The sequence below is a fragment of the Cynocephalus volans genome, chromosome 14 (assembly GCF_027409185.1).
Source record: "Cynocephalus volans isolate mCynVol1 chromosome 14, mCynVol1.pri, whole genome shotgun sequence".
NCBI classification, from domain to species: domain Eukaryota; kingdom Metazoa; phylum Chordata; class Mammalia; order Dermoptera; family Cynocephalidae; genus Cynocephalus; species Cynocephalus volans.
The window spans coordinates 85,646,311-85,718,225 of NC_084473.1; the positions used below are offsets into that span (position 1 = coordinate 85,646,311).

Genomic DNA, 71,915 nt, shown 5'->3' on the forward strand with positions numbered 1-71,915 from the left:
TATGATGATATAAGGATCTATCCAGCTAGAAGACATAACAGTCGCAAATATGTGTGCACCCAATGCTGGAGCACCCAGAGATATAATGCAAACACTCTTAGACCTAAAGAGAGAAATAGGCCCTAACATGTTAATAGCGGGTGAGCTGAATATTACTCTCTCAGTATGGGACAGATCTTCCAGGCAACAAATCAACAAAGAGACATTGGATTTAAACTACACCTTAGACCAACTGGACCTGGCAGATATATACAGAACATTTCACCCAACAGCTAAAGAATACATTTTCTTCTCATCAGCACATGGAACATTCTCCAGGATAGACCACATATTAGGTCACAAACCTAGTCTCAGCAAATTTTAAAAAACTGAAATCATTCCAAGTATCTTTTCAGACCACAATGGACTTAAACTGGAAATTAAAAACAAGCAAAACCCTGGAAACTGTACAAATACATGGAAACTAAACAATAAGCTCCTGAATGACCGATGGGTCCAAGAAGAAATTAAACAGGAAATCAAAAAATTTCTTGAGACTAATGAAAATACTGCAAAAGCAGTACTGAGAGGCAAATTTATTGCAATAAATGTTTACATCAAAAAAATGGAAAGACTTCAGATAAATAACCCAACGCTACACTTCAAAGAACTTGAAAAACAACAACAATCCAATCCTAAAGGTAGCAGACAGAGAGAAATAATTAAGATCAGAGATCAACAAAACAAAAAGTTGTTTTTTTGAGAAGATAAAAAATAGGTTTTCAATAGGTTAAAAACCACAACAAAAATAAAAGAAGAGAGAAGACCCAAATAACAAAAATCAGAAATGAAAAGAGAGACTTTACAACCAATACCACAGAAATACAAAGAATCATTAGAGACTATTATAAACAACTGTATGACAGCAAATATGAAAACCTGGAAGATACGGGTAAGTTTCTGGACACATACAAACTACCCAGACTGAACCAAGAAGAGACAGAAAACCTGAACAGACCAATAATAAGCAACGAGACTGAAGTAATTGGCAATCTTCCTACAATGAAAAGCCCAGGTCTAGATCACTTTACAGTTGAATTCTATCAAATTTTTAAAGAGGAATTAATACCAATTCTCCTCAAACTATTCCAAAAAATTGCAACAGAAGCCATTCTCCCAAACTGATTCTATGAGGCCAACATAACTCTGATATCAAAACCAGATAAAGACACAACAAAAATAGAAAATTACAAGCCAATATCCTTGATGAACACAGATGCAAAAATCCTGAAAATATTAGCAATCAATATACAGCAACACATGAAAAAAATTACACACCATGATGAAGTGGGATTCATCCCAGGGATACAAGGCTGGTTCAACATATGAAAGTCAATAAATGTGATACAATAAATGTAACGGGCCTGTGGCCAGTATGAATCTGGCCATCACAGCTTGGGCACAAAAGGTGACAATCAGCTTTGTATCCCATGAATATTCATAACCAATAAAATTTTTTTTAAAAGAATAAATGGGTACAGGAGATCTTATAGGTGTGGTAACAATGTTCTAAAACTGATTTGTGGTGATGGCTGCACAACTTGACAAACTTACTAGAACTCATTGAATTGCATACCTGAAATAGGTGGATTACATGATATATAAAATATTCCTCAATAAAGTGTTTTTTAAACAAAGAACATTTCACTGACATTCAGCAGATCCTGAAATACAGCACTCTTCTGCCACTAAATAGCTGAACACCCCTGGACAAGTAGTGCACTTACTGTAGACCTTTGCTTCATTCCTATAAAGAAAGCGTTGGGCCAGCTGAAGCCCAGAGTGTCTCAGGCCTCTTCCCATTGCCACATTCTACGGCTATTTTGGCAAAGTTAGTCCAAAGAGAACACTTTTGTTCTTGGCAGATATCTAAGGAAGGATGCTCCTCTGAAAGAAATTAAAATCGCAAAATTTCCTTTAAAAAATTGCCAAAGGAAAAGTTGATCTCCTAGAAGTAGCAGAATAGTGGTCACTAGAGGCTGGGAAGGGTAGGGCGAGGAGGGGAAAGGCAGAGGTTACAGATACAAAGTTGCAGCTGGACAGGAGGAACTATTTGTACTGATCTACAGCTTTGTAAGGTGGCTAGAGTCAGCACGCATTTATTAGATAATTTCAAATAGCTAAAAGAGAGGATTTTGAGTTTTCCCAACACAAAGAAATGACAATATTTGGATGATGAGTACGCTGATTACCTTCACTTGATCATCACATGTTATAAACATGGATTCAAATCCGGCGGTGGCCCGGCCGAAACCGAGCCGAGGTGGGGGGTGGCAAGGACAGCGTGTGTCACAGGCCTGTGCGGGGGGGGGGCTTGGAACTGCATGGCGGAAGTGACGTCACAAAGGGGCCTGGTTACCAGGGTGCGCGTGGGGGACACCTGAGGCCGATGGGTGCCAGTGCTCCCCGGCTCCCCGCACGGCCAGCTGTGCCGTGTCTGCCGCTGTCACCGGGGCTGGTTCGCGTTCCCAACAGAACACAGAGCTGTCTCAGCTGCTGGTTGTGGCCCGGCCAGGCCGTGGCTACCGCGGCCACAGCCACAGCAACCTCGGCGCCATGGAGGTGCCCAGGGCTGCCCCTCAGCTGTACTTGGGTCTGGTCCTGGGAAAGCTGTGCAGGACTGTGGCAGCATGGCCTGAAGACCTGAGACCGGGCCCTGGTTTTCCATGGGAATTGGTGACATGTGCAGCTCTTACTGGATTGTTGATTCTCTTGTTTTTGTGGAGAAGTGTTCGATCGGTGAGAAGCCGGCTTTATTTAAGAAGAGAGATAAAGCTTGCTGAAGAGCTTTCTGGACTAATTGAAGAAAAATGTAAACTACTTGACAAACTCAGCGTTGTTCAAGAGGAGTATGAAGGCTTAGAGTCAGCTGTGAAGGATGCCAGCTTTGAGAAGGAGTCAACAGAAGCACAAAGCTTGGAGGCAACCTATGAAAAGCTGAGCATGTCCAAATCTAAACTTGAGGATGAAATAGTCTTTCTAGCAATAGAATTAAAAGAACAGAAATCTAAACATTCTGAGCAAGATGAATTGATGGCAGATATTTCAAAAAGGATACAGTCCCTAGAAGATGAATCGAAATCCATCCAGTCACAAGTAGCTGAAGCCAAAATAATCTCCAAAATCTTTCAAATGAATGAAGAACATCTGAAGGTGGCAATAAAAGATGCCTTGAATGAAAACTCCCAACTTCAGGAAAGCCAGAAACAGCTTTTACAAGAAGCGAAAGTATTGAAAGAACAAGTGAGTGAACTTCATAAACAGAAAATAACATTTGAAGACTCCAAAGTCCAGGCAGAACAAGTTCTGAGTGAGAAAGAAAATCACATCAAGTCTCTGACTGAACGCTTGCTCAAGATGAAAGACTGGGCTGCTGTGCTTGGAGAAGACATGATGGCTGATGACTTGGAATTGGAGATGAAGAGTGAATCACAAAATGCTGCTCGCTTAGATGACCCACCAGAAGGAGCTTTGAAGAAACTGATTCACGCTGCTAAGTTACATGCTTCTTTCAAAACCCTAGAAGGAGAAAGAAACCAAATTTACACTCAGTTGTCTGAAGTAGATAAAAGAAAGGAAGAGCTTACAGAGCATATTACAAATCTCCAGACTGAACAAGCATCTTTACAGTCAGAAAACACACAGTTGGAAAGTGAAAATCAGAAGCTTCGGCTGAAACTTCAAGTAATGACTGAACTGTATCAAGAAAATGGAATGAAACTCCACAGGAAATTAATAGTAGAGGAAAAGGACCGGTTAGAGAAGGAGGAGGAACTTTCCAAAGTGGAAGAGAAGATGAGCCATGCAGCTGAGGAACTGGAGACCTACAGAAGGCGAGCCGGAGATGTGGAAGGAGAATTGGAGAGAAGCGTTCGTTCTTATCAAGGGCAGTTGACGGCCTATGAGAAAGAAGCGCATGGCAGCTGGGTGGCAGCTGAGACTGCTGAAAGACACCTCAGGTATTTAAGGAAAGTAAATGTTTACAAGAGACAAAAATTAGCTGAAAAAGAGTTTAAATTTGAACTTTTGAAAAAAGATCCTTCTGCACTTGATGTTCCAAATACAGCATTTGGCGGAGAGCATTCCCCACGTGGTGCCTCACCAGTGGGTCGACCTTCATCCGAAACGAGAGCTGTTCTCTCTCCACTCACACTTGCACCTTTGACTCCAGAGCAAGGAGGAGGAAGAGGCTCAAGAGGCCCAGAGAATACTCTGGACCATCAGATGACCAATGAAAGAGGACAATCGGGCTGTGATAGGTTAACCGATTCTCATGGAGCACCTTCTGGGTTCCTGTCACCTCCGTGGGAACAGCACCAGAGGATGACGATCCCTCCACCAGGCCACCCATGTTCTGATCCAGCTCTTCTTCCACAAAGGGAAGACAGACTTGATTCTAATCCTGGTGGACCATCTGGACCAGCAGATCTCAGAAGGTTTAATCTGCCTTCTTTGGATAAAGTGGATGGGCCACAGTCTTCACAAACGGAATCCAGGAGAAATGATACCAAAGACGACCTTGGTAATGTAAATGTGCCTCATTCATCTGGACCTGCTGAAAGTGAAGCAACTGGCCCTGGCTTTGCTCCTCCACCTTTTCCTGCAATCAGAGGTCCATTGTTTCCAGTGGATATGAGGGGTCCATTCATGAGAAGGGAACCTCCTTTTCCTCCACCTCCTCCAGGAAGCATGTATGGAGCTCCTCGAAATTATTTTCTACCAAGGGTTTTCCCTGTCCGGCCACCACGTCCATTTGCAATGAGAAATGTCTATTCACCGAAGGGTTTTCCTCTCTATGTTCCTCTAAGAGCTGGATTTTCACCTCCACCCCAACATGATGAAAGTAGGGGTGAGTTCCCTTCAGGGTCAATTCCACACCCAAATGTGTCTCCTCCTGAAATCCAGAACCACAGCAAGAAACCTGATGGTATTTTTGGTCTCTCTTCATAAATAGTTTTGACTTAGCCCTCATTTTCAGTTTAAGTAACTACTTTTTTTGCTCAAATTGAAGCTTAATGGAATTATAATTCTCAGGGTAGTGTTTTGTAAATAAAGATGATTTAAATATGAATTTTGTGAGTAAGTGCTAGCAAGTGCTCCATGCATGCTGCAAGGCAGGGGGTGCCTCAGGGCTGTTTCCATGGGAACCAATGGCACAGGCTGGCTCCTATGGGCACCAAAAAGGGGAACTTGGCAGAGGTTTCATGCCCCTGGCTCCTCGGTAGTTTCCCTGGAGGCTGAGCAAATGCCCATGAGCCCTCCTCTCCCAAGGACACCCAGGGGCCCTCACCATCTTCCTTCACCACCGTCTCCCCCCAGGATATCTGGTGAGGTCCCTTAGCTACCCCATAGTTCCAACCTCCGTCCCAGGCAGGACGACGGCACTTGGGGAGGACTCCCATACTACAGGACCGGTGGGGGGTGAAAGGGAGTAGTTAAGGATGGGGGACAGATGTAAGAGGTGGAAGAAGCCCTGGTGATGTGGCCCCAGTGGCTGTCCCTCTCACTGGAGGCAAGTCCCCATCTGCAAGGCCATTGAACCTGGGGCAAGGTCCCAAGGGGAGGACATTCCAGATGCCAAGGACAGGCTCTGGGCCCCTCAGGGAGATCACACCACCTGGTATCTGTGAGGAGGGGCCGCCAGATGGGGCTAGGGCTGCAGGGAGGGGAAGGGCCGGCTGGCTCTGGAAAATGCCTGCAGGAGGCTATCTGGGCTGACTGCGTGCAGCCCCTGCCCCCCCTTGGGGCAGGAACTTCCCCCCGGGCCTGACTCCCTGCACCCCCACTATCCCCACCCTTCGCTGGTGACCAAGAAGTGGGGGGAGAAGACAGTTGGGTGTTAGAGAAAGAGACAGGCATCAGGGGAGGCACAGAGAGAGACACCCAGTGACAGGGGCAGGGGAGTCCAGGAGAGCCAGGCAGAGGGACAGGGACAGGCTGAGAGGCCAGGATTAGGAACCACATCCACAGAGAGCCTGGGAGGGGGACCAAAAATATGCAAGACAGACGTGTGTGTGTGTGTGTGTGTGTGTGTGTGTGTGTGTGTGTGTGTGTGTGTGTGTGTGTGTGTGTGTGTGTGTGTGTGTGTGTGTGTGTGTGTGTGTGAGAGAGAGAGAGAGAGAGAGGAGAGAGAGAGGAGGCAGAGAGGGAGGCTGGAGCCAGGGAAGCCGGCACGGAGGGAGGGGTGGGCAGGGGGCAGAAGAGAAGCTGCCGGTGACAATCACGTCTGGGTCCAGCAAACATGAGGCAGCTGCCAACCGGGCTGAGCAGTCCCATTTGCCTCTGCTGGGCACTGGGGAGGCCAGCAACAGTTTCCTTCTGTGCCCAGGATGCAACCGACCAAGGTAGGCACTGGTGGGGCTGGGGGCTTGCCGGGGGTGGGGAGGGGGTGGCAGGAGGCAGAGCCTTCTGAGGTTTCCCTGGATCAGGGATCCTTGTCATGCCACCTTCTTTGACCCCATCCCCTGCTGTCTCCTATAAGGTTACTTTTGGGAAAGTGAGTGTTGGGGTGTCCTGGCTGGGAGGCTGGACTCCTGGGAACCCTTTGGATGGGAGAGGTTTTAGGGGTCTGGGAGAGGAGCCGGGTAGAGGAGGAGCTGGGGGTCATCCCACAGAGGGTCCTGCTCAGTTAGGTCCCTGAGGCAGGTGCCAGGGCGGCTGACCCTGAGCCTGGACCATTAGTTTCGGGGGAGGGGTGAGAACCAGGAGGGGGTGTCTTACAGCTTGGAGGCTGGCCAATGAATATATCTTTTAATTAGTCACTTAAGTAATGAATAAGTGCTCACTTCTGCTAAAAGAGAGAAAGAAAGAGTTCCAGAATGGGGATTGAAAAGGAAGTTTCTATGTATTTATTTACTTATTTATTTTACTTTCTATTTTTTTCCCCTTCTTCCCTTGGTTTTGGCAAATGAAAGGCTCTAGTGGGTGTGGAATTTGAGAGAACTGGACAGGAGAGGGAAACAAGATGTGTTAACTGATGTTGTGCTGAGTGCTCAGAAACGAATCCCCTTTCCTCTCTTTGCAGAGGTTGAAGTAAGAATTGGAATTTCTTTTCACCCCTTTTTCCTGTTTGGACTGTGCAGCTCTGACAGCGGTACTACTCAGGGGCTAAATCTCAGGGGTCACAGCTCAGCAGGGTTGGCCTTGATGTCTTCTTCAATTGATGACCTAAAATCATTGTATTAAACAGAAAATAGGAAGACACAAATGCCTCTGAGGTGCATTTATTTCTTATCACACCTTATACCCTTAGGAGAGCTCTGATAGTTAAAGCTCTAAAATACCTTCCCCTCTGCTAATATTGTTTTTTTGGCTCAAATCCAAAAATTTTGTGAATGTGAATCAACTTATATTCTCTGAACATTCCTGAAAACAACCTTCTATTGTAAAAGGAATATAATCACATTATAGAAAATTGGGGGGGGGGGAAAGAAAAAGAAAAACACCACGTACAAGAGGACCACCCTAGTACAAACTGCTCAAATGAATACAATCTTATTTTGGTTATTTTCTCTCCACTTTTTCTTTTAAAAAGCCTGGTCATAATTATATCAAATACTTTGCCACAGGTAAAGCACTCAGGTTCTCCTTCCAAGTGCTCTCAGGGTATTTGGGATCTGAGGGGTACGGTCCTTGGTAGTCATTTTGTGTACTTCAGAGGTTTGTATGTCAGGATCAGACTGCCAAATAGTCTGACTAATGTCTGTAGATACCTGTTAATGTGATATCTGTTCATATCTGTTAAATTCTGCAAGTTTAGGAACAAACTCTAAATTTTCCTTAGAAAGAAATGATAAGTGTGACGGTGCTAAGTCAATACAATTTCTTAATGAGACAACCTTATAATGATCATATTTAAAATTATGACGCTGCATATTTGCTCCTTACTTTCTTGTCTGTAGAGCAAGAGGATGGGCCGAGTCACCTTGTCAAGAGGTCTCTACCTCATGATGTAAGCAAAGATATTGGAGTATGTGGAGAGACCCTCTTATTACCCTTTCTCGGCCAAATGTCCTCATTTGTAATAATGGAACTTAATCAGATGATCTCTAAGGTTCTGTTGTATATTCTGAAGAATATGTTCTGTAGAGTCGAAAACTTGCAGTGTTTCCTTCACTTAGCACAGTTATTTTTAGATGGAAATTCCTTCTGTGTTCTTAACACATATTGTGTATGACAATAGTCTTTTACCATTTTTTTCTTATACACCTGCTTGAGGAATTTTGAAAAACTCTATATGCTCTTGAACATTTAAATGGACATTTAAAATTTCTTATTATAATTATAAACAATTATAAATATAAGGACATTTAATATTTCTCATTATAATTATAAACAATTATCAGTATAACATTTTATTATATATAATATATATTATATATATTATAACAAAATATAACATATTATAACATATTTTAAAAGCATTCAGTATGACCTGAAAAATCACAGCAATATGTTAGTAACTATAATCCTTTCAAAAATAGGTGACTAAGCTTTTCACATCAGAAATTTCTCTTCTAGTTTTCTTCATACTTTTTATTTCCATTCCAACTTCCTCCGCAGAATTGTATCCTAAATTTAATATATTTTTATGCTTAAAAATTTTTTATTAATCATTATATTACTCTTCAATAAAAATATGAGCACCCATTTGGGAACGAATTTTTTTTTTAATTGTGTTTATAGGATTGTGGAGGTTAATTCTAGGTGTCAACATGGTTAGATGAAGGAATGCTGAGAAACCTGGCAAAGCAATCTTTTTAGGTGTGTCCATGAGGGTGTTTCCAGCAGAGATCAGTATGAGAGTCTGAGTGGCCCCCATGGGAAAGACCCACCCTCAGTGTGGGTGGGAACCATCCAATCCACTGGGGGTCCGGAGAGAATAAAAGACAGAGGAAAGAGGTGAAGCTCTCTCGATCCGCTGGAGCTGGGACACACTCTTCTCTCCTGTCTGTGGACATCAGAACTTGAGACTCTTCAGCTTTTGGGTTCCAGGACTTACTCCAAGGACACCATCAGCTTCCCTGGTTCTGAGGCCTTCAGACTTGGACTGAGCCACGCTACCGGCATCCAGTTTATAGAAGGCCTATCGTGGGACTTTTCTTCATAGTCACGTGAGCTAATTCCCCTAATAAATCCCTCTCATATAATTATAATGTATCCTATTGATTCTCTCTCTCTGGAGAACACTGACTAATACAAGTGTCTAGCATTTCTTTTGGATTGAGTTTTCACAGCAGTTATTAGTATAAAATTAAACTAACTGCCATAAATGTATTATAAATTTTGATACATAATTATGAAGCAAATGCATTTTTAGGAGGATAAATGGAAACTTTCTGCCAATTAGCTTATGTAGACATGGATGAAAATTACCTATTGCTAGACAGGTTTGAACATCAATTCTGCTCTATTTTTCATCTTTACAGATGGAACAATTTTGTTCACTTAAGTAAGCAGGTGGAAATGGAAGTTTCGTTACAGCAATGTCACTCCGTTCTTTAGACTTGAGTCAATGCAAAAGTTATATATGATCTCTGTGATGATTGTGCATCGACTTGGCTAGGCTATGCTGCCCAGGTTTTTGGTCAAATATGAGTCTAGATCTTGCTGTGATGGTATCTGTGGAGGTGATTAACATTTGCAACCAGTAGACCTTGAGTGAAGGAGATTAACCTCCATAATGTGGGTGGGCCTCATCCAGTCAGTTGAAGGCCTTAAAAGCAAAGACAGATTTCCCAAAAAAGAAGCAATTCTGCCTCAAATCTGCAACATAGATATCCTGCCTGAGTTTTCAGCCTGCAGGCCCACTCTACAGATTTTGGACTGAAGACTACGACTCAACTTGTACCTGAATTTCCAGCCTACTAGCCAGCCTTACAAATATCAGACTTGTCACCCTATTGTGTGAGCCAATTCCTTACAATAAATCTCTCTCTCATCTCTATTTCTAATCTCCTATTGGTTCCATTTCTCTGGAGAACCCTGACTAATACACTCTCTTATCCATAGTACAGACGGTTCCCAACTTATAATGGTTTGGCTTATGATTTTTTGATTCCAGGATGGTGCAAAAGTGACATGCATTCAGTAGAAATCGTCTTTGAGTACCTATATAACCATTCTATTTTTCACTTTCAGTACAGTATTCGGTAAATTACAAAAGATATTCAACACTGTATTATAAAACTGGCTTTGTGTTAGATGTTTTTGCCCACCTGTGGGCTAATGTAAGTGTTCTCAGCAATTTTAAGGTAGCCTAGGCTAAGCTATGATGTTTGGTAGGTTACTTGTATTAAATGAATTTTTGCCTTACAATATTTTCAATTTATGATGGATTTATCAGGTTGTAACTCCATTGTAAGTCAAAGAGCATCTGTGTTTTTAATAATCTATCATTTGACAATTAGATTAGCTCTTTTTAAATTTTTTTAAGACAACAAATTGCAAGAAATGATTTGTTACCCAGCCTTTCTCAACACCCTGATTGCAAGAAATGATTTGTTACCCAGTCTTTCTGAACACCTACACCAACTTTCAAATAGTGTCTTTGGTGCCCGAGAGGTTTTTACATCTCTAAGGCAATTTCCTTTCTTTCCAGAAGCAGAGGGAGGGTAATTGTGAGAGGGAACCATTTTAAATGGTCTTATTTCCTGAAAGCTCTCTTTGTTCCTATACCCCAGGGGAAGTGTTAGGTAGCCTCGGGGTTATGTCCAGCTTGAAAACTGCTGACATGAACTGGTTATATCCAGTTTGAAAACTGTTGTTATTATCCTCATACTTAAATAGTTTTTTCTGTTGTTATTTATTTATGAACAGCATTTGGACTATGGTAGAAATAGAATTCCCTGAATGATTAAGCCCAGAAATAAGGAAAAAAAGGTCAATGATGATCATTTGTCTGGAAGCTGTGATATTTTAGTGATATTATTGATTTTATTGGTATTCAGTTAAATATATTTCAGCAAAACTAAAGCACTTTGACACTTCTGGTTCATTTGTAACTTAATCATACTTTTTAAAAACATATTTCTAGTTAATACATCAAGCTCAGCTGAATTGTTGATGCTCATCATTTTAGGTTATGCCTTGGAATTACTGATTTGGAGCAATATACTCTGGTTTAGATCATGCCATGGGAGAAAAGATATATAAATATTTCATAACACCGAACCCAAGTGTTTTTGATGCCCAGGTTTTCTTCCAGACTTTGCATAGTATTTGACACATGATAAGAACTTCATTAATATTTGTTGAATCGATTGAATAGATTCTCAAGTATTACATAACCAAAATTATGGCAGTGAGTATTTAAAAGTAAAGCAATCACTTTCGTGAAGTCTTTTTATACATTGACCGGAAAGGTGTTAGAACATGATGACAAATTAGTTGAATAAAAGGCACTATTAATAGCAAAAGATAAACACCCATTACTTGTATTTTACTTTATTTAGATAATTAATCCTACCAATACTGCAGGCTATTCTTACTAGTAAAATATAACCTTAATTCATTAACTTTAAAAAATGCAATTTAAAATTTCCGGTGTGAAGTAAAGTGTAAGTGTTCCATATGTGTTAGTCATCATTACTGTGGTTGTTATCCCTGAGCTCGCTCTGTTCTCTCTGTAGGTGGAACCCAGTCCTAACTACAAAATCCCATGGCAGTGTCTGTTGAACTGCCAGGGTCAATTAACATTTGAGGCAGCATCTGAATTTCTTTCATTCTTAAAATTTTATATTTAAAAACTATAATTTCTTTGGAGAGTTAATGTTGTGGATAGAAAAATATCTAATATGAGGGTACTTCAAAGAGTTTGTGGAAAAATAGAATTAAAAAATAATATGAATCTTTACATGAACTTTTTGAAGTGCCCTTGTATATTTCCATGTTTGTGTGTGTGTGTGTGTGTGTGTGTGTGTGTGTGTGTGTGCGTGCGCGCTTTGTTTGATAAAATGTATAAAACTGAATAGAACAAAATTTACCAACTTTTTAAAAATGATGCCTTATTTAAAAATTTTGAATAGCAATTAAATGACACAATTAGTTAGGGGGAAAGTGAGGCTTCGTGCCCTCTAGTTTCTCTATTAAAAAGAACCCATTTTTAGGTTGGGAGACAGTGTTAGTAAGATCATTTCTCCTATTTGAAAATCATACAAAGCTTTTTGGAGTATCACAGGTCAGGAGTGCAACTGAATGACATCTCCTAACATCTATAAAAGCTTTGAAAGGAAAAGCTCTCAGCATGACTTTAATGTAGCATTTCTAGAATACAACTTGGAAAGCTTTTTTCAGAGCTGAACAGAGTGTAAAGAGAATGGTTATTATCTACCTCATATTTAAAAAACAACAAAAAACAACAAACCAACACAAAGACCTACCTATTGTCTTTAGCCTCTGCTTTCAAAAGAGCTCTTAAAATATTTCTGTAAAATCAGTTTTTATTCTGCAGTTACCTAGTACTGTATCATTGTTTTTTTTCTTGTGCAATTATATTCAACTCTCTCTCTCTGAGGCCTGATGGTATAAATGGATGATATTTCTGTTGTGGAAATTTTTGCCTAAGTAAAAAAATGATTGAACAGAATATGGAAGATTACATTTACCGTAAATCATATGCCATAAACTGCTTGATCAGATGAGCAAGATGCCAATACTTTGGTCAATTCAATTTTGATGCTTCAGGAGCATTTTCCCCTCACAGGTGTGCTGAAACTGGCTTGCACTGACTTATGAGAGCTGATTGTTACATTTTTAGGAATCATGTTGGTAGCTTGAAGTCAGTCACGGAGGGAGTACTTACACCACAGAAACCAGCTGACTTACAAACCATCATTTTTTTCCCTCCGACTGTTAAACACTAAACAGCACAACATTACTTATGTATACAAAATGTCTCTCTCGTGACGTTTGTATGGTTAGGGATAAAAAATTTAATGATTAATATCCAATTGGTTATTCAAATTTTCTGTAAAGTTGTTGTACATCAAATGCGCTATATCCTTGGGAGAAAGAGATGAAGGCTGGCAAAAGATGCATGCCTTGTAGAAAATGGATGAATTTGATTTAGAACATACCGTTCCAGATTATTCTGTCCAATTGAAAACATGTTCAGTGAACATGAATGAGTGGTTTATTATCGCAATAAATAAAAGCTCCTTTTACAACTGAACAACTGTCTTTTTAGGGAAAATTTCTTATAAGATTCTTCCTCTTGCCTCAAAAAAGGACCCTAACTTAGACTCGACTTCTCTTTAATATTAGGCAACGTTTCTTGGCAAAGCAGAAGAATTGTAGCGTGCTTCTGCCAGTGTAGAGTTAGCCTCAAGGCCTGCTGCTGCTCCACACACTGTTACTTATGTTGTCACCAGTTGTAAAGGCCTTCGTTGTCCCTACTGCAGCACAGGCACACACGGGGTAAGCAGGCAGTGTGGGTAGGGTACTTCGAGTTGCACACATGTGCTGCCTGAGCCGTTAGTATGTGCAGCAAGACTGGGTAATGTGGGGATTAGCTCACATTAGCATCGACCATGCCTAAACAGCTTTCACAATGTAATACTGACATTCCTCTCTTCTGCCCCAGAGTGTACATGTTAAAAGTTATTGAATTTAGAGATTACTAAGATTGATATGCAGACCAGCCGAGTCCAAGTTCCTGTCACACGCTACTTATTAATAAACTAGTGAGACCTGGGTCACCGTTCATTTCACTCACATAATTCTTTTCTTTTACACGGACAGCCCTGAGCAATAACTAGAGCTTTATCACAGTCTTGTATAACTTTATCCTTTAGTAAACTAGATGGTGTTTATGACAGAAAAACCATGTAATTAATATGGGAGTAAATTGTTCACTCATGACTGATACAGATACCTATAATCATACGATAATTTGGCTGCTTATCTTTAGTAAAGGGTTTTTACATTTCATTTTTTTACAAGATTTGATAAAACGATGTAGTATATAATCATATTTTGTAAATATTCCATTTGTATTTGAATAGAAAGTATATTTCCTGTCTGAGAGAGCCAACATGAAAGTTTCCTGATATGACCACGGATTTCTCAATTTCTCTATTTACATATTTTAAAGCTATAGCTGACTTTTCCTGCTTAGTAAATTATTCCCTTCATAAATCTGAAATGTTCCTTTTTGTCCTTTTGAATATACTTTTTTGCTATGAAATATTAATACTTCAGGTTTCTTTTTATTAGTATTGACCTGTTTCAGAGGTTTTTTTCGTTTACTATCTTAAATCTTTTCTGTTATTTTTTTTAAATGAGTCTTTCATAAATTATATAAATAATCGTTAAAACTGAACTGTATCTGGGATTTCTTTTAAGAGATAAATTTGAGCCATTAAATTTTTTTGGAATTATTGCCATGTGAACTTGTTTTTGCCACATCACTTTTTGTGCTGGATTTACCATCCTTTTCGTTCTGTGGTGTTTCCTTTTTTACTTATCATTGGGCTGATCACTCGTGCATTTTCACCTCCGTCCATAGTTTAGAAGTTCTACGTTTCTTGTAAATTCTAATTTTAAGGAGTTTCCTTAATTTTTGGAATTTTTTTTTTTTTTTTTTGTCTTTTTCGTGACCGGCACTCAGCCAGTGAGTGCACCGGCCATTCCTATATAGGATCCAAACCCGTGGTGGCAGCGTCTCCGTGCTCCCAGCGCTGCACTCTCCCGAGTGCGCCACGGGGTTGGCCCAATTTTTGGAATTTTTATTGATTTCAAGGCAAGAAATTGTAAATATATAGCTTGATGATTTTTCACACCCAGATGAAGAAACAGAATATCACTAGCATCCTGGAGGGCCCCCTTCCAGTTCTAATGCCCTTCCCAAGAACAACCATTATCCTTACTTCTAACATAATAGATTAGTTTTGCATGATTTAAAAAAAATTTTTTTAGTTTTATTTTATTTTGTCAATATACAATGTGGTTGATTATTGTGGCCCATCACCAAAACCTCCCTCCCCCTCCCTCTCCCCCCTCCCTCCCAACAACCTCCTTTCTGTTCACTTGTCATATCAACTTCAAGGAATTGTAATTGTTGTGTCTTCTTCCCTCCCCCCCCCCCCAGGTTGTTTGTGTATTTATTTATTTATTTATTTATTTATTTATTTATTTTTAGTTCCCACAAATAAGTGAGAACATGTGATATTTCTCTTTCTGTGCCTGACTCGTTTCACTTAATATAATTCTCTCTAGATCCATCCATGTTGTTGCAAATGGCAGTATTTCATTCTTTTTTATAGCGAAGTAGTTAGTCTGACTGGGGCTCCCTCACAGGTGACTTGATGCTTCTCTCTTGCAGCTTTTAAGATTCTCTCTTTGTCTTTGAGTTTTGCCAATTTGACTATAACATGTCTTGGAGAAGACCTTTTGGGCTGAATACGTTTGGGGATCTTTGAGCTTCCTGAATCTGAAGATCTGTGTCTTTTCCTTTACCTGGGAAGTTTTCTGCCACTATTTTGCTGGATATGTTTTCAATGCAATCTCCTTTTTTCTCCCCTTCTGGAAAACCCATGACTCAGATATTTGAGCACTTAAGGTTGTCTGATCTCTCTCTTATGTTTTCTTCAATGTTTTTAATTCTTTTTTCTTTCTTTTCTTTCTTTTTTTTTTTTTTTTGTCTGCCTGTGTTATTTCAAACAGCTCACCTTCAAGGTCAGAAGTTCTCTCTTCTGCTTCTGCAAGCCTGCTGGTTAAACTCTCTGTTGTGTTTTTAATTTGGTTGAATGAATTCTTCAGCTCAGCAAGTTCTGCTATATTCTTTTTCAGGGCATTGACTACCTTGTACATTTCTTCTTTCGGATCCTGTATACTTTTCAACAAATGCTGCTGGGAAAACTGGATAATCATGTAGGAGAATGAAACTAGACCCGTATCTTTCACCATATATCAAAATCAACTCAAAATGGATTAAAGAATTAAATATACACCCTGAAACAATAAAACTCCTTAAAGAAAATATAGGGGAAGCACTCCAGGAAATAAGAGTGGGTACAGAATACATGAATAGGACCCAAAAGCACTGGCAACTAAAGGTAAAATAAACAAATGGGATTACATCAAACTAAAAAGCTTCTGCACAGCAAAAGAAACAATCAACAGAGTAAAAAAACAAACAGCAGAGTGGGAGAAAATATTTGCTAAATATACATCTGACAAAGGATTAATATCCAGAATATACAAGGAACTCAAACAACTTTACAACAACAAAAAAATAACCCAATTAAAAATGGAGCTGAACAGACATTTCTCAAAGGAAGTATACAAATGTCCAATAGACACATGAAAAACTGCTCAATATCACTCAGCATCTGGGAAATGCAAATCAAAACCACACTGAGGTACCATCTCACCCCAGTTAGGATGGCTAACATCCAAAAGACTGAGAACAATAAGTGCTGGAGAGGTTGCGGAGAAAAAGGAACTCTTATCCACTGTTGGTGGGGCTGCAAAACGGTGCAGCCTTTATGGAAAATGATATAGAGGTTCCTCAAACAATTACAGATAGATCTACCATATGACCCAGTGATCCCACTGCTGGAAATACACCCAGAAGAATGGAAATCATCATGCCAAAGGGATACCTGTACCCCCACGTTTATTGCAGCACTATTTACAATAGCCAAGAGTTGGAACAAGTCTAAATGCCCATCACTGGATGAGTGGATAAGGAAAATGTGGTACTACTCTGCTATTAAAAAAAAAAAAAAATGACATACTACCATTCGCAATGACATGGATGGACTTAGAGAAAATTACATTAAGTGAAATAAGCCAGGCACAGAAAGAGAAATACTGCATGTTCTCACTTATTTGTGGGAGTTAATAAAAATAAATAAATAAATATACAAACAAATAAATGCGGGGGGGGGGAAGAAGACACGATAATCACGACAATTCCTTGAACTTGTTAAGACAAGTGAACAGATATGATGTTGATGGGGGGAGCGAGGGGGGAGAGGGAGGGGGTGAAGGAGTTGGTAAAGTGACACAATAATCAACTACATCGTATATTGATAAATTAAAATAAGTAAAAAATAAATAAAGTAAAAAGTCTAAGGCTTTCTAGGAATGCCCTTTTATGTATCCCTGAGTATTGAGAAGCCCTGGAAAGGCAAGAAGAACCCTGCCCTAACAGAGGGTAATGGGTATATTACAACACAGGTGCCAGGTGAATGAACATCCCTCAAAACGCTTTACTTGCTGAAACTCATATTGGGTATCAGAAGCACTTCCTTGTTGTCCTTATGAGTGAAGCCCTGCTCTCTTTCCCCTGGTGTCTTATATCAGATGCCCCCTGTCAGTGCCTGCAGCCCCCTGGAAAAACCTCCCAGCATCCTCAGGGGCGGAGCCACTTCTCTCCTAGGAACTGGGACCTCTTGAGCACAGTCCCAGGGAGCCAACTCATTTTAAAAATTAGATTGTTTAACTTTTTATTGCTTAGTTGTGCAAGTTCTTTATATTCGTCAGATATATGTTGTGTGACTTGCTACTCATTTTCTCAACAGTGTCATTTGATGAGCCTAAGTTTTACTGTATCAAAGTCCAGTTGATTATTTGTTTTCTTTTGTCACTGTTGTTTTCTTTTTTTTTTTTTAATTTTATTTTGTCGATATACATTGTAGCTGATTAATGCTCCCCATCACCAAAACCTCCCTCCCTTCTCTCCCTTCTCCCTCCCCCCCTCCCCCCCAACAATGTCCTTTCTGTTTGTTTGTTGTATCAACTTCAAATAATTGTGGTTGTTATATCTTCTTCCCCCCCCCCCGGTTTGTGTGTGTGTGTGTGTGTGTGTGTGTGTGTGTGAGGAGTTGGAACCAGCCCAAATGCCCATCATCAGATGAGTGGATACGGAAATTGTGGTACATCTACACAATGGAATACTACTCAGCTATAAAAACGAATGAAATACTGCCATTTGCAACAACATGGATGGACCTTGAGAGAATTATATTAAGTGAAACAAGTCAGGCACAGAAAGAGAAATACCACATGTTCTCACTTATTGGTGGGAGCTAAAAATTAATATATAAAGTCACTGTTGTTTTCTGTGGCCTTTGCTCATCCCCAAGTTTCAAAGATATTAGCCTATGTTTTTCACTAAAAGAGCTGTGGTTTTAGCTTTTACGTTTAAGTCTATGTTCCATCTCAGATTAAATTTTTAGTATTGTGTGAGGTAGGGTTTGAGATTCATTTTTCCACGTGAATATTAAATTGTTCTGGCACTGTTTGTTAAGAAAACATTTCTTTCTTCCAGTGGCTCACTTTGGTAACTTTGTAGAAAAACTGTGGGTCTACATAGGCTCTCTGTTCGATTCAATTGTTTTATTTGTCAGTCTTTGTTGCCAGCAAGACACTGCCTTGAATTTTGGAGATTTATAGTACAGATAGTGACTTCCTGTATCATCTTTTCCAAACTTGATTTAAATATTTTAGGTCTTTTGCATTTCTATATAAACTTCAGAATCAGCTTGGCAACTACTACCCCCTCACCCATCCCCCCCCCCCAAAAAAAACCCAAGCCTGCTATGAATTTCATGGAATCCACAGATCAATTTGAGGAGAATTGACATCTTAAAAATATTGACTCTTCCAATCTATAAACATGGTATATGTCTTCAATTATTTAGGTATTCTTTAATTTCTCTCAGCAATGTTTTGTAGTTTGCAGTGCACAGGTCTTTTATACCTTTGTTAAATTTATCCTAAGTGTTTTACATTTTTGATGGTACTGTAAATGGAATTCATTTTTAATTTTATTTTCTAGTAGCTTTCTGCTAGTATATAAAAATGATTAACTTTTCTATATTAAACAGTGTAACCTGCAGCCTTACGCTTATTAGTTCTATTAGCTGTTTCATAGATTTCTTAGGATTTTCAATGTAAACTATCATTTTGTTTGTAAACGAGACAGTTTTACTTATTTTCTGATCTTTATTCCTTGTATACTTTTAGTTGACATCTTGAATTGGCTAGGACTACTAGTACAATGTTGAAATGAAAGTAGAGAGAGCAAACATTCTTTTTTATTAACTTTTTAATTGACATAATTATACATATTTATGGGGTACAGAGTGATATTTCAATACATGTATACAATGTGGAATAATCAAACAGGGTAATTAGCATATCCATCACCTCAAATACTTATGATTTCTTTGTGCTGTAGCATTCAAATTTGAGAGCAAACATTCTTGACTTGTTATCAGTCTTAGGGAAAAAGCATCCTGTCTTTCACCATTAAGTATAACCTGCAGAATTTTTTTTTTTTTTTTTTTTTTTTTTTTTTGGTAGATGCTCTTTAAACATACTGAAGTTTTTTTCTATTCTTCGTTTTCTGAGAGTTTATATCCTGAGTAGGTGTTAATGTTGGCCTAATGCTTTTTCTGTATCTATTGAAATAATCATAAGGTATTTCTCCTTTATTCTGTTAATTAGGCTCTGCTTTACACTTCTTGTCTGCTAATTCCAACATCTAGGCAATTTCAGGGTTGGTCTTCATTTGATTGTCTTTACTCTTGATACAGGGTCACATCTGTTCCCTCGTTCTTCAAGGGAGACTGTAAGGTTTTCTATCAAGAGTTTTAGCTGTTCCATACTGAGCAACTTCGGCCTGTCCTTGGTCTAAAAATCATAAAAATGTAAAATTGACCTATGCAGATTTTTTTCTTCCAAGTGGCTGCTCCCCTCTGAAGTCTGCCTACATGTGTTAGCTTGTGCTCATTCACTACAGTCTGCAGGTTTTCTCCCCTCACCACTCTACCCTCCTGTCCTCCAAGTCTTAGAATTGTTTTTGTGTTGTTTTGGCCCAGTAGGAGCCTACTTAGTGACACCAAAAGTAACTCATGCACATGGCAGGATATTTTTTTTTCTCATCTGTCAACTTTCTTTTAAGGAGAATTCAGAGCCTTTAAATTGACTGTGGTTCCGAACTATGTGTATTTATCTCTGCCATGCTTTCATTTTTCTTTGCTTTCTTTCTGATGTCTTTTTTCTGTTTCTTTTTCTCTTTCCTTTTGTGCCTTCAACTGGATTAAGTGAAGTGGTTTTATTTGTTTTCCCTTTGTTCCATCCTTTCCTCTAGATTGGAAGTTATATACTCTATTAATTTGACAGTTACTCTGTTTTAACAAACCTGCTTGACTTAATGAAATATAGAGATAATCAGTACTTTCAGCTGGGAAACGGTGCCATGGTAAGGGTGGTTGCAGGAGCAGAGTGGTGACCACTTCTGGGGTATCTGATTTTTCCCTCCTTGGGTGCTCCCTGAGTTTTGTGACGAGGGAAAAGGGAGTTATCCACCCTTTAGCTTGTAATGGACTTAGTGAGGGGGCAAGTGAGAGCAAATTCAAAGCTGGTGCCTGCCTCATCCCTCACAGCAGACACTGACTACATTCTTGTACTCCCAAGGTGACTGGAGTGAGTCTGGAACCCAGAGACCAATCTGTATTATGCTGCTTTCCCAACCTACAGAAAGGAGGCTGGATGCAGCAATCTGAGGCTGCTCTACCCTTCCTCCTCCTCCCTTGAACTTAAAGGACGGGACCAGTGATTACTTGCTTTCAGTCTGATGAGAAGGGGAGTAGATCACAAGAGGACATGGCTCGCTGGGTCTGGAATGGACAGTCCTCCACTGAGTCACTGTCAGTGGTAAGTCCCTCACCTGAACGACAAGCACAGATGGGGATTAAACAGTAGAGAGGGGGGCTCTCTCCACCCTGTCTCTGAATTCATAGACACTCTGCAGCTCAACCTTTTGTCCCCATCTCGACCTCTTTGTCTCCTCCTACCACTGCTCCTTGAAGCCATGAAGCTTACATCTTCTCTCAGCATTCTGGAAGCACGCCCTTTCAAAATAACCACCTGCACATCTGAGCTTTGGGCTTGAAGTCTTTACTGTTCTGTATCTTCTCCCACATTAACCAACCTCTTCAGTGTGTGACCAAATAGGACTGAGACTCAGGGAGCTCACCCAGTACTACGCATCTCACTCTGCATAAACTACCACAGCGGAGCAACTATAGGTCACAGCTGGGTTACAGATCTCCTACCAGGAAACTACCTTTCTTATAGGAACTGGAACACAGATTTGCTGAAAGTAAATGGGCATGCCCAGAAACATTTCAGACTTTCCAATATGCAGGAAATAGAAGTCCCACAGGACAGGGTGTGGTCCAGAATGACCATAGTGGACATGGGGCAGATCCCTGAGCCCAGCCAGCAATGAAGAGCCCTCAGAAGCTGAGACCGTGTGTCCGGTCCAGGGTCCCTATCTATATTCAGTAGGTCTGCCTTCCTCCACCTTGTGCAAGAAGAAAAGCATCTTCCCTGTATGGGAAGTGAAAAGCCCAGATCCCAATCTGTCTCCTGATGCAAGTCATCAATAAAATCTATCATCTGGGGATATCTCAGCCCCACTTAAGGCTTTGTAAAGTCCAGGGAGGTGCCTCTGAAGCTCATCTAACCTGAAGAGGAAAAGTACTACCAGACTTCAAGTGTCAGAAACCAAGATTCACCAAAAATCGCTGTCATTTATTCTGTGAAGGAGGGAAATGCCCAGGAGAGTTGTCTCATTGCAGATCTATCCTACTTGTTATGCATCAAACTGGACTAAGAAACCCAAATTATTCACGCGAATTTAGTAGTACCAACCATCCACTCCTTTAATTGGCATGACCAAAGGTCAAATCAGCACATTAAATTCAGTGTATGATTTTGATGAGAATTTACCTCTAAAGCATTAAATTTCTGGTTATTAGGGCCAATTGCTTAAAATGTGCTTGAATTTGTTCAAAACTAGACAAAACATAACAAAACAACCATAAGAATACAGAAGAATTCTATCATTCCTATAGGATATGAAGAATGTACAAAAGCAGAAAGTATAGATAGATGGGGTCTTCTAAAGGAGTGGGGTCTTCTAAAAGCACACAGGGTTGCACTCTCTGCTCTGCTGCAGAGAATCCACAAGGGAGTTCAAGGGAGCTCCTAGGAACAGCAAGGTGGCTTGATGCTGGCAACATGCATGAGGCCCATGCCAGAGAAGGACGTGGACATGGTGGACACACAGCTACATGGATGTTGAGGGCCATAAGGACCTCCATCTATGGTCACAGGTCCGTACAGACTCTCATGATCAGCATGGGGAGGGACAGAGAGAGGTGTTGCATGGTTCTCAGGAACTTCTGTACACAGCTAAGAGTCAGAGGGAGGAATTTAGAGCGAGGGTGCCCCCAACTCTATAATTTGAGGCTGAGTCTTAGCAATTGTGTTGCTGTAGTTACTGTTACCCTGTTACATTCCCCAGGCTGGAGAAACTTAGGGAAGGGCAAATGCCCTACAGAGGGGATGCAGTCACGGTAGGAAATCTACATGGGGCAGTGCAACCCTAGATTTCGTCTGACCCAGATGTAGTCTCTTCTGACTGGCTGAATCACCAAGGCTGGGCCTCCAATATCATCCACCTCACTCTAACCTAGGAAAGACACATCTGGGTTCTCAACTTTGAAGAATCAGGACTGGGCACTCCAGGCAGGATCAGGTGCTTACTCATTCTGTGGCTCAAAGGCCTTTGGAAGTCTGAGTGTGGCCTATCCGGGAACTGAGCTATTTGAGCACTCACAGAAATGTACTCTTTCTGTCGGCCGGAGGAGGAAGTCCCTGTTTGACACTGACTTTGTCACCAGGGAAGATAGAGACTGAGGCAGAATCTCCAACCCAGACATAAAACATGAGCTTGATATCATAGGTTGGATGCCCTCAACTGCATTCATCAGCTATTAGTTTTTTACCTCTAAGTGAAAGAGGAAATATGCCATGGTTTGTGGTTTGAATAAATCCTCTGGGATTTCTTATATTTATCTCCTTAAAGGGGACACAGCCCTCACCCCAGTGAAAAAAAAGAAAAATATTTTCAGAAGAATAAAATGAAGGCACAGAATTGTACTGTTTTAAGTATTTTTATTTTTTTACAACAACACAAGCATATTGCTTTCAAAAGTCAAATAGGATCAAAAAAAATGTGAAACTATAAACAACAGAGCCCTGCCCACGTCTTTCCCCCCAAATGCCTCTCTCCTGAGGCAACCACTTCCCTTCTCCTATTCCAATGCTCAGGTCCAGTGAGGAAAGGCATTCTCTCTGCCAGGGATCTTTGTCATCCCGGGAATCCCCACGCCTCCTTCCCAGATGGGGCGCCCATCCTGTGACGCCTGGGACCTCTTTCTTCTTGGTCTATTTTCTTTCTAACCCATTTTTAAAGTTTAAAAGACCATCAAATCATCTAGGTCCAAACATCAAAAATTTTTTTTTCTTTTCCTCTTCTACAAGCACTACTTTAGATTTTGTTGTATTCACTTGCCTTGCCAACTGTGTATGAGGTCCCCTAACAACATGGCAGGCAAGGTGCCATAACTTTCTTGTCATTTTTTCAGGGTAAGAGCTGCTCAGCATGGTGGGGAGGGGTGGGTGGAATCATGTTCCCCTTCTATTTTACCAGGCCTGATCCTGGGATGTCAGAGGCAAGGAGCTAGGGTAGGAAATAAGAGTTCTTATGGCGCTAGCTTTGAGATTTGCAGAGGGAGGTGTTCCTACACTCTCTGGTGTAGTCTGGTTTCTTCTGATCTCAGTAGGTGGTGAGTGTAGTTGTTCAGAGAGTGTAACCATCAGTATCACCCTGCTTCTCCCCCTCATTAAGTACCATCAGAGGAACCTGAATAGTTCCCAGGTTCAAATTCTTTTGGAGGTTAGACATCCCACCACTTGACACAGTTATCCCTTGGAGAAAATCCCATGGTTCCAACCCTTCTACCAACCACTGGCTTCTTCACATGGAGTCATGAGACCCTTATGTTTTCTACACCCCTAATTGTCTCACAGTTCTGAGTTGGGGTGGGAGTTTCTGCCAACTTCTTCCAAGGAATGTTATCCATAGTCCCTCTAGTCTCTGCTGATGTAGGTGACACTAAAGAGTCTTCGGTCTTTATAAATCTCTAGAATACCCCGCAATTCTGCAGCCCCACATAGGGCTCTTCTTAAAATTCCCTCACCACACCCTGCCTTGGCCGAGGAGCCAGGGTGAGCCTGTGGATCTCTAGGTACATCAGTCATCCAGCTAGGGGCAAAGCTCCCAGTCACCCTGCCTGTCAGAGTGATTCACTTGGGATGCTATATCCCAGATATGGGATGAGAGAGCATTCCCTGGCCCTTCTCCACAAGGAGGGCAGGAACTCACCTCTCAGCACAAGAGATGTCTTCTCTACGAGGCAGCCCGCTCTCTTCCTCTCCTCCCGGTCTTCCTCTTATTTATGGAATACTCCGTTCACTCACTTGTTTATTCAACAAATATGCTAATTCCCATAATGGCTTCAGACACTGAAGACATAATTTCCTGGCCTCATGACAAAACAGGTTCCCAGGGCCCACAGAGCTGGCATTTTGGTGGTGTTTCAATAAATAAATAAACACCTTTCCACAGCCATGGAGATATCCATTCTGTGAAGAAAGGGTTAAGCAGAATCAGGGGCTAGAACATGAGTGAGGGGCCCTTGTAGGTAGGACAGGCCATCAGGGAAGATCTCATTTAGAGACTGGCTTTTTTGCAAATGCATGGAAGATATAAGGGGATGAACAAGGTAGTGATCTTCAGAAGCCCATTCTAGCAGAGGAACAAGAAAGGCTCTCAGCAAGGACCAGCTGACAGGGTGGGAGGTGGGCAGGACCCCAGAGAGGCTAGAGCAGAGAATGGACAGAGATAGAAGGCAGGGTGGAAAGACAAGCAGGGGCCAGATCATGAGGGCTTGGGCAGGCCATGTGAGAGATCTTTGGTTATTATTCTGGGTGTGAAGAGAAACCAGTAGTGGGTTCTGAGCAGAGGAGTCATATGACCATATCTACATCTTTGATCCTGGTCACTGCTGAGCGGACATTTAACTCTCGGGAGATAAGAACAGAGAAGTAGAGACCGGTTAGGGGTTATTACAGTATTCCAGGGAAGAGAGTGGATTTCAAAGAATGGAACCACGACAACTGGTTGGGAGTTACATGAAAGCAAATTTTGGCACAGAATGAGTAGGACTTAAAATTTTAACATTGAAAATGGACCAACAATGTTAGGTTTCAGGGCTGTGATGGTTTATTTTAGGTATCAACCTGACTAGGTTAAGGAATACCTAGAAACCTAGTAAGGCATTATTTTTAGGTGTGTCTATGGGGGTGTTTCCAGAAGAGATTAGCATGTGGGCCTAAGTGGACTGGGTGGGAAAGATCCACCCTCAATATAGGCGGGCACCATCGAATCCACTGGGGGGCTGGAGAGACCAAAAATGGAGGGAAAGTTGAATCTCTCACTCTGCTCTGCTGGAGCTAGGAAACACTCTTCTCTCTTGTCCATGGACATCTGAACTCAGTATTCTTTAGCTTTTGGGTTCTATGACTTACACCAGTGGCGCCCCCAGCTCTCAGGCCTTTGGCCTCACACCATTGGCTTTGCTGGGTCTGTGGCTTCCAGATTTGGACTGAACCACACTATTGGCATCCAGTTTTCAGATGGCCTATTATGGTACTCCTCAGCCTTCATAATCACGTGAGCCAATTTCCCTAATAAATCCCCTCTCATATATCCATATGCATATCCTATTGGTTCTGTCTCTCTGAAGAAGCCTGATGAACAAGGAGTAATGATGTACTTTTACTGCCAATGTTGAGGCTGAGTATGATTTCTAATTCAGAGTCAGAAAGCCACAGGACCTCCAAAGTCTCTCCTACTGTGTGAATCTCCTCTCTTGAACACATTGTAGGTTTTCAATAACCACACTAAATACAAGGCATCCTTTGTGTTTCAGCTAGTGCAGTGTTCAGAAAACCATAACTCAGAGCAAGCACCTCACACAGTGGTTAAGAACAGAGACTTGGCTTCTAACTTGGCTAGATTTGTTAGTAGCTGTATGACTTTGGGTAAGCTTTGTCATCTCTCAAGGCCTCTGTTTTTCTTACATGAAAAATAAAGATTAATGGCTCCTAAAGGGTTGTTGTGAGGATTAAAAGATTACTCAGTAAAGCTCTTCCTACTTTATCAAAAACAAAATAAACTCTCAATATCTGTACGACATGATGTGGTATATTGGGTGTGTACTGTGATTTGCCCAAGATCAGATACCATTGGAGCTATGGCTTCATGCATTCAGTGAATCAATAGAGCCACACCTCCCTCTAAGGCAGTCCAGGAAAGACTCAGCATCTGGCGTGTCTGAATTTCCTCATTGCTTCCTGGTGTTTGCTCTGCTCCTGTCGCTCAGGGAACCCAGATTAGTCATGCCTGTGCTGCTTCTCTGAACTCGATCCAATGTTTCACAGGACCTCTGTGCCAGACCAGCTTCCTTGCCAAAGTGAGCACACCTAGAACCAAGAGGCAATAATCCTTCCTTGCTCATCAAGAGGTCTAGGAGTCCCGGAGCAGCTTCCCAGAGCCCTTCAATGCAGCTAGAACCTTAACTTTGAACCCAGGGACAAGAGCATCTCTGGACAAAGGTAACTTCTGCTGCCCACAAGCCATGTGTGGGGAACTTTTCTTTCATCACTCTGTGTCCTACCTTAAGATGCTGCTGGGGACCTTGGTCCAAAGGTACAGGGTTTTTAGAGTAGCTAGTTCTACTTGGTGAATTGTAGGTTGGTGATTTGCTTACTTCTTGTTTAGGGATAACTATTGAGTTAGGCACTGAGGATCTTCAGGCAGGAAGGGTTGTAAACAACTGGTTCTCATTGTGGACAGTCTGTGATCTCCTTGGAGAACTGTCCTGGTGCACTAACCAGAAGCCCAGAGGCAGGTGTACCCTGATAGTCAAAACACCTAATGGGGTTTGAGAGGCCATGTGCAGGATCCTTAGAGATGACGAATGGAGGAAGATGGCAGGCAGAGAAACAAGTTTGTCGCCAGTTACCTAGGAGTGTTCAGCTTGAAGTCAGGAAGAGCGGCAACTCACAGCTGTGTGGAGGGCTGGAAAGGAAAAAGACACACACTTCTTTCCTTCCTCTAAACCCAGAGACTTGGAGCACGAAAAGGCACCCAGGGTGATGTTCTGGAACCTCCTCACAATCCCAGAGGTAATGGATGGAGGGCATCTCAAGGTCATCCCAGCCTGGAGAACCAGGACCACCCCAGCCACAACGGAGATGGGAGTTTGCATTTAGGGTTTGCTGGCCTTGAGATGTGCTCTTCCCATCCTTACTCTCAAATTAGATCTGGGACAAGGTCTCAGGGAGATTCCTTTTAAAGAATTTTGACAACAAAATTCCAAGGGGAGGGAGAGAAACGCATAACACGTTTTCCTTCTTTCCTTCCCTCACATGGCCAATGACTGACAGCCACCTCTTGACCATTCCATCCGCCTTGTTCTCTCCACAGAAGGCTCTGAAGACATGAAGGCCAGCAATCCACTCTGTAAGTGGGGAGTCACAAACTGGCTTGGAAATCTCTCCATCTGACCTCGCCAAGGACAGTAGCGCTCAAGGGCCCCTGTCACTTGCTCAGCTGCGGATGTATTAGCTCTTGCTACAACTCTCAGATCACAAAACCTGCACTTGAAAATCTCAGAGCATTTAGCTCTTTTCTTACGATCTGTATTTAGAGTTGCTTATTTATTTTGATAAAGAGAATAAAGAATAAGATAATGTACTGCTGACCAATTCAAATATTTGGGAGTTTTGTTATTGCCCAGAGACTTTATCAATCAGAAAAAGGCAAGTCATTGATACCCCTAGAAAAAAGGCGAATCTTGAAAATCTCTTGTAACAATGAACGTATATAGATCCATTCGGATGCCCTGATCCACAAACCAGTGCCTGCCTTATTTTCCCTCTCTTTCCCCCTATAGGCACTCTTTCTCAGAGCAGTAAGCCTGCCCCTAAGAATTCAAAAGCCATCATTACCAGGATGCTAACAATCCTGAAGTTGATAACAGCCTCACGTGTGTTTTGTGTTTTTCTGTCATCTTTCAGGGGAAGAACATCCCAGATCCTTTAGTATCAGGGATCCACTACATATGGTGTGGGTCCTGGATGGAAATACTTTAATAGCAGTACCTGATAGCAGCAACATCCAACCTGGTAAGTGACAATTGAAGCCACTGTTGCTTCTTGAAGGGACACCAGCTCCTCTCGGGATGGAGCTAAGCCTGACTGAGACTGGTCCTAGCCCTTGCCAACTTCTGGGCACCAACCCAGCGTCCACAGGAAGGGCGAGAAAGGGCAGGAAGTTTCCCCTCCACGAAGGAAAACCCATACATGGAAATGAGGTTGTGAGAGATTGGCAGCTCCTCTTACCAAAAAAGAGTATCTTCAGATTAGAAGGGATTACCCTTGCACACAACAGCAGACCTTCTCCCTGGAGTTTTTCTCCTTTCAGTTCTGATCATCACTACCTGTGTCCTCAGATTCAAACTCCCTCATCTTTGCACCACCAACCTACACAGCTTTCTAATTTGGCATCTTCCCTTATAATAATGAGGGAATATTCCTTCCTCCCATGAAAAGTCAGGCCATCTCAGCTTCTTCCCATTTCTCCGGGACATCAATGTTTGATTTAATTCCTTTGCTTCCTGCATATTTCACATTTGTCTATATACTGCATCCTTTCTATAACTGGCAGACATACTGTGATCTAACATCTCCAATCTTAATATAAAAACCTCTTGATTCCCACATTCTACTCCTAGGATCATTCCATTTCCCTGTGCTGGTCACAGCCACACTTCCTTAGAGAGGTGGCTGCAGAACCATCCCCACTTCATTTCCCATTCACCCTCACCTCGAAACATTCTGACTTCTGGGCTGTTGTCTGACTGTTCCCCTTGAGCTCCTATTTTCTTCCTTTTTTTTTTTTTGTTTTGTTTTGACATGATTACATTTTTTTTTTTATTTTAACTTCTCAATATACAATGTAGTCAATTTTCATGACCCTTTACCCATTCCTCTTCCTCCCCTGTCTTTCGCCCCTCCCCCACTACATCATATCTGTTCACTTGTCTTAAAAAAGTTCAAGGAATTGTTGTGATTGTTGTGTCTTCTTCCCCCCACCACCACCACCCTATGCTTGTTTATGTGTTTATTTGTTTATTTATTTTTAGCTCCCACAGATAAGTGAGAACATGCAGTATTTCTCTTTCTGTGCCTGTTTCACTTAATATAATTTTCTCTAAGTCCATCCATGTTGTTGCAAATGGCAGTATTTCATTCTTCTTTATAGCAGAGTAGTATTCCATTGTGTAGATATACCACAGTTTCCTTATCCACTCATCTGATGATGGACATTTGGGCTGGTTCCAGCTCTTGGCTATTGTAAAGAGTGCTGCAATAAACATTGGAGTACAGGTATCCCTTTGGCATGATGATTTCCATTCCTCTGGGTATATTCTCAGCAGTGGGATAGCTGGGTCATATGGTAGATCTATCTGCAATTGTTTGAGGAACCTCCATACCATTTTCCATAGAGGCTGCACCATTTTATAGTCCCACTAACAGTGTAGGAGGGTTCCTTTTTCTCCACAACCTCTCCAGCATTTATCATTCTCAGTCATTTGGATATTAGCCATCCTGACTGGAGTGAGATGGTATCTCAAAGTGGTCTTGATTTGCATTTCCCAGATGCTGAGTGATGTTGAGCATTTTTTCATGTGTCTGTTGGCCATTTGTATATCTTCCTTTGAGAAATGCCTATTCAGCTCCTTTGCCCATTTTTTAATTGGGTTATTTGTTGTTGTTGTTGTTGTTGTTGTTGCTTTTTGCTGTAAAGTTGAGTTCCTTGTGTATTCTGGATATTAATCCTTTGTCTGATGTATATTTTGCAAATATTTTCTCCCACTCCATTGGTTGTCTTTTCACTCTGCTAATGGTTTATTTTGCTGTGCAGAGAAGCTTTTTAGTTTGATATAATCCCATTTCTTTATTTTGCCTTTAGTTGCCTGTGCTTTGGGGGTCCTATTCATGAAGTCTGTACCCACTCCTACTTCCTGGAGTGTATCCCCTATGTTTTCTTTAAGGAGTTTTATTGTTTCAGGATGTATATTTAATTTTTTAATACATTTTGAGTTGATTTTAGTATACGGTGAGACGTATTAGTCTAGTTTCATTCTCCTACATATGAATATCCAGTTTTCCCAGCACCATTTGCTGAAGAGGAAGTCCCTTCCCCAGTGTGTGGACTTGATGCCTTTGTCAAAGATCAGATGGCTGTAGGTGTGTGGGTTGATTTCTGGATTCTCTATTCTATTCCATTGATCAGTGTGTCTGCTTTTATGCCAGTACCATGCTGTTTTGATTATTATATCTGTGTTATATAGCCTAAAGTCAGGTAGTGTTATGCCTCCAGCTTTTTTTTTTTTTTTTTTTTTTTTTTTTTGGCAGCTCAGGATTGCATTGGCTATGTGTGGCCTTTTGTTATTTCTTATAAACGTCTGGATAGTTTTTTTCCATTTCTGAGAAAAATGTCATTGAAATTCTGCTAGGGATTGCATTGAATCTGTAGATCACTTTGGGTAATATGGACATTTTCACAATGTTAATTCTTCCAATCCAAGAGCATGGGATATCTTTCCATCTTCTTGTGTCCTCTTTAATTTCTCACAATAGTGGTTTGTAGTTCTCATTATAGAGATTTTTCCCATCCTTGGTTAACTTTATTCCTAAGTATTTTTTTTTTAGGTGGCTATTATAAATGGGCAGGCTTTCTTGATTTCTTTCTCTGCATGTTCACTGTTGGAGAATCGAAATGCTACTGATTTTTGTGTGTTGATTTTGTATCCTGAAACTTTGCTGAAATTTATCAACTCTAGGAGGTTTTTTGTAGAGGATTTAGGCTGTTCAATGTACAGGATCATATCATCTGCAAACAGGGACAGTTTGACTTCATCTTTTCCAATCTGGATTCCCTTTATTTCCTTCTCTTCTCTGATTGCTCTGGCTAGTACTTCCAACACTGTGTTGAAAAGGAGTGGTGAGAGTGGGCCTCCCTGTCTACTTCCTGTTCCTAAGGGATAAGCTTTCAGCTTTTCCCCATTCAGAATGATATTAGCAGTGGGCTTATCATATATGGCTTTAATTGTGTTGATATACTTTCCATTATCTATACCTAACTTGTAGAGAGTCTTTATCATGAAAGAATGTTGAATTTTGTCAAATGCTTTTTCAGCATCTATACAGATGATCATATGGTTTTTGTCTTTGCTTTTATTGATGTGGTGTATTACATTTATTGATTTGCATATGTTGAACCAACCTTGCATCCCTGGGATGAATCCCACTTGATCATGGTGTATAATTTTGTGTACATGTTGCTATATTCTGTTAGCTAGTATTTTGTTGAGGATTTTTGCATCTATGTTCATCAAGGATATTGGCCTGTAGTTTTCTATTTTTGTTGTATCTTTGTCTGGTTTTGGTATCAGGGTGATGTTTGCCTCATAGAATGAGTTTGGGAGAATGGCCTCTGCTTCAATCTTTTGGAACAGTTTGTAGATAATTGGTATCAGTTCCTCTTTGGAGGTTTGGTAGAACTCTGCAGTGAACCCATCTGGTCCTGAGCTATTTTTGTTGGGAGCCTTCTGATAACAGCTTCAATCTCTTTTATTGTTATTGGTCTGTTCAATTTTTCTGTATCTTCTTGGGTCAGTTTTGACAGTTTGTATGTGTCTGGAAATTTATCCATTTCCTCCAGATTTTCTAATTTGTTGGCATATAGTTGTTTATAGTAGTCTCTAATGATATCTTGTATTTCTGAGGTATCTGTTGTAATATAACCTTTTTCATTTCTAATTTTTGTTATTTGGGTCTTCTCTCTTCTTAGTTAGCTAAAGGTTTGTCAACTTTATTTTTTCAAAAAACCAACTTTGTGTTTCATTTATCTTTTGTATTGCTTTTCAGGTTTCTATTTCATTTAGTTCTGCTTTGATCTTAATTATTTCTTTCCATCTACTAACTTTGGGTTTGGATTGTCCTTGTTTTTCTAGATCTTTAAGGTGATTTACCATCTTTCTGTTCTTCTGAAGTAAACATTTAATGTGATAGATCTTCTCCTTAGTACTGCTTTTGCAGTATTCCACAGGTTTTGGTATGATGTGTCATTATTTTCATTAGTTTCAAGAAATATTTTGATTTCCTGTTTAATTTCTTCTTGGATCCATATGTCGATAAGTAGAGTGTTGTTTAATTTCCATGTGTTTGTATAGTTTCCAGAGTTTCGTTTGTTATTGATTTCTAATTTTAATCTATTATGATCTGAAAAGATACATGGAATAATTCCAATTTTTTTTAATTTGCTGAGACTTGATTTGTGACCTAACATGTGGTCTATACTGGAGAATGTTCCATGTGCTAATGAGAAGAATGAATATTCTGAGGTTGTTGGTTGGAATGTTCTGTAGATATTCGCCAAGTCCAATTGGTCTAAAATGCTGTTTAGATCTTTTGTTTCTCCATTGATTCTTTGCCTAGATGATCTGTCCAATGTTGAGAGTGGGGTGTTCAGGTCCCCCACAATTATGGTGTTATTGTCTACCTCATCCTTTATGTCTAATAATGTTTGCTTTGTGAATCTGGCTCCTCCGACATTGGGTACCTATATATTTATGATTGTTATGTCTTCTTGATGGGTAGATCCTTTTATCATTATATAGTGGCCTTCTTTATCTCTTTTTATGTTTTTTGCTTTAAAGTCTATTTTATCTGATATAACAATAGCTACTCCAGCTCATTTTTCATTTCAATTTGCATGATATATCTTTTTCCATCCTTTCACTCTTGGTTTATGTGTGTCTTTACAGATGAGGTGAGTTGAGTCTCTTGAAGGCAGCATATTGTTGGGTCCGTCTTTTTAATCTGGTCAGTCAGTCTGTGTCTTTTGAATGGGAAACTTAAATCCTTTACATTTAGAGTTATTATTGAAAGGTGTTGATTTACTCCTAGCATTTTACTGATTTTTGTTTAGATGTCTTAAGCGCCTTTTGTTCTTTTCTTCCTAATTTTCTGTTTGTCTTCTGTGTTTGTTAGCTTCTTGCAGTGATAGATAAACTATGGGTTTTTTTTTTATTGTTAGCGTTTTTGTTTTGCTGGTAGGTTTTGTTCTTTCTTGAGTATTCATGGCAGTGATGGTTGTTTTTCAGGTATCAAACCCAGTACTTCCTTGAGAAGTTCTTGTAAGTTTGGTTGTGTGATAGTGAACTCCTGCAATTTTTCTTTGTCTGGGAAATATACTATTTGACCTTCATTTTGGAAGGATAGCCTTGCTGGGTAATGTATTCTTGGCTGGCAATTTTTGTCCTTTAGCATTTTGAATATATCATCCCATTCTTTTCTGGCTTTTAGGGTTTCTGACAAATAGTCTGATGTTATTCTGATTGGGAATCCTTTATAGGTGACTTGCTGATTGTCTCTTGCAGCTTTTAAGATTCTCTCTTTGTCTTTGAGTTTTGCTGGTTTGACTATAACATGTCTTGGAGAGGACCTTTTTGGGTTGATTATGTTACGGGATCTTTGGGCCTCCCGAATCTGAATATCTGTGACTTTCCCTATACCTGGGAAGTTTTGGGTTTTTTTGCTACTATTTCGTTGAATATGCTTTCAATGCCATTTCCTTTTTCTTCCCCTTCTGGAATACCTATGATTCAGATATTTGAGTGCTTAAGGTTTCTGTTATCTCTCTTAGATTTTCTTCAATGTTTTCAATTCTTTTTTCTTTTTTCTGGTCTGCCTGCATTAATTCAAACAGCTTTTCTTCAAGGTCAGAAATTCTCTCTTCTGCTTCTTCTAGCCTGCTCATTAGACTCTCTCTTGTGTTTTTCATTAATCCTTTAGCTCCACAAGCTCTGCTACATTCTTTTCCTGTGCATTGATTTCTTTGTACATTTCTTCTTTCAGATCCTGTATATTTTTTCTCATTTCATTGTGTTATCTAAATGAGTTTTCTTGTATCTCATTTAGTTTCCTTAGAATTGTTGCTCTAAATTCCTTGTCAGTCATTTCAAATACTTCCTGCTCCATAGGATCTAGAGCTTGAGAGTTATTATTTTCCTTTGGTGGTGATGTACTTTCTTGATTTTTCATATTTCTGTTATCTTTCTTTTGGTGTTTTGTCATTGTGGCAGGGGGTATCACAGTCCACTCGTTTCACCCTGATGTCTGGCTTGGATCCTGAAGGGACTGCCAATTCTGGGCAGCAGGAACTAGCCTGGGCTAGGGGTCCCATGATGCCTGTCTTTTCCAGCACAGCTGTTTCAGGGGGTGTGGGTCCAGAGGCTCTTAAGTCTCTGTAAGTGGTGGGGACTGATCTAGTTTGGAGGTCCCATAATGTTTGCCTTTTCTGGTTCAGCTGTCTTAGGGTATGTGGCTCTCAGGCCTCTCTGGGTGGCAGACCCTGACCTGGACTGGGGGTCCTGCAGCACATGGCTCCTGCCTGTTCTGGTGCAGATCTTGCATCTCCTGCTGTTGCTTTTTTTAGTTGCAAGTTGGTTGCTTTTTGGGAGAGAGCAACACTAGGAACCATCTACTCCACCATCTTGACCAGAACTCATGAGCTCCTATTTTCAAGATCACCAATGACCTTCAAAAGTCCAAGCCCAGAGGACAGTTCTTGTTCCTCATGTTATTTGGCCCTCCAGCTGCATTTAGCATAATGGATCATTTCCTTCTTGAACACTCTCTCTCTTCTTCTGTAAGAACATCCGTTCTCATGTGGCTCGTTGGCTCCTCTGCTGCATTTTCCTTTATGACTCCACTTTCTCTCTGAAATCTCCAGATGATGGGATTCCTCAGGTCTTAGTCTGCAATCACTAGGTTAGCCCTGTGGAGGGATGGTGAGCTGATCTCTTGGACCGATTTATTTCCTCTATGCCCATCAGCCTGGCATTTATGCGGCCAACATAGATCTCCTCTCTAAACAGTTTACCCATGTCCTTGTAATGTTCTCTCAGACATCTCTAACTTCACATATCCCAAGTGGAACTTATGGAGCTGCCTTCTCAACACTGCTGACAATCTCTATGAGTGGCACTAGCATCCATTCTATTTCCTCGAGCAAGTGACACAGAAGACATCCTTGATTCCTCCTTTCCCTCACTGTCCATCCACTCCATCCGCAAACACTGATGAGTCTGTGTGCATAATATGCCTTATGTCTAAGATAATATCGTCTCTCACCTGAACCACTGCCCTCCCTCCCACTGTATTTGTGTAGCCTCTCATCCACTCTCCACTCTTCTTCAGAGCATAGTGAGTGACCTTCTTAATATGTTCATTGAATATCATGCCCACGTATTTGTGTTTGGGGGTGGGGGAAGAAGGGAAGACCTCAGATGCACCAGTCTTCTTTCAGAACCTTGAACATACGAGATCTTTTCCGTGGAAGGGCCTTCACATAAACCCTTCCTTTCACTGTAACACTCTCCCTGCAAACCCCCTCCACCTCCCTACCCAATTTCCTCATAGAGTAGCTTCCCCTTAGCTCTAAGTCTTGACTTGAATTTCACCTCTGCAGAGAGGTCTTTCTTGATTTCTCTGTCTAAATCTGGTCTTTCTTCTACTCTCCCAGGTTTTGGTCACTCTCTTCAAAGCAGATATCCCCATTTATTGTGATGTTGGTCATTTTTCTGTTTACATCTTTTTATCTCATTTTCCTATTAGATTATAAATTGCATGGGGGCAATGACAATGTCTCTCTTGTCCTCAGATAAATCTCCAGTGCCCACATCATGGCTTGTCCTGAGTGGGCATTCAATAAATATTTGTTGAATGGATTCATTTCCTGTGCCCAGCCCAGAAGGATAGATGTAAAACACTCAGGCTCCTGAGAAACAGGAATAATCTTAAGTTAATTGGGAATTAAATTCAGCTGACAGTGACAGAAAACCCGCATAATCTGGACTTAACTAGGATAGAAGTTTATTTCCTTCTCACGTAAAAGAGATCCCTAGTAGGCAAGCCCAGGCCGGTGTGGTGGCTCCATGATGTCCCCAGAGGTCAAGGTTTCTAGCTCTCTGCTTCACCAACCTCAAGGTCATCTCAGCCATCACCTAAGTGTTTGAGGCAGGCAATATAAGGGGTATAAGAAAGGAACTCCTCCCAGATGGGTCAATTCCTTTTAAGGCACCTTCTTATAAATTCCACACAACACTTTTATGTATATCTCATGGGCCACAAATTAAGCATATGGCCACATTTAGCTGCAAAGTAGTGGGAAATTTTATTTTTACTTTTGGGAAGCAGTGTGCCCTGGTAACAATTGGCATTCTGATATTAAGGCAGAAAAAGGATGGTGACAGACGGTCTCTGCCACATAGATAATGGGGGAGCCTATCTGGGGGCCTCCTGGATGCTCAGAGCCTAACATGTTCTCCATCTCCCCTTATGTTTGCAGTCACTCTTGACTTACTACCATGTCGAGACACAGAATTCAGCGATGAAGAAAAAGGTAATCTCGTTTACCTGGGAATTAATGGCAAAGACCTCTGTCTGTTCTGTGCAGAAATTCAGAACAGGCCTACTTTGCAGCTTAAGGTGAGTGGTTGTGCAACTAATGAGAAAATTACTGTCCAATGGACTTTTTGTTTTGTTTGATGTGTTCCCGAATAAAAATAATATTCTTGCAATCCTGGGTTATTCATTGTAAGGAAGGAAAACTGAGTGGCTGATCCCCAAATCAGTAAATGCTGCCTTTGGAACGGGTATAGCACTTATTTTAATGTCAGAGCATGGATCCTCTGAAGACAGAGAATGCACCATGGGAATGTTTCAGACAAGCCAAGGAATGGTGGTTTCTGCATTCTCTGTCCTGATCAACTACCTCTTGGAAATCCTCTGAGATGATGGGATGTTCCCAGTTAAGCAAAAACTACTGCACAGCAGAGGAGACAGAGAGAGAGAGATCGTTAATCTGGATACTGCAGATTACATGTTTATGGTCTGTATACTAAAAGAAAGTTTTGTAGTGTTAAAAGAAAAGTTTAGACAAATTAAGTTTAACAGAGTTTGACTGAGCAAAGAACAATTTGCAAATTGGGCAGCTCCCAGAACTAAAATAGGTTAAGAGCGACTCCGGGGCTGCCCCGTGGTCGGGTATCATTTACAACAGAAAAAAGAAAGTGAGGTATGAGTACATACAATGGAAGTGAGGTACAGAAACAGCTGGATTGCTTACAGCTGGGTGTTTGCCTTCTTTAAACCTGGTTTGAGCAGTTTGCTGCCTGTGATTGGCCGAGACTCGGCTACTTGTTACAAAAGGAGGTTACGGTATGTTTGCCTATCAAGTTAGGTTATAATTCACTATGTCCAAAGAAATATTTAGACCAAACTTAATTTTTATGTGCAAACTCACTTGGAGGTTGAGAGTCCGGTGAAACTGGCCTGAACTGCAGATGAATGCACACCAGGAGCACCCAAGAAAGAGCTGTAAACCTCCCTCTCTGAGCCGGGGAGGATAGTGATCAGAATCAGCTTAACTCACGGGATCCTGGGATGGAGCCAGGCTATTGGAAGCCAGTGGGTACCTGTTGACAGTGTGCTGTCCCCCGTCCATCTTCCTCTGTCCCTGCCTTTGAGGGCGACAGTGACTCCCCTGAAGTGCACGCAGGGCTGTGTCCGCTTAGCTCACTCCCCCCAGTCCTCCTCTCTAACAAGTGTCTTTCCCACCCCCAGGAGAAAAACATCATGGACCTGTACCTGGAAGACAAAGCACAGAAGCCCTTCCTCTTTTTCCACGCTAAGGACGGCTCCACCTCCGTCTTTCAGTCAGCCTCTTACCCTGGCTGGTTCATAGCCTCCTCCGCCACAGCAGGACAGCCCATCGTCCTCACCCAGGAGAGGGGCCTAACTAACAACACTGACTTCTATTTAAGTCCCGTGGATCAAACCCAGCCTAGGCTGTGGATGGCTGATTCCAGGATAGAGAATCAAGCAGTCAGAGAATCTCATGTTTGGTAACCATAGATCATCTTACGAGACCACTGCACCCTTAGTCTCTCAGTTCTCAAAACCGGTGAAGTCAGCCCCCAAATGCTCTCACACGCAGCCCTCCCTTCCTATTTCTTTGCCAACCCATACATTTCTGTTCATACAACCCTGGTCAAGACAGGAATGTTATTTGTTAATTCTATACATGTTTATTATAGACATTATAATATATATCCCAAAAGATAAATCTAGACAACAAGAATAATGTGAAATTAAACATTTACAAGTCTTGATAATCATGATGCATGCATGTGCTTTGGTAAAGATTGTTAACCATGTTGATTGTAAATCAATCCAGATTTCAAAGAATCAGTTTGAGCTTCTTCCGGGCACCTTCTTAGAACTGATTTTGCTAACCTTGTTTCTACTTTATAATGTGGCTGGAAGGTGAAGCGTCAGCTGTGATATTTTCTTGTTATTATTCATGTTTTCTGGAATTTTAGTAGTATATTCAATCTACAATTTCTTTATAAAGATGCTTTTAAGCCAGTTGTCCATTTTGTGAGGGTTACTTTGAAGCCTGTGATTTAATATGAAAATCCACTAACCAAGTACATGTAGACTGCAATACACTAGAATTTCCTGAATGTGAAGGTGAGCACGACGGGCTCTCTGCCCTCAGGAGACCTTGCCCTTTTTTGCACATGACAAGCAGGTATATCAGGTCTTGTAATGGGTACCCAGGAATAATCTGTCTGAAAGCCTATTGTTCTGGTATCATCTCCTGTTGCTTCACTGCCTATGATTCTGTTTGGTATGTTCTTTGAACACCACCCCACATCCTGTTAGCCTACCTTTTACTCCAGTTGGTCTATGCAACCAGCTTTGGAGAAGGTCCAATTTGACAGCAAAACATCAGCAGTACCAAGCATCTCTCTCCCTGTGCCGGGGCTCCTAGAACACCTCGGGGAAGGACACTCGCAGGAACCTGCTTGACACTTCCACAGGCACAAACCCGGAAGTGGGAGCTTCTCCATAGGGAGCCCTTGACAAATGGGGGATGGGGGTGGGTGGGAAACGGCTACTCTCTTCCATCCCACAAGTGGACAATTCTGAAATGCATTCTGCACAGTTCCTCAGAGGGTCCCAGCAGTATTGAGCCATAATTGCCCAGACCCAGGCTGCACGCACCCCTGTACTGGCTTCCTTCATTTCCCCACTTCAGTTTCCCCAGTTCCCTTTCTTGTTCTCTAGGGCCACTTTTCATCAACGGAAGACAGATTTTCTCAAAGCAAACTTTTCTTCTCTGCTAACTACCCCCAACACATTGGATTTCTTCCCTCTGCCTCTGCTCGTGCCTCTGCTTACATCTCAAACACTTCCAGCACTGTGTATCTCGCCTGCCTTTGTCTCACTAACATCCTAAATCCGTCTGAAGTGTTTAGAGGCCTCTCTTCATCTTCCCAACCAAAAGCAACATCTTACCTTCCTTGAGGCCCATAGCATTTTCACCTTTTTATGGACATTTATTCTGCTAGACTTTGTGCTGTAGGTTTTCTCCTTGTCTTTGCCCATTTGCTCTCTTTTCCTCAATCAAATTCTAGGTATATAGGACACAGAGATTTTGTCTTCTGTATCCATCTATGCACTCCCTTTGGATGCCAAATCTTGTCTCCTACCTAACAGTTTCTCAAAAAAATATTGTTGAAACAAATTAACTTTCACTGCATGTATTAGCATGTTTCCATTAATACCAAAGCATTTCAGGGAGGATCTTACATTATGATGGCCAGGGGCAGGCCTCGGCTTCAAGAAGGGTCCAAGGAACTGCAAAGCTCCTCAAAGAATATGGAGAAGGAAACACAGAAAGGCTGCTTAGGAACTTCCCTGTCTCAGTTCTTCACCTTCCTCCTCTGTCATTGTGATCCCAGGGGACAGTGACAAAGCTAGGATGTCTACTCAGGAGAAGATGGCTGCAGAAACAAAGCACAGCCCAGAGCACCCCAGCGGGCCTCCAGCCAGTGTGCACTGCCTCCCTCTCAGAGGGCTCTGTGCAAAGCCTGAAGGTTTGCACTTTGTACAAGCCCTTCTCCATTCATGTGTATGCACAACTGTGTAGGGGCACAGGAGAAGGAGCCCAGGGAAATTCACTGTTGCAATCTTTTTCTCTGACAGGTCAGGACTAAGCACAAGAAGACCCCAAGGATGACCTTGAGAGGCTTGTGTTGAAAATGAAGTTGGACACATAGTAGTCAGGTTTTCTGATCAGGGCTATAAAGAATGTGAGTTCCGTACATAGCTGACTGTATAGAAAGAATGGCATATGGTGATGAAAAATACAGTGTAACTCTGGGCTGAGCTGATAAATATTAGCATCCAGCAATCCCAAGGGCACTGGACATGAGCAGAAGGTAGATGGCCAGCCCTTACACTGCACCACCTGTGCCCTCTAACAGAGGAGGTGAGGACGTTGTGGTGGTGAAGGAGGAAGGAGAGGACGAGGAGGAGAAAACACAGAAAGACTCAAGAGGTGCCCTCTCATATTTCATTGGCTCTCCTGGGTTGAGGGATATGATGTTCTTTGCTTGAATCTAAGCTGGGAACCTCAGGAGGAAGCACCAGAAAACAGACTTCTGGTCAACCAGCATCAGAAAGTAGTTCTCAAACAATGTGGGTTTCTTAAATCTTGTAAGGAGGTAAGCTAATTCCTTATCTATCTGTAGCATGGGGAGAATAAGGCCAACACATAAACATACGAAAAAGAAACAAACAAACAAACAGATGGAGAAAGAGCAACTAGCAGCCTTATTCCCCCTATCTAGTCTCTGAAGTACTAGTTCCTATGGCTTCTTCTTCCAGCCTGTGAGATGCTCTAATATTCAAGGTGTTGATGCTATTGTTGCTTTCTTGAGCTGCGGTCATGGTGATCAAACACAGCCCCAGGACTGTTGAGTGGTGGGGTGTCCACAGGTTGGTAGAGAGGGGGGTTATCCTTGTGACACTCAAAGACAGTTTTCAAACCCTGACTCTTGTCCTGAATGCAAGTCCATCTCAAAGGCTCCTACCCCTTCCCATCCATCCCTCCTTTCCACCTTGCATCAGCACCTATATGTGCCCTTCTTCAACTTTAGTTTTCTTTACTCTTTGGAAGAGAGCATTGTAAAGGCTCCACAAGCTTTCAACTGAGCATCTTTGTCTCTCACTTAGGTCAAGAAGTTTATTTTAACTTTGTTTATGATCTAATGTGAATTAGAGGCAAGAAAACAACACAGGGGTTATCAGTGAGAAAGAAGAGAAGATGAATATGCAGAAAATAAGCTGATCAAATAATGACCTAATTAGTTTGAGTCACGTACAAGCAGAAGATCCTAATTACAAAAAGGATACTCCAGAGTCACTCCAGGCCATATGGTTGGGAAGTAACTCCAGAAATAAGTGGACAAGCCCCATGGAAACCCATGATGTCATTCCCTCAGTGGTTCTCTCCTTGGTCAAGGATGTGACTTAAAATGAGACAGAGACTTAGCAAAATTTGTGCGTAGGATAGAGTGCCACCTCCAATATCTAATACCAACCACTGAAAGACCAAAACCACACACTGATGTTCTCTGTCACTTGTGCACTTTAGCAGCTCTTTGCAGATTAAACCTCCTGTTCTCCAACATCAGCTTCATCTATATTTATAATAGCAGTGTGGCCATAATAAAAGACACAATTGACGGACCAAGGTCAAAGCCAGCAGCAATGGCTTCCCCAAACTCACCAAGTGGTTTGACCCTCAAATACCAGAACTTGTGTTTATTCTTAAAGGGAGCACCAAGATGAATAATTTCAATTATTCAGCAAATATTTTTGAGCATCTCTACTGTTCTAAGTGCTGGGGATACAGTAGCAAGCAAAACCAGGGAAAATATGTCCGTCCTTGTGGAACTGATATTACATTTTGAATGTCTGAGGGTAACAGCCTCTCACACCTGTTTACCATCTGCATTCAGACACATAGAGAATATACCAAGGATAAAATCAAAATCGAAGCAGTGCTTTTATTACTTCTGCAGCTAAATTATGGAAATAAGAAGCACCTTTTAGTCCTCACCTCAGTCTAGACCTCTGGAGCCAAAGCTATGCCACCAACTCTAATTTCATATTCTCAAGCCACTGTGATGATCCATCACTGCCTAGAAGAAGCAAGAGACTAAGGCAGAGAGGAAGGAAAACTCCAAGCTGCTCTCGGCAGCCTGAGCGTGGAGTCTTCCCTCGCACCCACTACCCAATCGGTGGTTCAGAGAATATCAGGGTCTTGCTAATCAGAGAAGTTCTGTTCCTCCCGTGGGGTTAGAAAGAAATGGAAGAATTCCCTCTAGCATCACCACCTGAGGGAGAAGGACAAAGCTTCTCTTCCATGTGGACCAAGGTAGAAATACCAGGAAGAAATGTGAAGTTAAGCAAAGGAAGATTCCTGTCTCTACAATTTTGCAATGGCTTTGGTATCAAGGAAACGCTACAAATGAAATGAGTTGCAGAACTTTTTCTCTTTTCTTGGGTTCTGAACAGTTTTTTTAAAAAAAGACATTATCTGTTCCTTAAAGATTTTGTACATCATACCAGCAAAGCTAGATAAGTTTAAGGCCTTTTTAGAGGGAGACTTGGACTACCTAAACTGTAGATGTGTTTTAAAAATTAGGAAGTCAAGATTCTAATGAAAACTTGGAAGATCTGGTGACACTGTTTCTGAAATCCCACAGAGCAACAAACTACTAGAGCTCAATCTATTCTTTACTTTTCTTGATACATGGGGCACAAGTCCTAGGGAGAGGCAGCAGAATTATTCAGAGCTCTTTACATAATACGCAATTATTTATTAACGAAGGCCTAAAACCCCTGTTTAGTATGTATAACGTAAAGGGAACACATTTCTTTCAAATTTTATGATCTTACACTGGTAAGAAAACTGGTTTTTCCTATCTAATTGTGTTTATAGGATATTATTTTTGTATTACATAATTTCACTCTAGCCATTTGCCTTTAATTCCCATGTAAGTTGCTCTTCAACCACCTTGAAGTATGGACAGAGCTATGCATTTCTACTCCTAGGTAAATAGGATCCCACTGGTTTCTTTTTTCCCCCAATAAGTTATGGCAACATACAGTTGGGGAACACAACCATGGAAAATGCAATCAGTCATTTTTTCCAAGGCAGGATCTGCCAGTCAGAGCAGAAGGGATTAGTAATTCATAGTCTACACCTCTTACTGCAGCCACCAAGCATCTATCCTCTCACCCATTGACTTTCCCAGCATCAGGTGCTAGTTGTCTTGCCAGAAAATGTTCTAGCACAGAGCACATGGCAGGCACCCCAGCCTTTGAGAAACTCACAGCCTCTGCTAAAACTATGTTCTTCACATGCCATTTATTCTTTCCACTTTAAAAAATGTTCGTTTTTAGCCAGCCACCAAAAAAAGAAAAGTTAACTTTCATTGCAGAGCAATAGAGAGAATAAGATCTGGTGTTCTATAGCTATATAGGGAGACTACAACCAAGAAGAAATTACGTGTAACTTCAAGTAGCTGGTTGAGAGGATGTTGAATGTTTCCAACACAAAGAGGTGACAAATGTTTGTGGTGATGGATATGCTAAATATCCTGATGTGATCATTGCACACTGTATAAATGTACCCAAATATCACATTGTACTCTATAATTATCACAGGTCAATCAAGAAAAAATAAGTTAAAAAAAATATTTCAGAGACAGAAGTAGATTAGAGATTACCAGAAACTGGAGGAAAGGAATCATGAAAAGTTCTTGCTTAATGAGTACAGAGTTTATGTTTAAGATGACAAAGCAGTTTTGGAAATAGATGGAGGCAGTGGTTACACAGCATTGTGCACTTAATTAATTCCATGAAATTGTATGTTTAAAAATGCTTAAAAATGGCAGTCCTTATGTTATATATATATATTACCACAATAAAAAACAAAAACTGATAATTTTCAACTGTTATTAATACAAATATTATTGATACATTCACCTTGTACAAAAACAAAAAAGTTGAAACATACCAAATAAATTCAAATTTCTTTCCCCCAAATCCTGGTTCCCTTTGCCCACACCAGTGGTACATCTTTCTGGTCCTTTTCTTATGCATTTACATTCTCATATGCACCTGCTGGAAATATACAGTGTTATTTTGTGTGTGCCTCTGTGAATTTGTGTGTGTGTGTGTGTGTGTGTGTGCATGTGTGTGTGTGTGTGTTTCTCTAATTGGTATGATACAATACATATTTTTCTCCAATTCACTTTTTCACTCAACAGTATGTTCTAAAAGCTGTCTATACTGGTATGGATAGCTCTGTCTCATTCTCTTACAATTGCTGCGGAGTATCTAATAGAATAGTTTTGCTAGTTAGTTGTTTAGCTGTTTCTTCATGGGTGAACAAGTTTTTTCCATGTTTTGTTGTTTTTTGTAAATAATATGGCAAAGAGTTTAGTATATGCCCCCTGTGCACACATGCAAGACTTTCTTTAGAATAAGTGAACTGCTTGACCACAGAGTATGTGTGTTCTTCATTTTCAATAGATACTTACTATCTGCCTTTGGAGGTGGCTTTTCCCATTTGTACTCTTAATGGTGTGTTCATTCTTCCCTGCCGAACACTTATTTTTAAATTAAAAAATAAAAAAAGGTTTGCTGATCCAATGTATAAAGGATAACATCTTATTCTAATTTGCACATCCCTGATCACTAGTAAGCCATTCACTATTCAGCACACTCCAGTCCGACTTCTGACCTCTCCACCTAAACCTTTCTTTTGAACATTGTCAATGACATCTCTCTCTGCATCCCTAATCCAATGGATGCTCTGCTATCGTCATCTCAATTAGCATTAGACACCCCTGCTGCTCTCCCCACATCTGTCTCTCCATTCACATGCTAGGGTTCTGCAACAAGTCGTTTCTGGGTTTTCCCCAGCCTCGCTTCTTCCTTCTTCCCCCCATTTACTGGGTTCTCCTCATGAGACTTCTAAATGTTGAAGTGCCTGATTCAGGACTCATCCTTGAAGCCTCTTCTCTGTACTGTTTCACTGGATGATGCCATTTGTTCTCGTGATTTTAAATTCAAGGTGTATGTCAACAATTTGATCTCTGGCCCAGAACTCTCCTTTAAACTCCAGATTTGCATTTGCAGCTACCAATGTGGAACTTGCAAATGGAATATGCCCTAAGTAAGACCCTTGATCCTTCCCCAGCCTGCCCATTTCCAGACCCAGTCTTCTCCATCTAGGTTTTCAAGATGGAAACCTAGGAGTCATTCTTGATTCCTCCTTTCCCTGAAGCCCTACATCCAATCCACCAACAAGCCTGTCTCCAAAGAAGACAACCTCCAAAAAATATCTCAAATCTACCATCTCTCTTCATCGTCCCTGCCACCCACCACTGTATGCCAGACAACCACAGCTCACCCAGACTGGGTCAGCCTCCTACACTCATAGACCCATCCTCCATGCGGTGCAGGGTTATCTCCACAAGTGGAAATCTAGACCCTGTCACTGCAATTTTTAGACCCCTTCAGTGTTTCCATTTGCACTTAGAGGGAAATGCAAGGTCCTTGCCATAGTTTACAGGCTTTCCTAGATGTTCTGGGCCCTGCCTCCAACCACTCTTCCACGTAACTCTTTCTTTCCATCACTATCTTCAGTTATTCCAATGTCTCTTTTCTTTGCAACATGCCAAGTTTTTTACACCCCCAGGACCTTTACATATGCTATGTTCATACACATCCCTGTACCTGTATTCTCATATTTTGCCTATGTTCATACACATCCCTGTACCTTTATTCTCATATTTTGCCTTTCTGACTCCTTCAAGTTAGCTCCTGACCATCTCCTAAACTGCCATGTCTGAAGTAACCTCCTTCCTCCACTTCTTGTACTTTCTGTCTCCAGCTTTTGATTGTTTTTGTCACATGGTTTGCAGTCACTATATTTATTTGCCTTTATCTTTCTTTGCTTCCCCCATCACATCATAAATTATTGATTGCAGGGAAATATCATTTGTCTGGTTTACCATTATATCCTCAGTCCCTTGCACAGTGTCTGTGCTTAATATTTGTTGCATAAATTAATTAGTTATTAATAAATTAATATGTGAATGCATGAGGAACCGACCTCCTCCCCAGGCAGTCCACCTTCTTTAATAAGACTAGCCTCACTCACAATAAAATCTACCTTCCACTTCCTAAGCCTTGATGTCACCAAGAATGAAGGAGCTTCCATGTCTGCACAAGTCCTTCAGCTTTGTGAAGGCAGCAGTCATGGCCCCCTTTAATCTCTCCTCTTCCTCTGACATAAATCACCAAAGAGCGAGAATAGTTCTTTCCCGCTTCTGATGTTTCCTTTTGTTAAACACCTGGCTTTCTTCCTCCCCCTCACTCACTCTACCCAGGAGAAGGGAAGCCCTTACCTGCTGATGCACACCTGTTGTCCTAGTGTAATTACTGATACCACCCCTTCCACTCTCAAAAGTGCCACATCATACGATACATTATGTGGTCACACTCCTTATGAAAAACTGGGATTGTGTGGCCCAACTGCTATCTACCCACTTTCCATTGAGAGGCAACTGAATTGAAGAAAGTGTCCATTCTGCTCTGTCCTTCGTGATTTGCATTTTACGAGAGCCATCCTCACGGGAGGAGGCCTATGGTGCTGCAGAGCTGCCCGGGCCTGGTGTGACTGTTTTTCTTATGGTCTTATTCTACGTTTCATTTGTTTGCAGAAAGAACCTACACTCTACAATACCAGCTTTATCAGTAATAAATTTATCAGTTAAAAAAATAGTCTCTGTCTTAATTCTCAGTTGGTTCATAACTCAAATGGGAAAGAGAGATACCATCTATTATCCCTCCCCTCAAAATCTAACAATGAACGTGGCAAAAACCCAGTTCTCGATCCACCAGCCAAGGTTGTTGGTATGGATGCCTCCCACTCCAGACAGGCCTACTCTTTGGGTTCAGCCTGAAATGATAACTAAGCCCAAGTGGCACAGCAGTACTGGTGAAGGAGGAGGCGGCAGCAACATGTATTTTAGTCACTCATTAAAATATCATGTTGTGCACTTGGGTCTGTCATCAGGGTCTGGCTGTGAAAGTCCCATGCTTGTTGATCATGTTATCCTAGCTCCATCAGCCGAAAATCACCAGGACCATCTCTGTCATCCCACAAAGTCAGATTTATTGATTTACTGCAATAGGGGAGACTGTCGATCAGGAGCTGTGGGCCGTCTCACCATGCAAAGGAAGATAGAGAATTATTATAGCATTGGGGAGAAAGTGTTTAGGCAAAGTTTAAATGAGGCAGTGCTTTGCTAGGCTCAAAGCAGAGTGGTATGTGGAAAGGAGTCTTCATCAGGTCAGGAGTGTGAAGTGGATCCAGGGTCTGTATCCTCTGAAAGTACAAGTTTTAGACTCAGAATGGTTGTGTCCAGAAAACCTTTATCTGAAGCTGTGTGCCAAGGCTGTAAATCAAGGCTGCCTCTCTGTGGCAAAGTGATTTGTATCCTCCAAGCAACATTGGGATGTTTCATTCTTGCTGTTGTAATTCAAACAGCCAAATTTCTGATTGTCCATGGTTTTAAAGAACAAAGGCTTTTGGTATATGCAGAAGTAGTAGTCACTCAAAGAAGGGGGATATTACGACACTTCCTAGCTACAGCATATCCTTGGGAGAAATATTGCTTCCTGTTTATTCGCAGCTGACTTTATCTGTGCCTTGTTAATCCAGCCTCATGAATGGCCTGGTCAATTTTTAGTTTCTTGCTAAACACAGTCTCTCCAGTCCTGCCCCAGGCCTCGCCGTGCTGTGAGGAGCACAAAGCACAGTCCCACCAACTCACTGCTCAAAGAGAAGCAGCTGTTCCTTTGATTTCAGCACAGACCAAGACCCTTGTTGGTGGCCAGGGCCAGCCCAAGGGCACAACAGTGACCTTGGGATCAGAGATTGGAAGCTACTCTGCATGAGTCGGGCTCAGGGGCCCAGGCCTCACTGTGGATCAGGGTCTTCATTTTCCTCTGGATGTGGCAGTTTCTCTAATAGCCTGCTGTGCTCTGGCCAGCTCAGAGCTTCCGCAGAGCTGAAGCTTCAGCAGAGCTTCTGGCCTTGAGCCAAGGGAGCATGTCAAAGATCCCCTCTCTAGAGAGCTGCTTCCTGGGGAGGCTTCGGGTGCAGAGCCCTGGAAGTCACCAATGTGCTTGGGAAACAGCCTCCCCACATCTTTCTCCAAATCTTGGAGACAAGTAAGAATATAATAGTAAAAAATCACAACGGGACTACACAGAGTAAGTATTTCAGGAATCACCAAATTGCAAAGAATAGTTTTGCCTGATATTCTGCCAGAAGCAATCTTATTTAAAACAAAGAAAGATATGGAAAGAACAAGCCTTCAAAATAAATAGGCCCTAACTGAGTGCAAGCCATGTCAGTGTGTGGTTTGTGAGTTCAGGGGGGAAACCCACAAACCACACACTGTTTGTGAGTTTCTGAGGAGACTCTCAGAAACACTTGCCAGGTGGGGCAGAGGGAGTTTTTCAGCTGTGCACCTGCACTGTGCACTGAAATATAGAGTATGATTTCTATTAATGAAGTCCTATTTGTCCCACCCACCCCAGTAGTGAGGGCTGGGGAAAACCTGGGCTTAGGAAGATATCACCCTCTCCAACAATCTTACGGGTTCCTCTTAGACTTCCTGTGAACCTGCTTTACAAACTATAAAACTCCTTGTAAATTAACCATGATATTCCATTAAAGCCATTCCATTCACAACAGAGCAACTGAAATGACAAAATTTTTGCTTCACAAATTTAATTCTTTATGAGATCCAGAGGTAATGCTTTAGGTGAAAGCTTCATAAACAATAGCAGTTCCTCAACCAATCCAGCACCAGAATATATATACTGCATGGATACATGGAGAGGCAGAAAAATAATACCCTTGGGTAGAAATCCCAACAACAGATTCTCCCTATTCTAAGCTAAGATATTACTGCTCATTCCCTATTTGACCTGGTTTCTCCTCCTAAAAATTGGCTGTGATTGTGGCAACTCTGCCTTTCCTCATTGAATGGGTCAGAATGACAATGTTCATCTCAGAAGCACTTTGAGAACTAGAATCGAGGTGATGAAAGCAAGAATCTCTGCATCAAGAACCACCTCCAACTCCAGACTGACCTTAATCCACTAGAGTTAATCCAAATTCAGTGGTGGAGGCTTTGCCCAGTTCTTGGGTAATAATGAGAGGAGAGCCTCCCGTGGAGCTGACCGCGATGAACCAGCCAGGGAAGGCTGCGGACTCGAAGGTGGACGTACTGCCATTCTGGTTGTGGTAGAAGAGAAAAGGCTTCACAGGCTCAGGTTGGTTGTACAAATCCATTATGTTCTGTTCCTGAAGGGTCAGAAGGAGACCCCCCAAGGAGAAACATAACTGCTTAAATTGTTTCACATTCTTTACACACTGATAATTGGTGTCCAAGATAGCAATCCCCATTCTTTAAAGTAGGCCTGAAGATCTGTTTTATACTATGGGATTAAAAATTATACGTCCCCAATACTTTTATGCATGTTAAGATTATTGTTGAAACCTTAGGCCACCAATTTCTATTGCTCTTAATGGGGGGGGGTCTGAAAGAAGATGATGTTGACATAAAAGTTTTTGAGAATACAAAGCACTGGTTTGGCCATTACCTGTTGCTCAAAAATGGAGAAATTCAAAGAATATTAACCTAATAGTTACCGTGAATTTCAAATTAAAACATAGTTGTTTTATGTCAGATTTCTCCACCCTCAGCACTATTGATATTTTGGGCAGGATAATTCCTTTGTTGTCGGGGGGCTGTCCTGTGCATTATAGAATAGTTAGCAGCATTCCTGGCCTCTACCCACTAGATGCAAGTAATGCACCCACTGTTCCCAGCTATGACAACCAAAGATATCTCCAGATGTTGAGAAACGTCCAGGCAGCAAAATCACCCCTGTTGAAAACCATTGTTTTCTATCTTGTCATCACACTGAGTGTCTGCCTGTGCTTATGTACTGAAAAGGGTCAAGAGGGTTTCTATAATATACGGAGGCATGATTTAATTTTCTTCCTATAACTCATAGAATTTTTAAAATAATGAAAATCACAATTACTAAAATGTTTGTTCCAGAGAATTATATTTGTTCATTTAAAGTTGCAAACTATTTTTTGTCAAAAAGGTGTTGTAATAAGCTCATCCACTTTGAGATAATTAACTGTTAAAAATGCTCTTGCTGATTGTACCCTGTGTGTGTGAGTGTGAGTGTGTGTGTGTGTAGTCTATTGGAGTTAGGGATAACTCTAAAAGCCTTTCTTTTTGCCAAATTACTTTGGTAAAATAAAATAAGTGATTTTAGCAAGTAGTTTCAAAACACTCCTATGATTTTTCTTATTCTTTTTTAATATATGCAAACCAAAAGGAACCCAAAATAGATATGCGTAAGGACAACAGTCTTTTAAAAGATTCTAAAATCGGAGTTTCTATCAGATGAGCTCTTTGTAAAATAAATGGGTTCCTCTCTCCTAGTCAGGTGTTGACAGGACCCTGTTTTCCACACTCACCTTAAGCTGCAGTGTGGGCTTCTCCCCAACCTTTGCACAGAACAGGCAAAGCTCTGGCTCCTTCAGTCCCAGGTAGATGGGGTTCCCTTTGTTTTTCTCAAGAGTCTCCAGATATTTGCACGTGATTAAGGTCACAGTGACTGGAAACACAATGCAGAGAGTGGTGTTTAAGTGCCATTTCCAAAGCAGCATCTCTGAACCTGAGTTGTAAGGGCAATAGAGGCTGGAATCTGCTAACCAACACTCAGGGAGTGGTCGCCGCAACGCCCTCCACCTAACCCAGACACCCAGACACCCAAACTACCTTTGGGGAACTCTTTCCATGAGAAAATTCAACCTTTTCTAGATTCAAAAAGGGGGCTTCTCATAGATCCCCCTCTTCCCTTAGTCTTACTCCTTGAAGTTTCACAGAAAAAGTTTTCCACCATTTCCACAGGCCAACCCTTCAGTCTCCCTTGAGTTTTCTCTCTCGTCTCTGACTTTATGACTACAGTCACAGAACAACCCTGTGATCATCTTCTGGTCATTATTGGCCATGAGATGCCCTTCTCTCCAGATGGGCCCAGTTAACAAGCCTACTGTGAAATAAATGGCTGAGCACAAAACATATAACAGCACTGGCCAAAGGGGCTGCCTTCAACAGACCTTGGCCACTCACCTGGAACATAGTGTTGCTTCCTGGGGACTGCTATGAGGGTCTGGTTCTGAAGGACCCATATCCGATGATTGATATCTTGAATGTTCCCCAGGTGATGTACTGTGGACCACTCTGTAGAGAAAGTAAAGATGCAAATATGTAAGGGTGAGGGCACAGAATATACCCATTTTCCAATTTTTTGTCCTTCCATGAGGATCTTTACCTCTCCCCATCAAGGTGGTGTTGTTTCAGAACGGCCAAGGAGTGAAGTCACTTATGTGCAAACTGACACCAGGACAAGACCTGAGTCAATCCCAAGACACAGTTTGATCCTGCATCAGAAGAAAAGCTAGTGACCAGCCCAATGGTGCCTCTATACTGTACTCCCAAAACTCACCCATTCCCTTACCTTCTTGGATGCAGCTGCACCTATGAATCCTATTCAGACCTAGACCCAGATCCCTAAGATGACAGAAAGTGCCAATGCCAGAGACCCAGAAGCAAGAGAAGATGAGTGGTAATCAGACTTCCCAGCTATAGGCCACACCTATAACCTGTTTTTAGAGGACTCCATGTCCCTACCATTATGAACTATGGCTTTTACCACACTCAGGTGCTCTGAGAGGCTCTAACAGGACCCAGGCCTTTTATCCACATGGACAAGGGGGAGGTTCTACCCTTCTGGGGCCAGGACTGGCTGACACTCTGGTACTGGTCCCAGAGGATTTAGTAAGCCTTTATACAAATAATATCAATTGCATCATGGTTGTGACATATTCAAGCACCCTGAAAAAGGTGGGTATGCTAAGCTTTTATGAACAACAACCAGGAAATACAGTCACGGATATTGAGTTTGAGGAAAGAAACATTATGGGATTGCCCCAGGGATAATGACTGGACTCTGATGCTGTAGGACACAATGGAATGTTTTTCTAAGAGTGGGGCCCCCAGTAAGTACAAGTAGACTGAGGAGGAAATGAGTCTTCTAAGACCTGTGTAGCTTCTAACCACTCTTGCTTCATAGTCACCACATTCTCTGCCTGTCTCAGGCCAGGAAAAGACTGAGCCCAGCTGACCCTCCTCCAGCTGCTCAGAGACACTGTGCATGCTGTTTCTCCACTAAGGGAGCCTCACCTGGAGCAAAGCCAGTTCCTGGTCACCCTGCCCCTCAAATTGACTCTAGATCACTATCCTGTTATGGGTGATGTGGCAGATAGTTTTAGGTGTCAATTTGACTGGATTAAAAAATACCTAGAGAACTGGCAAAGCATATTTTGGGGTGTGTCTGTAAGGGTTTTTCCAGAGGAGGTTGTCGTGTAAGTCGGTAGACTGAGCAGAGAAAATCTCCCTCAGTGTGGGCAGGCACCATCCAATCTGCTGGGGGCCTGGATAGAAAAAACCAAAGCAGAGAAAAGGTGATTTTTGCTCTCTTCTGGAACTGAGATACTCTTCTCTCCTGCCCTTGGACATCAGAACTCTAGCCTTTGGACCTCCAGGATGTATACCAGCAGCTCCCTGGGTATTCAGGCCTTTGATCTCAGACTGAAAGTTATACCGCTGGCTTCCCTTGTTCTGAGACTTTAGGACTTGGACTGAGCCAAGCTACCAGCATTAAAGGGGCTCCAGCTTGCAGCTGGCCTGTATGGCATTTCTCAGTCTCCATAATTACATGAGGCAATTTCCCTCATTAATCCTCTCTCATTTATCTATCTTTCTACATATCTACCTATATATCTATCTATCTATATTCTACTGATCTGTCTCTCTGGAGAAACTTGACTGATACAGGGGGAAAGAGAGCCTGGCTGCAAGATGTTCTGTGCTCTGAGCTTGCAGTGCCTGACATTAGGTCTTCCATGAAGGGAAGCTGAGGCAATGCTGTTGACGCTCTGCCTCATACCCTCAGCTAACCTGCTATGGTTTGCATATAATTTGTCCCTGCCAAGACTCATGCTGCAATTTGATCCCCAGTGTGGCAGTGTTGGGAGGTGGGGCCTAGTGAGAGGTGTTTGGGTCATGGAGGTGGATCCCTCATGAATAGATTAATGCCCTCCCAAGGGGTTGAATGAGTTCTAGTTCTTGCAAGAATGAATGAGTTCCTGTTAGAGCAGGTTGTTAAAAAGAGTCTGGATTCCTCAGTTTCTCTCTTGCTTCCTCTCTCTCCATGTGATCTCTTTACACACTCATTCCTTTTCTACTTTCCACCATGACTGGAAGCAGCCTGAGGCCCTTGCCAGGTGCTGCTGTCCAATATTGGACCTTCCAGCCACCAGAATCGTGAGCCAAATAAACCTATTTTTTTTTTTAATAAATTATCCAGTCTCAGGTATTCTGCTATAGCCACACAAAATGGACTAAGACATCACCTGAGTTTGCAGCTGCTGTGGCAGATTTCAGTACCCATCAGCTTCCCACCTCAAGGGCTTGCATTTCAGGGATAACTTCAACCAATGTGGGAAGAGACCAGTGGATGAATGTCTCAACTTCCCCATCTTCTGGTGGAACAATGCTAAGGTTTCTCAGGGGATCGCCAGTGGTATCCAGCCCCAGCTGCCCATAACAGTAACCAGTTCACTGGCATTCTAATTATTGGCCTTTCTGAGATCATCTCCTAAATGAGCTCCCTGCACCCAGGATCTGCCTTGGAGAGAACCTAAACTAAGATTGCAGTTTAGTGTTCAAAAGCAAGAGACTCGTATTCAAAAGCTGTGCTTATTTGAAATGGGTTTATTCTACTCTTATACTTAATTGATATGTTGACTAGGTGTGGAATTCTGCAGTGGAAATCCTTTTTCTTCACAAAGTAGAAAGCATTGATCCACTGACTTCTGGCTTGCTGTGTTGCTGTAGAGAAGTGCAAAGCCACTGAGGTTTTTTTGATCCTTTGAATGAGACCAGTTTTAGCTCTATGGCAGCTTTTGGAATCTCCTATTTGTCCTCACCCTTGCCAAAGCAACTGCTGTGCTCATTTCTGTCATCGTAAATTAGTTTTGCCTGTTCTTGAATGTCTCATAAATGAAGCTATACAATATGTACCTTTTGTGTCTTGTATCCTCAGTTAAGTTTTTCACATTCATCTAGTTAAGTGTCTATAGCAGTTCATTACTTTTTATTGTTCAATGGTATTGAATACACCACCACTTGTTTATTCACCCACTGGTTAATGGAAATTTGAGTTTTTTCCAGCTTAGAGATATGAAATTTTATGTTAGTATTTGAACATTTTTATACAAATCATTTTGTTCAATTCACTTTAAAATCAGAGATTTTAGAGAAGTAAATGTCAACAAAATCAGCAAGAAGTATACATTTTTATTTACCTCTTTATTTCTGTAGAAGCACACAGGTCATTCCAAGCATGATTAATTTGTATCTTTTTATGCACAAAACTCCACTGGAATGGTCCAGAAGAGTGTTTCTGAAGCTTGGTTAATCATCAGCATTCCCTAAGGTCTTTGGCAAAGTGTGGATTCTTGGGCCCCATCTTAAAAAGTTGCAATTTCTAAGGGAGAGGATTTTAATTTACTAGGTTTGAGGTAAGTCCAAGCATCCAGGTTTTTAGTGCACACCCAGGTTATCCTACTGTCATTTCAAGTTTGGGAAATACAAGTGTGCAATACTTTTCATCACTTATGTCGCTGCATAATGACATTTGGCTGGCCACAGGTGTTCCAGCCTGGTGGCTCATCTGCTAACACCCTGCTAGGTGAGGACAGCCCTGATGGTGGGGGTGACATGGTTCAGACTTTGCTCTGCCATCTTGCTCAGAGTAATTGTTGCTGATTTTCCAGTGTTTCATAACATCCCAACTCCAGGAGACAGAAATTGAAAGACCAAAAATCAAGCATATCATTATTTCCAGTTCTACTACTAAATGTCAGTGCCACCCTCACCAAGCCACATCCACTTCATGTAGCTCCATTTCCACACCTACAAAATGAAAAGACTGAAGGAAATGATGTCATTAAGAAAAATTATCCAAATCCTGAAAAACAGAAGGTAGAAAGATTATTGTGTGCTTTTTCAATGTCATCCTAGAGAATTGTCTAACAGACCCACCTAAGTGTCTTCTCACTATAAATACAAGTTTGCTTGACTTACTATGTGCTGTTGACTTGTAGGAAACAGATAAAGAGCAAGCATACGGTTTTTGTCCAATAGAGATGCAAATGACATCAGTCTGGTAGAGATGATAATGTCTAAAATTGGTAATTCAAAAAATAGCCATAGGCCTGGCTGGTTTAGCCGTGTTATAACACCAAGGTCAAGGGTTCAAATCCCCATGCCAGCCAGCCACCAAAAAAAAAAAAAAAACCCAAAATAAAAAATGAAAGTAAAAGCATACACTTAAGTACATGGAGAAAATTAGCATAAAAAGAACTAAAAAAGAGTTAGAAGTTGCTTTACAGAAATAGGACTGGGGCAGAAGAATATTACTTTTCACCATAGACATGCACTATTTTGGTAAGAATCTATTTTTTGAAATTTTTCCAAAAGTCGAAGAAATAGATTCCAGTCAAGATGGTGGAACAGACAGTCCCCAGCATCACTTTCCCACAATCAAGCAATTTACAGCTATTAAAAAACAACTAGCTGGGGCCACTAGAGCTCAGGGGAAGAGGAGGAGAGACCTATGGAGTTTATGAAGGTGGGAGAAGCCACAAAGAAAGAAAAAAAGGACTGCTCCAACTCTTTCAAGCCCTGGCCACTTCAAGTCTGGCCCGGTGTGCACACAGAGCAAGAGCTGGCAAAAACCACAGCTGTGCCCTTCGTATGAAGTTATTTGCAGGTTGCAGGAGAGAAGAGGGACTTAGTGGCCCCCCGACCAGCAAGATCACTAACAGGGGTCTCATGGACCCACATAGGAGCAAGGAGCCACAACAACTGAAAAGAGGAGTCACTCAGAAGCTGGTGAGTCATTGCAAGGGACTGACACATGAACCATCCCACTGGAAGTGTTTGGAGTATGGGAGGTCGGGGAGATGGACACACTGAGGGAACACTCGGACACAGCATGGACAGCTGATCTGCCCCCCAGTCAGCACAGGCCCACTCAGTGGAGACTGGTCAGGAATATAGAATAGCATGGGGTGCAGTGTGCTGAAAAGACTCAGGCCCAGACCACAGTTCCCACACAACCCAGGTATACTGGAACTCACAGGACCTGGAAGGACAATTAAAACCTGAGCTGCACAAAAAGCCTTCCCCAGAGAATCAGCAGCAAAGCAGCAATTTAGCTCAGCTACAGGGCTCAAGTGCTGGTTCCCTTAAGAAGTTCTCCCATTTTAGAAATAACCAAAGGACAACTAATTAGTTCCAGCACAGAGTTTAAGTGGTGGGAACAGTGAATAATCCAAAACCAAACTGAAAGAAAACACAAAAAATTCACAGATTAGGGACAAAGTTCTGATATTAACCAGTAACAATCTAACACTACCAAAGAACACTTATAAAACTTAGAAGGACCGGAAGGCCCCTGGATTCCAAAGGTAGGATGAAGGAAGCACTGAGGGCCTCAGCCACACCCCCCAATGACCAAATCCAGCCCAGTGGTAACCACAAAGCCACAACCAGAAACGCCCTGGGCTCCTGAGTCAGGGCAATAGGGAGCTTAGGAACTCAGCCACGCCCCCTGACATCCACACCCAGCACAGAGACAACCACCAAGCTACTGCGAGAAGCACCCCAGGCTCTCAAACGAGGGTGGTGGGGGGCCGAGGGCCTCAGACATCTGCCTCAAAGTCTGAGCCCAGCCTAGCGACAACCACCAAGACACTGCCAGAAGCACCCTGGGCTCCTGAGCTAGGAAAGTGGGGAGCCGAGGTCCTCAGCCATGCCCCCTGTCATCTGCACCCAACACTGTGATGACCACCAAGCTGCTGCTGGAAGCACCCCAGGCTGTCAAACTGGGGTGGTGGAGGACTGAGGGCCTCAGCCACACCCCCTGATGTCCACATCCAGCCCAGCAATGACCACTGAGCCAACACTGGAAATGGCCCAGGCTCCCAAGCCAGGGTGCTGGGGGACCAAAGACCTCAGCCATGCCCCTCGACATCTGCACCCAGCCCAGTGACAACTGAGCCAGCCCAGTGATGACCAAGCTGCCACTGGAAGCCCCCTGGGCTCCCCTGCCAGAATGAAGGGGGTGCCACAGGCCTTGATCATGACCCTCCTCTTCCTACTTCTTCCCCACATCCTCCTTCCCCTTCCTCTCTCCCCCTCCCCGCAACTGCTCCACAGCAACATCCTGAATGTAAAAAATAATAATTACTTAATTTTTTTAAAAGTCTAAGAAACAAAAGTTAAGGTTTTATTGACTTGAGTTATTAATTACAACCATTGCTCTCAGCACTCTGAGGCAGCATCGTCAGCCTCCCTGCCCAGTTACTCAGGAGTTATGGGACATAACTGGACCTGTCTTCAGGTCCAGCTTCAGGAAGCAGTCATTGCCCTTCAGTAGTCATGGTTCCAGAAGATATCTGCCCCAGAGCAGCTTGACAGAAAACATCTGCTCAGCTGTTTTCTCTGCAATTGTGATCTTTGGTGGAACAGTTCTTTTTGTTTGTTTGTTTGTTTTCTGGTTTTTTGTTGTTTGTTTTTTTCCTTTTATTTGCATTTATTTTATGCTGAATTCATTCTCATGCCATAAGTTTTTGTTTCTTCATTTTAATCTGGGATATCTTTTTTTCCATGCAACCTCCTCATCTGCTTTAGGAACAATTTGTTCCTTTCAGTGAGGATCATCTTGATGTGGCAGGGGAAGATTATGCATGGGTTATTCCAACCATGAGCTCTGTGAGCACAGTGGCGCATCTTGGGTTCTTTGTTCACCTGGATACACTCGATGACCAGAGAATCTACATCTAAGCCCTTAAATTCAGCATTACTCTCTGCATATTTTGCATGTGCAGCAAAAATTCAGCACTCTTTTTGGGCCACTGACCCTGTGTCCAGCCCCACTGTTTGGCCTAGGCACACCTACCAACTCCACCATTGAAGTGCCAGAATGGCACTCCTTGCTTCTGTAAAGTGACATCTTTAAGATACTTGATGGCTTTTCAGATATGCATACCTTTGATATCCTGGGAAGTTTCATGGATGTTCTTAAGTGAACACGAAGATTTGAACCTCTTGATTTAGATGATTTGGGGTCAAGTGACTAGCAAACCATTTTCAAAGATCACCTTAGGCCACTTACGAGAAGAGGGGCATTGTTCTAAGACCATTAATTCCACCCCCTTTCCCCTGGAATCCAAAAGCCCCTCTCCCAGTGCATCAGGCCATCTATAGCACCCAGTCGCTAAAGGTCCAAAGGAAACAAATTCTTCAATCAATGTTGACCTGGAGCTTGTGCTTCTCAAATGCAAGAGTATATGATACAGCAAATGTGTGAAAACCAGGTATGAAACAGGCCAATCACCTGAAAATGAGTGTCGCTACTCACAGGGGCCTTCCATGGTTTCATACACCATAGTACAGTGTGCTGTTTCTCACACGTGATGGTCCAGGGGCCCCTGGAAGTTTGTGTTCTCTGGGTTCCACGTGCTCTCTATGAGATAATTGTAAATTGGCATTTCCATATGGATTACACTCCAAATATCACCAGAGCCTCTTCTGTACAATCAGGATGACCCCCTTACCCCGGAGCTCAGTCACATGACACCAGAACTCATATTTGAGCTTTTGTTTGAGCACACATCTATGCCAAGTGGCAGTCAGGTGTCATAGTGCCTGCATGAACAAAGTTTTCCACAGTAGAGAAAAGAGGTGGGAACACCAAATCGTCATACAGCCTGTAGTAGGATGGAGATGCTGTAGCACTCAGAACCATAATCATATCACAAGTAAATGTGTCATCAGCTCCCAATGGTCAGATGTAACAAGTGACAATGTAACAACGTAAATTGGCAGAAGTAATAATCTGCCATCATTTATTAGCAGTAAATATAGTAGTAAATATCCAATGACCAATTCTTTTTTTTAATATTGCAAAACTAATGAGCTTCAATTCCCATTTTAACATTGATTTTTATAAAGCCACAATGCTAACACTATATTCAATTGAAGAAGAAAACTTTAGAGGAGAGGGACAGACAAGACAGCATAGTAGGATTCTCTAGCAATCATCCTCCCAGAGAAACATCAACTTCAATAACTTTCCATTCACAAAAAGACCTTCACAAGAACTAAAGAAACCAAGAGAGAGATCACAGTACCTGATTTTAGCATAATATAAGAAAAGACACATTAAAGAGGGCAGGAGGAACAGTTTTACATTACCCATGCTACCCCTTTGCTAACCCCAGGTAGTGCAATGTGGAGAGAGACACTGTCTCCTTGGGGGAAAGAGAGAGAAGTAAGCATAGGACTTTGGTACTGCCTTGGCACACATTACCAGGCCCATCACAGTTAACCCAGCCCACCACTGGTAACCCAGGACCACCACAGTTAACTCAGCACTAGGCAGAGCCCTTTGGCCGCTGACACCAGGCCAGTATCCATGGGCAGATGGAGTCTCTACCCGCCCCAATGCCAGACAGGAACACACAGCCCCAGCAGGACAGACTTGAGTTCTGGCCTGAATCATGGACTGACTATAGCAGCCTCAAGCCCCAAATAAACCTCAGGGGCAGGCTTGCTGTAGTAGCCACAGGCCTTACATCCACCCAGTGCTGCACTGGTCTTGGTGGCAGTGGGCTTCAGGTGCAACCCAGTGCTGCCTTAGCATTGGTGGCCATGGGAGGCCTGAAGCAGCCCTCCCCCAACCCCAGTAAGTGCAGCACAGAGACACTGTTCATTTCGGGGATGGAGAGGGAAGTAGCATTGGACTTTGCCTTGGGACCTAATACTGAGTCCACCACAGTAAAAACCCAGCACCAGGTAGAAACCCTCAGCCCCTGATACCAGACCAGTACTCATGGGCAGGCAGAGCTTCTAGACCTGCCCCAATGCCAGACTGGAACCCATATCCCCAGCAATACAGATTCAAGTTCCAGCTCCTATCACTGCTGTCCAACTATAGCAACCTCATGCCCAGAATAAACTTCAGCAGATGGTAGGCCATAGCAGCACCGGCCTTGGGCATACTCCAGTGCTGTGCTGGTCCCAGCAGCTATGGGCTTCAGATGTGACCCAGCACTGCCTCAGCATCAGTGGCCAAAGGATTCTCTCCTTGGCAGTCCTATGCTTAGGGCACCTCCTAGCACTGCAATGGCTGAAGCAATAATGGGCATAAGACCTCACCAGTCTGCCCTGAATCTCTGGACAGGCTTACTGCTGAGGGAAGCTCCCAAACAAAGCCAGACTGCAAAAACTAGATTAGGTAACTATGTTAATGATCAGACACCAACACACTGCCACAAAGATCAACATCTATCAAGGAAACATAACATCACCAAACGAAATAAGGTGTGAGTGACTGACCCTAAAGAGATGGAGATGGAAGAACTGCTTGAAAAAGATTCAAAATAGCTGTTTTAAGGAAGCTCAGAGAACTTCAATAAAATACAGAGAAACAATTCAGAAATTTACCAGAGAAATTGAAATAATAACAAAAAAAATCAAACAGAAATCCTAAAGCTGAAAAATTCAATGAATAAACTGAAAAATACAATAGGGAGTATAAATAGCAGAATTGATGATACAGAGGAAAGAACCTGTGAACTCAAACACAGGTTAACTGGAAATAAACGGTCAGAGGCAGAAAAAATTTAAAAGAATAAAAACATGATGGAAGCTTACAGGATTTATGGACTAACATCCCAAGAACAAAAGTATGGGTTATTTGTGTTGAAGAGGAAGTATAGAAAGAGAAAGGAGTAGAAAGCTTATTTAAAGAAGTAATAGAAAACTTTTCAAACAGGGAGTAAAAATATGTATATATATATTCAGGTATAGGAAGGTCAAAACTTTCCAATCAGATTCAACACAGATAAGGCTACTGCTCATCACATTGTAATCAAACTGTCAAATATCAAAGACAAAGAGAGGATCCTAAAAGCAGCAAGAAAAAAGGAGCAAATAATACAAAGGAGTTCCAATATGACTAAGAGCAGATTTCTCAGCAGAAACCTTACAGGCCAGGAGAAAATGGAATGATTATTCAAGTGCTGAACACCACACAAAAAAACTGTCAATCAAGACTACTGTACCTAGCAAAACTGTCCTTCAACTGTGAAGGAAAGATAAGAACTTTTCTGGACAAACGAAAGCTAAGGGAATTAATCACCACCAGACCTGTCTTATGAGAAATGCTAAAAGGAGTTCTCCAAAATGAGAGAAAAGGATGCTAATGAGTAACATGAAAACAATAAAACTAAGCACACAGTCAAATTCTGAATACTCTAATAATGTAATGATGGTGTATAAATCACATATTTTTAGCATGAAGATTAAAAGCTAAACCTATTAAAATAATAACTACAATAATTTATTAAAGGATATGCAATGTAAAAAGAAGTAAATTGTGACTTCAAAAATTCAAAATGGGAGAGTTAAAGAGTGAAGTTTTTTCTCTTTTTTTTTTTTTTTTGTAATCAAAGTTAAGTGTTGTCAGTTTAAAATAACCTGTCATAACTATAAAATGTCTTTGGCAAAACTCATAGTAACCGCAAAGGAAAAACCTATAATAGATACACTAAAAATAAAAAACAAGGAATCAAAATATACTACTAGAGAAAATCACTTAACCACAAAGGAAAACTGTAAGAGAGAAAGAAAGGAAGGAAGGAGCTAAAAAACAACTAGAAAACAAGTAACAAAATGGCAGCAGTGAATTCTTACCTATTAATAACTACTTTGAATGCGAATAGGCTAAATTCCCCAATTAAAGGGCATAGAGTGGCTGGATGGATAAAATAAACAAGACCCAACTATATGCTGCTTACAAGAGACTCACTTTACAGTAAGGACACATGTACACTAAAAGTGAAGGAATGGAAAAAGATAATACATGCAAATGAAGATCAAAAGAGAGTAGGAGTAGCTATACTTATATCAGATAAAATAGACATTAAGTCAAAAACTGTTAAAAGAGACAAAGAAGGTCATTATACAAGGATACTTCAAAAAGTTTGTGGAAAAATAGAATTGCAAGAAAATGTGTCTTTTGATTAACTTTTGAAGTACCCTCATTTAATGATAAAGGGGTCAATTCAGCAAGAGGATATAACAATTATAAATTACATGCACCCAACATTGGAGCACTTAGACATATAAAGCAAATATTAATAGATCAAAAGTCAGAAATAGACTACAATATAATAATAGTAGGGGACTGTTATGATCATTTCAATAAAAAGCATTTGAAAAAATTCAACATCCCTTCATGATGAAAAACACTCTCAACAAATTCAGTATAAAAGAAATGTACCTCAGCAAAGTTTATAAATGACAAAGTCACAACTAATATCATACTGAACAGGATAAAGTTGAAAGCTTTTTCTCTAAGATCTAGAACAAGACAAAAATGCCTACTCTTATTGCTTCATTCATAGTACTGTAAGTCCTAGACAGAGCAATTGGGAAACAGAAAGAAATAAAAGGCACCCAAATTGGAAAGGAGAAAGGTAAATTGTTCCTATTTTCTGATGACATCATCTCGTATATAGAAAACCCTAAACATTCAACTAAAAAGCCTTTAGAACTAATGAACAAACTCAGTAAAGTTTCAGGTTACAAAATCAACATACAAAAATCAGTAGCATTTCTTAACACTAATAGCAAACTATTTTGGAAAAAAATCAATAAAACAATCTCATTTACAACAGCTACAAAAGATATTAAAATACCTAGGAATAAATTTAATTAAAGAAGTGAAAAATCTCTGCACTGAAACTATAAAACATTGATGAAAGATATTGAAATACCTAAATAAATGGAAAGATACTCAGTGTTCATGGATTGTAGGATTTAATATTGTTAAAATGTACATACTGCCCTAAGCAATCTACAGATTCAATGCAATCCCTATCAAAATACTAATGATATTCTTTACATAAAGAGAAAAAACAATCCTAAAATTTATATGGAACCACAAAAGATCCCAAACAGCCAAAGCAATTTTGAGGGAGGAAAAAAAGCTGGAGACATCATACTACCTGACTTCAAAGTATACTACAAAGCTATAGTAACCAAAACAGCATGGTAGTGGCATAAAAACAAAGATCAATGGAACAGAATAGAGAGCCAAGAAATCAATTTAAACTTATACGGTCAACTGATTTTCTACAAAGGTGCCAGGAACACTCAATGAAGAAAAGACAGCCTCTTCAATAAGTAGCATTAGAAAAACTAGATACCCACAGGTTTGGGCCATAATCCTGACAATCTAGAATTCCATAATCATGAATGTTGAAATCACAAAAGATCAAAATCCTGAAAATATTTTGGGAAAAAAATTGAAAAATTATTTTAAAGACATTTATTTAAATTTTTTAAAGGGAATTTATAGGCGAAACATATAAAAACATAACAGAACACTTCATAGGCCACTTTGCCCAATAAAATAGGCAGTAATAATATAAATATTTTTGCAAGCACAAACACTCAGGTGTACTAATGACAGTCACAGGAGTATAACAATTATGAGCAGTTGAACCATATTCATAAAGAAACAGGTCAAAAAGTAAAATGTTTAACACATATCACTATGGCTGGTAGTTATGTACACCCAGCTTTATAACTACAGTCATCTGAAATACCATGACAGACAACCTACATTTTTTGACGAGATCAAGCAAAAACCACAATGGATCACTACTGCATATGCAGTCACTCTGAGAGCTCAAGAAATTTTATCCTTCACAGATGCAGATGTACCAAAAGGACATTTCTTCATTTATTGAAAAATGTTTCAACATTTTTACATACATGCACAATATTTACAGCCAAAGTCAACATTGTGGTAATGCACTTTCATGGAGCCAAATTTGCAAAAAATGCACGAAATAAATTCAAACTCTCTAAAAGTCTTTATACAATTTATAGTTCCAATATTTATAAAGTATTGGAAATTATGCAAAGATGAAATATATAGCATAGAAAATTGTGGAAAAAAATAATGCTGACATTTTAAACGATGGGAAAAACTAAAATAGAAAGAAAACAAAAAAACTAAAAAGAAAATTACAGAGACACATTATGGGTAATTGTGTAAAGTTAGTGCATAAGATCTGGCTGACTTTTACAATCATTAACTATATTTTCAAGTCTTGCCTCTCAATGAATAGCTGCTGTTTTTATTTTAGGGCATGGCTCTCCTCAGAGAATATGCTCGCATTCCTTTCCTACGTGGTGATGCTCTTTTTGAAATCCTGCTGTGATTCGGTATACACTGACATGAGCATTCCCTTTTAAATTTGCCCATTTTCTGTGCCATGCTTCTATGTTGCTCTGTGTACATGGAAATTCATTCCACATGCACTCATATACAGACCACAAATTTGGCAGAAACAATATTGGTGACTAAACAAAAACACCATTGCGCAAATGTCTTCTTATCCTACCAAACCAGTCAGAAACTTCACTGTCTTCTTCAGGCAAATGCAGCTTTAATTCATCAAAAGCTCATGGATTTTCATCAACTGAAAGGAATGCCAATGCAGACAAATGGTGCATTTTTAAACTAAGTTTTCTTCATTGCCATATAGGGTAGCCAACCCACTCATCTGAATTTTCCACCAAATGCATTGGGCCAAATGTAAAAAACAAAACAAAACAAAAATTTTATTGTAACACCTTGAAATTCACTTTTAGAAGCCTTAACCACACACCTAATTCCAAATCTGTTATTATGATTTGGAGATTCAATTGAAACCTGTGTTTTTCTGCAAAGTCCACCAAATCTTTAAATAAGTATTTATAAAGTGCTTCACATCTTCCAGTCCTTGAAACATAAACGAGTGGATAAGTTCCAGAATTTTCAGATCCAACAGGGGCATGACTTGTATACAGTTTCTTCATACATAAAATGAGATGATATCAGCCACCCTGATCCCTCTCAGCAATGGTGTGAAAATAACACTGAGAAAATACAGATGAAAACTGTTGGGAACTAGAAATTTTAAGACAAAGCCCTCTGACCAAGCTGCCACTTCCAGGCTAAGTTTAATTCCATATACGTAAATTGAAGGCAGTGTTGTGCGATTGACCCTGGTCTGAAGTTAGGAAGATGGGCTGGCCTATCTCCAAGGAAGCAATGAACCAACCAGGGAAGGCCACAGATTCGAAGGTGGAGGTGCTACCGGTCTTGGCATGATAGAAAAGGAAGGGTTTCACTGGCTCAGGTTGATTGTATAGATCCATGATCTTCTGCTCCTGAAATGTGACAGAGAATACCATGAGGAGAAATAGAAGCTGTTTAAGATGTTCAAAATTATTTGCACACAGTCAATAAATGTTCCAAAGTTTGAGAAAGCCTTATCCATCTATTAGAGCAAGCCTGGAAAAACACATTTCAAAGGAGCAGCAGAGTGAACACACACAAGATTTCACCTTCCAAGTCCCCGCCCTCAAATCCAGAGATGCCATAGGAAGGATACAAGGGACAGATTAATGAACAAGTGGCCACACTTGAACCACAAATGGAACTCTCTTCATATAAGATTTCAGAGATGCAAATTTGCAGCAATAAACCAAGGGTCTTCCTTACCAACACCACAACAGAGAGCCACCACCCTACAAGAGCCACTGCGATGGCAAAGGATGGCCAGGTTGGGGTATGAGTCTCCAACCAATTGCCAAACATACAAGAAAGACCAATACCATGAAAAAGATGCAAGAGGATCTAATGAGTCAAAGGATTTGCACCAAAGGAGCAAAGTAAATAGAGCACTCAGAAAATGCCATCTATATTGTATATAGAAGTATATTTTGTACTTGTATGTGTATGTATTCGTTTATGCATACATTGTATATTTAGGTAAAATAAGTATTTCTAAGTAAATTACATATGTGCAAGATCTCAAGAGAGACACAGGAGTGGTCAATAATTCAGACACATTCCACCCTGAGTAGGGAGTTTTCTCCCATGGTATTCCCTTGCTCAGTTAATGACATCCAGTTTATTTGATTCTTTGGGTGGCCAGAAACCCAGGAATCATCCTTAATACCTCTTTTTCTGATCCCAGAACATCTAACCCAGCAGCAAGTCCTGTTGACTCTATTTCCAAAATATTTCCTGAATCGAGCCATTTCTTGCACCCCACACACAGCCAACTCCCAATCCAGACCATCACCATCTCTCACCTGGACTACCAGGTTGGATTTCTAGCTGTTCTATTTGACCCTACTCTGTCCTCTACCAACTATTCCTCACAAAGCAGTTGAGCAAATTTTAAACTGAAATAAATAAGTAAGATCATGTTACCTTCTGGCTTAAACTTCTTGCATGATTTTCTATTATAATTACAATGAAATCCAAATTCCTTAAAGCCTGCAAGGTCTACCTGCCCCGGCCCCTGACCCCAGCTCTTGCCCACCTCCCTGCTGGACCTCCCACCGCTCCTCTGCATGCCCATTCTACTCTGGTTGCACCTGACTTCTTCCTGTCCCTCAAAGACCCCAAGGTGTTTCTGCCGAGGGTCCTGGCACCCCTTCTCACCCCACCTGGACACGCTGCCACCACAGCTTCCCATGGCTGGCTCCTGCCCACTACTTAGGTCTCACCTCAGATGTCACCTCCTTGGGGAGAACTGCATCCTAGCCAAAGCAGGTCTCAAATCCCCTTCCTCCCACCCACCACTATCTCATATCTGGGTTATTTTCTTCATTAGTGAGAATCACTACCTAACTTAGCATATTTACCTATCAATCACATAATTATTGTCTGACTTGCTCATCACCGTATTCCTCAACATGTGGAAAAGCCCCTGGCATTCTACTCAATAGAGATTTACAGACTGTTTAATAAGTGAAAGAATGCCTTCTCATTTCAAACCACATACCTCCTCCTGCATCCTCCCCTTCAACTTCCTACTCACTGAGAAACTTGAAGCAATTAAGGGAGAACTTGCAACCACCCACCAATCGCAGGGCCCCCAGCATATCACCCCACACCCGTGCCTCCCTGCCAGAGAAGGACCAGGCAACAGGTCCAATCTGCACTCCCCAACTTCAGTGTGTTCCTCTAGCCATTCTCCCTGCTCTCTAGTACTCCATCAATTTTGCTTTCTCTACTCAATCATTCCCTGTCATTTCCTGATTATTTGCTGTCATTTCCACCATCTTAAAAAAATAACTATTTTGATTACCCACCACCACTGCCGATTCTCCTTTGCAGGAAACTCCATGCTATAGCTGTCTATATTTGCTGTCTCTGATTTCTCTCTTGTAATTCCTCTCTTTGAACTCGCTCCATCCAGGTTTTCTCCCCCACAACTGCACCAACATCAAGGTCCTCCCCAGTGACCCACAGATTGCCAAATACAATGGCCAATTCTTAGTCCTCATCTGAGGACCAAAGCAACAAGAGAAGGGTTACTTAGCAGACAGGACACAGCGGGAAATGTAATTCCCAGTCCTCATCTTACTGATCACGCTCTGTCGGTGATTCCTGTTACCTCCACTTAAAATTTTTTATTTCCACAATCTGATCTGCTTCTTTCCACCTCCACTGCTACCCCTTGGCCCATCAAATCAGACCTAGATCACCTCAAAGCCTCCTGAAACACTTTTTCCCTTGCTCCTTGCAATCTACCATCGACTGGGATCCAGAGTGATTCTTTTTAGAACTAAGTCAATCTGCATAACTCTTCTGTTATGAAACATTCTAAGAGCCTCTCATCTCACTTAGATTGCAAGGCTAATACCTTACAAAGGACTGCAAGGCCCTTTGTGGTCTGCCTTCATCTCTCTGAACTCCTCCTTCCTCAATTCACTCCTGCTCATCTGTCTTCACTGGTCCTGGGACTTGCTCTCACTGGATACCCTGCTGAATAACTTCCCTCCCTCCTTCTATTCTCTTCTAAAATTTTACCTTCATAATGACACCTACCACACTACAGCCTGACTCCACCTGTTTCTGCCTGTCTCTTTATTCTTCTCTAATTGTTATTGTCTAGGAGACATAACACCCTTTAACATAGCATAAATTTACCTACTATTATATTTATTGTTTGCCGTTTCTCTTTTCCTACCAGAAATCAAGCCCCCACACAGTCAGAGCTCTTTGCATGGATGTGCACGGATATATCTCAAGCACCCACATGGTGCTGGAGGCCCAGAAGTACCCACACAATTGCTGGATTGAGTTGAAGTGAACTAAACCAAAGTTTATGGAACAAGAACAGAAAGTTATTTTTTTAAAAATGAACCAACCAGAGAGCTTGGGAATTAAAACCATAAGACTGAAATTTCAGAAAGTGCTATAGAAGGATAATTCAGCAGATGGGAAAAAAGACTGAAAATGTAATCATGAGCTGGGAGATTGAACTATTGAATCTCACCAAAAATTTTTTTTAAAAAAAACCCAGCAATGAAAGGATAGAAAGCATGGATAATTAGATGAGATATCGTGAGACACTGAAGTGAGATCTGGCAGCTCCAGTTATGGATGAAATAGCAATTCCAAAATGAGAATAAGGGAGAGACTTCTACCAAATAAACTTGGTCTAAAAAAAATTGGCTTTCCCCCCCCCCCCACTTTATTTTTCTTAGTCACTCACCTTCAGCTGCAATGTGGGCTTTCCTCCAACATCTTCACAAAACAGGCACATTTCTGGCTTCTGGATTCCCAAATAAATGGGAGACCCTTTGCCTTGCTCAAAAGATGTTAAATGCTTGCATGTGACAACAGCGATAGTGACTATAAAGATAAGAGGGAAAGATGGTGTTAGTTTTCTTTCAAAGTCAAAAAAAAAGGCTCATTGGTTTAGGAAGGCAGTACCTCACAGGTGGAAAAGACACCACTCCAGGTCCACCAAATGCCCAACTACTGTATTCATTCACTCACTCATTCATCCATTCATACCATCTACCAATCACTTCCCTAGTAGATAGAGAGAATACAGAGAGTTACAGATAGCAGACCTGCCCTTGAGATTTTCAACACTCTGCTTGAATACCTGGGGATGAGAAACTCCTACCCCAAATAGGCCCTCTGATTCCTGGAGAGCTCTATGCATTAGCAAGATTCACCTAATGTGATGTTGAAATGTGCTTTCCTGTGGTATACACCTATTTAGCCTTTCGAGGACACTGATGTCAGGCAGAGCAAGCTACTCCTCTTCCATAAGACAGGCCTTCAGATCACTGAAAGCAGCTCTCCTATTCCACAGGAGGCTCCTTGACCATCTCTGATTTCTTTACCCTAGTCTGTGACAAACTTCTCTCTGACTTCTCTTCCCAGGCAGGTTTGAAATTCTACCTGCTCTAGGTAGGCCCCTTTGTCAAGCCACAGTTTAACACGAGGCCAATGCCAGCATCCCAGCTACGCCCATACAAGAAGGGGCAGAGCAGCCATGGGATGGCCACTTACCTGGAGACACACTGTTACTCCGTGGAACTGTCACAAGGGTCTGACCCTGGAGGATCCACACCTGCTGATTCAAATCAGAGACTGTCCCATTCAGAGGTCTAGGCGCTACATTTTGGATAGAAAAAAAAAATAATGAAGAAACTGGTAATCAAGGCTGCTTAACTAGGGGAAAAGTCATTTAATCCAGGCCCTTCAGTAAGGAACGTCTGGGTTTACACACCAAAACTGGCAGTGACCTGTCAGCCCAGCCTTTCTCTCCAGTAAAGTCATGGGCTCTGATAAGGAGGGCAAGGGCTCCCAAGGGTGGGAAATGGTTTAAGAGGGCAAACCTTCCAGACAGAGGGTAATAAGCAGCTCCACAGTACACAAGTGTCAAGGCCCAGCTACCCTCTTTTGTGCCTACTCTGTGCTTGGGGGACAGCTGCTGGGGACTGGAGCTAGCCCCCAGTCCAGTGGTGGTGGACAGGCACCAGGTGGTAAGAGCCACACATGGGGAGCAGCAGAGAATGCTGGGGCTTCCAGAGGACACAGCTGTGAGTGCAGGTGGCCCAGGCCCAGAGAGCCCCATCTCAACATCACCTGCTTGAGCGCTGCTATGCTCATCAGGGACAGAGACTCCTCGAGTGCCTGTCATAGTGAGGTTGTTTCAGAACCTATGGAGACAGAGATAAAAAAGATGAGCTGCAGAAGATGTTTCCAAGACCTTTCAGAACACTGGTTCCTCAGGCTCTCTTTCTGGACAGGGAGCTGGGAAGTCTGGTCTGACACAAAGCTCCAGTAAGGATATCTGAGGCACCTCTTGGGATAAAACTTCAGAGCAGCCTCAGGGAAGGGAGGTCAGGCAGAATTTTCCTCCACCTAGAGATCTGGCTAATGACAGTATCTCCCTACAAGTTCCAAGGCCAGCCATGACTCCTAGTCTTAAATACCCCACAAGCCCCTGATGCCAGAGTCTTCCCTTCCCCAGGCATCTGCTTCTGCCTAGGATCAGGGGAGGCCCCATGCCAGGGCAGCTCTGCCAGTATCCCAGCAACACCCCAGTGAGAAGCAGCAAGCCCCACACAGCACAGGGCAAGGAGCGAGCCTGCCATGACCCCATCCTTTGGTTGAGTCCCAATGCACAGAAAAAAGGGAAGGCTCCAAAGTCAGAGCATTTTCCAGCTATCAGCTGCACCTGGCAAGGAAGGGCCTTGATCAAAAGTCCAGGGGACTGAACTGTGGCTCCAGCAGCTTCCAAGAGCAGTGAAGGGCTCTGACAGGGCCTGGCTCATTTATCTAGATGAGCAGAGAGGGAGGTGCCAGCTTCCTTTGTGGGGCGTGACAAACACGACATGAAAGGAAGCCAGTTCCTCCTGCCAGAAGATCCCGTGAGGCTCAGATGAAGAAATCACAGAATCAGCACAAGTATGACCTGTCTGGGCTCCCTGGGAAACAGGTGCTGAGCCAAGCCCCACAAGATCAACCACAAGGGAACAGAGTGATGACAGACTGTAGGTTTCTCAGAAAGGGGAGACTTAGGGACTTCCCCAGAGCTCAGTTCTGCCATGTCACTCTAGGGTTAGGATGGAAACGCCAGGCACTCACATGTCAGGGACTCCATCGCCTGGGATGGGGGCCTTGCCCTCTACAGTCAGGCTAAGGCAATCCCGTGAGAGCAAAATTAGCTGTGTGCTTCAGGAAAGATCTATATGGCATTTCTGGCTACCCATCTACCCCACCTAGGGCCACACTGAATGGAAGGTCAGCCTTTCATCTCAGATGCATCTCCATCCTCATGGGGAATCACAGGAACTGAGCAGGCAGTCACTTTAACTGAGGCAAACCTGGTCCCAGTTACTCCTAAATACAGTGGACTTCAGAATTGCCTAAGGACTAAAGAGGTAGGTGGTGATTTTTTAAAAACTGAGTCCCAGATCCCAGCTTATCCTCCACCCTCTGCCTCAGTAATGGTCCCTGATAAAGGGTGATGGTTTTTTGGTTGGGAGGGGTGTTTTTTTGTTTTTTATTTTTTTTATATCATGTTTCTTGCACACACACACCCCATCCCATCTGCTGTAATCAAGCATAAAAATTTGCTGAGGCACAGGTTAACGAGTGAAGTGAATTTCAGGAGGCAGACTAGAGGCACCTACAGCTTCATATTCACCTGTCTATCTGGGGGAAAAATGCAAAGAATGACACAG

At 41.7% G+C, this 71,915-nt stretch overlaps 4 protein-coding genes across 4 annotated transcripts; 2 read left to right on the forward strand and 2 right to left on the reverse strand.

Moving 5' to 3' along the window:
- The first annotated feature begins 2,595 nt into the window (after positions 1-2,595).
- On the forward strand, positions 2,596-4,964 carry LOC134363389 (melanoma inhibitory activity protein 2-like). Its single transcript, XM_063078991.1, is given in 2 exon segments — positions 2,596-4,936; positions 4,939-4,964. Coding segments are annotated over 2 exon segments (2,367 nt in total).
- Positions 4,965-27,474: 22,510 nt separating this feature from the next.
- IL36B (interleukin 36 beta) lies at positions 27,475-42,505 on the forward strand. The gene is given in 7 exon segments (XM_063077809.1): positions 27,475-27,496; positions 28,054-28,161; positions 36,458-36,597; positions 37,735-37,995; positions 39,029-39,069; positions 42,329-42,378; positions 42,381-42,505. Coding segments are annotated over 7 exon segments (747 nt in total).
- Positions 42,506-49,213: 6,708 nt separating this feature from the next.
- Positions 49,214-51,658, reverse strand: LOC134362625 (interleukin-36 alpha-like). Its single transcript, XM_063077810.1, has 4 exons — positions 51,655-51,658; positions 51,279-51,389; positions 50,621-50,760; positions 49,214-49,426 (listed from the first exon to the last, which is right to left on the reverse strand). Exons 1-4 carry the CDS (start codon positions 51,656-51,658, stop codon positions 49,214-49,216), a joined length of 468 nt encoding a protein of 155 aa, XP_062933880.1.
- Positions 51,659-65,351: 13,693 nt separating this feature from the next.
- Positions 65,352-70,377, reverse strand: LOC134363429 (interleukin-36 gamma-like). The gene is made up of 4 exons (XM_063079040.1): positions 70,312-70,377; positions 69,733-69,837; positions 68,921-69,060; positions 65,352-65,573 (listed from the first exon to the last, which is right to left on the reverse strand). Exons 1-4 carry the CDS (start codon positions 70,364-70,366, stop codon positions 65,364-65,366), a joined length of 510 nt encoding a protein of 169 aa, XP_062935110.1. The 5' UTR covers positions 70,367-70,377; the 3' UTR covers positions 65,352-65,363.
- Between the last annotated feature and the right edge of the window lie 1,538 nt (positions 70,378-71,915).

Coding starts and splice junctions, on each gene's coding strand:
- LOC134362625 (XM_063077810.1), bottom strand. Junction 50,761..51,278: donor GAAGCAACACTATGTTCCAG/GTGAGTGGCCAA, acceptor TTGTGTTTCCAG/TCACTGTGACCTTAATCACG. Junction 49,427..50,620: donor AGCCCACACTGCAGCTTAAG/GTGAGTGTGGAA, acceptor CTGACCCTTCAG/GAACAGAACATAATGGATTT.
- LOC134363429 (XM_063079040.1), bottom strand. CDS start 70,366: ATGACAGGCACTCGAGGAGTCTCTGTCCCTGATGAGCATAGCAGCGCT. Junction 69,838..70,311: donor GCATAGCAGCGCTCAAGCAG/GTGATGTTGAGA, acceptor TCCAAAATGTAG/CGCCTAGACCTCTGAATGGG. Junction 69,061..69,732: donor GAGTAACAGTGTGTCTCCAG/GTAAGTGGCCAT, acceptor TTATCTTTATAG/TCACTATCGCTGTTGTCACA.